The sequence below is a fragment of the Bidens hawaiensis genome, unplaced genomic scaffold, assembly GCF_021521415.1.
Source record: "Bidens hawaiensis isolate Kalapana, Puna unplaced genomic scaffold, B.hawaiensis_p1.1 tig00031239_1, whole genome shotgun sequence".
Lineage (NCBI taxonomy): Eukaryota > Viridiplantae > Streptophyta > Magnoliopsida > Asterales > Asteraceae > Bidens > Bidens hawaiensis.
The window spans coordinates 18191-89818 of record NW_027495270.1 but is presented as its reverse complement, the minus strand read 5'-3'; the positions used below and the strand labels follow the sequence as shown (position 1 = coordinate 89818).

The window sequence follows — 71628 nt, the reverse complement described above, 5'->3', positions numbered from 1 at the left end:
ACTAATTTTGACGTTATTTTACTAATCTCGTGAAAATAACGTTAAAAGTGGCGGAAGGTTAATCAGGCATCATGTGGTGGCGTTGATAGCCGAAAGACAAGGGCACATGCACCGATCAGCCGGTGTCCCGATGATTGAGTGCTATGTGCCTTATGTCCAAGGCTTGATGCAAAACTACTATCGAGCCGGGGGTCTCACCGGAAGCAGCCTCTCTATCCCTATGGGATAGAGGTAAGGCTGTCTACATCTTACCCTCCTCAGACTCTACCATAGCATTGCTATTGGTGGGATATACTGAGTACGATGATGATGATATCGTTTAAAAAAACTATTGTGAGGGGTTGGTTGGACCAACGCCTTTGTCTTAGAATGTGTTGTATACTTGTACATACTGCCAACAATCAATAAGTAGAAAGTTCAATGAATTGTACACATACATGCTAAAACTTATCCGCAAATGTAGGTAATAATACTTCAAAATAATAACTACTATTCCATTTTGGCAAATAAACATCAACTTCAAAACCTTTCAAAACAAACATATTGTATTCTTAATCAGTGTGTAAATAACGGTCAACTTAGACATCTTAGTGTGGTACCTGTGGCCACGTTTATATTCTAAGACCCAACGCGCATAACTTTTAAGCGAAAACGTCGATGAAAAACATTCTTTGCGCGAAGTCCCGGGCAACTTTTAATGCTATATAGTACATAGATATTTAGCAATGTAATTAATATAAGAAAATGATCAACCACATTTTGTATTAATTATTCTTACAATATAGATACAATGGAAAAGAAATATAACCTATATGTCATTACTACTAATTAATAATAACAATAATATTTTGACTATGACCTTGACTTTAACTATAACTTTTAACTAGATAATACATATTCAAAATATGTAAATAATATCTCTAATCATTAAACATTAGCGTAACTTAGCTCAATATACATGGATACATTTCGTAACATAACTAATTTTAAGTAGAAAATCGTTCATAGTGATATAATAAGAGTTAAAAAAAAGTATGATATCCATTTCAACAGTGAACAGTCTACGCTTCATATTTAAATCAAGATGTCATAAGTATTTGTCCATTTCTTGAGGTTTCTTATATAAAATTGGTCTCATTGGTCTTGATTTATACTTAAAAATGATAAAAATGAAATCATTAACATGTAAAAGCCGGTACAAAACATACACAAAATAATACACTTAACATAACTTTATTCAAACAACTTATTTCAATTACAACTCAAGCACATCACAACCCAAGTGAGAAAGGAAAGCCAGTGGCTCTTAACCAACTACCACCACCAATAAAGTTACCAGCAGTAAAACCTTGAGCTTCGGTGGCACTCGTAATCACTCTATACCCTCTCCACATCACCCTGTTTGCCGTACTTGCACCCGCACCTGTATTCTGATACTCCCCATAATACAACGTATCAAGTGCAAAATTACCACTCCATGGAAACCACCCCGCCGGGTTTATCACATCACTTATCGCCGATTGCATCACCACCGTTCGTGAATATTCTCTCCACGGTCGTCCAAGATACGTAGGAAAACTTCCTTGCACAGCTCGAAGGTCTGAAGTGGCCCCAATTCGTGATTTTTGAATCACGATACCAGTGTTTTGGTTAGGGTCGCTTCGGCCTTGAGCCGTGACCATATTACGTTGGTTTGGGTTGGGTCGGCGGGCGTGGATGTCACAGTCTTGAAACACGGCTGCGGCATTGCCAAAAATAAAGTCAACTGTGCCTGCTATGAAGCAGTTGATGTAGAACTGACGGTTGGAGTGGACGTAGAGAGTGTCTTGGTACGCTAACATGTCACATTGGTAGAACGCTGAGAGGTCGGACCCGACACGTAGAGCCACTGCTTGGTGACCTGATGGCCCCGCAGTGTTTTGGAACGTTATGTCCCGTGCTAGGAATCCAGCTCCCACAGCAGCTGCAATCAAAAGTTGTAAGATTGTTATTAATAATATTAAATATGAGTCTTATGACATTATGACCAGTGACAGTGTCGGTAGTATTTTTAAATTGTTAGATGAGAAACGGTCAATTGCAAATAATAATAATAATAATAATAATAATAATTTGGACATGCATGTAAATTTTATACCTCAAGTACTTATAACACGAATTTAACATGTATTGGGTATTTGGGTATGACTTTGACAAGTTTCATGTATTAAATCGGTAAACATTAATTGACTTGTTAATTTTTGTGTCTAAACAGGTAAATACTCGTTTACCTATTAAGTACCCGTTAGTGCTTGATTATATATTTTAATTTAAAAAAATATTTAATAAACAATTGAGCACGACAGGCATTATTCCAATCCACCAGCAAGCAGATGGCGCACAAACCCTTCTCTGGTTCTCCTCTTCGGATCTCCGGTAGTCGCGGCCCTTCGATTCTCCAGTCTACCTCTCTGCATCTCCGATTCTCCGGCATCCTCGTAGTTGCAGCGGCGCAACCGAACGCCGAACCCTTCTTTGATTATTTGGCATGTTCATGACTTATCATGTATACATGGTGTTATCATGTTCGTGTTCGGGTTTGAGTTACAGATGCATGATAAGTTTTCGTGTCATGTATAATATACATGTTTCGTGTTCGTGTGCTATTATATACGACAGCCTTACTCCAAGTAATGCACTTGTTGTTTGACATCTGACTCCCACAAAAGGAGGGGACCCACAATAGATTAAAAACAGAGTTGGTTATCAAAATAGACATCTTAACTTGGAACAATTTTATAAAAATGAACATTTTTAAAACCAAATAATCACCGTCATTAAAAACAAATAAAAATCTTTAGAAGAAAATATAATGAAGTTCGTTTTATGTGAAGTGACAACCTGCTAAAAGTCAATGTTTATATTCGTAAATTTTTTTAGTAAAGTAAAAGAAAATCACGAATTAACTTACCAACAGTGGCGGAATTGAAGGTGGTGCTGCCGCCAGCTACACTTCTACTTCCGGTGATTATGGTGGTAGTTCTACCGGACCCCAAAAACATTATGTTCCTTTTACCGCTTGGAATATTCACATTTTCCCTATACACACCCGCAGCTATCCGAATCACATACCGTGTGCTCGAAGACGGTGCGGCCGCAACCGCGGCCGAAACCGTCGTAAAGCCCCCACTACCATCCGCCGCCACCACCACATTAGCCGTCACGGTCCCTGACTGCAGCAACCTCCGGTCACCGGCAGACAACCACTCTGGCCAGTTAGCACCATCATCATTTTCATCATTTATTAATTTCCTTCCGTTGACTTGGACTTGGTCAACCTAATAATATGTAATGTAATATTATTAAGTATACATATGTAACTTATTATTTTATATGGTATCAGAGCCTATATATATTACCATATCCGTGTCCGTCAAGTTCTTAATCAATGCCAATGAATTACTACACAACTTCTCGGCGTGAACCTCCCCGTTGATCAATGATTTTCGGAGATCCCGGTCGTGTTTATCGTGCGAAAATCCATCGATGCATGTTTCCTGGTATTAGAATGTATAATAAAATTAGGGGCCATGAACTTATTAGATTAATTATGGTTTTTCTTATAAGTTATGTTTCCGAGTATAATAAATGAAAGAAAAAAGAATTAAGAAGTGAAAAAAGAGGGCTGAAATGAAAATATATAATTAACTATCGTGTTTCGGAGTTTAAAGACATGAAATAAAAATAAAAATATTACGTGTTTAAAATCATTTTTTTTTTCAAATCTCTTAAAATGTAGAAAATAATTATCAATTTTTCTTTCATTTCTCTCAATTTTTTGTTCATTTATTTCTTTAAAAATACTTATGGAACCCGATTTTTCTTACATCCGCTCAAATGGTTTCTTTTTCCTCGTTAAATTAGACTCGGAAACATGATGGTAATGTCTATAAATAATAACCAATTGTATTGAATAATAATCAAGTCATTTTATATAATCTTACATGATATCAAAGCCTTAGATTCCAATACCTGATTCGTTAGTGTAGCGCTCATTAGCGTAATCACGTCATCCACGTGACGACGGATCCCTTTTTTGGTCGGATACGTTTCCAAATAACTAATAATTTCTTTAAGTTCTTCAAGCGTCTCGGCCACCATTTCCAGACAATCATGAAGCGCGATCTTCTCACGTTTAGTGAGATCGGTCCTCACCGTAAGTTTCTTGATGGTGAAATAATTCCTTTCGATTATTTCCTTCGTTTTATTGACCGATAACTCGATAACATCTTTATGGCTTTTAACTTTGTTGGTCATGTAAGGGATTTCGGATATTGTGGAGTAGCATAGGTCAGGGTGGAGTGTGACACTGCACGATGATTTTACGATGTCGTGAGCTTTCGTGTTGCTTGCGGATTGAGCCGATATAAATAAGACCGAAGAAAGAATGGCTAAGTAGATAATTTTCTTCTTGCCGGAATCCGGCATTCCGGTGAACAGGTTGTTGATCATTAATATTATAGTGTTGAGGAGATGAAGTGATGATAAAAGGGACGTTGTGACTGGGGTTTATCAGTTTATGTCGTGTGTATTTAATGTGAATATGTTTTCTTTATTTTGGAATTTTTTTTGATAATTTATACATGATTGTAGCATTATTGACTATTTTTTATGCGTGTTTAGTCCGTACAACCATGCTGTCTTAATTAGTGAGTGATGAAGCTTGAACTAAATCATCGGGCCCAAACTCAAAATTTATTCAAAAATTCACAAACGAAGGAAGTCGGGCTTAAAATTTGTCCGAAAACGGCTAAATTTTACACTACGTATAAATATTTTTGGCCGAAAATGGGTAAATTTTACGTATAAAACATTCCGGCCAAAAACGGCTAATTTTACACTACGTATAAAAAATTTCGGACGGAACGAGTAAATTTACAGTACTACGTAAAAAAAGGGCCGCGGCCACCCTGGGCCCTTAAGCAACCTTCACCATTGGTCTTAATTGGGTTCACGTTGGTTTTAGAGTTTGGCTTAAGTGTTCGATCAGGAAACCATATTGTTGGCTGTCACTTGACAATCATTGTGCCACTACAAGTGTATAACTCTCTGTGGTAACACACAACATGACTAAAACTTAGGTGGACTCGAGATTCGAATTGATAAACCTTGTAAGACATAGCTCAAATTATTCGTTTTCAGTATCCATTCAAAGTGTCACAAGTGGTGATCGCACTTGAATCTCCATTGAAGAACCTAAACCTCCTACCACTAGGCCATGTTTTTCGAAAATTAATTTTATCGGATATTTAGAATAATATAAAATACTTGAATTATGTATATTCTAATTATTCATATGGAATGTGGTTTTAAATTTTGTAGATAAATGTGACTAGTCTAGGTGTCGACCATTGACAGTGTCTTAATTGATGTCACTATAAAGCAAGGATTAATCATTAATAATTTTTTTAAAAAAAATTACAAAACACATCCTTTATTTTTGTTTTGGTTTGCAGGTTTTGTATTTGATACTTAAAAAGCATTATCGGCATTTATGTTTATGTTTTGTTTTACTTTTCATCTTTTATGACTAACTTTGTTAATATTATTACGTTAAGACGTAGTGACGGTGAGGGTAAACAAATCTTTTTATTCCATAGAGTATTATGGTGTGAAGTATTGATATACAGAATTATGACTTATCACACTATCGTTTGAAAATAAATAACGTTTGATGACTATACATGCTAATGAGATGACAAAGCGCATAGCTTAGGTAGTGGTGCACAAAAACCCAAACCTGGAACCGGACCAGGAACCGGTTTTTCTATATCCGGGTTTTAATACCCGACCCTACACGTAGGGTACGGAAAGGGTATGTATTTCGGTACTAAAACCCGAACCCGACCCGATTTGTACTCGGTAATACCCGAAACCGGGTATTTCAAATACCCAGTCTATATATGAAAAATACCTTAAAAATACTCAAAAAGTACCTCTAAAAAGTGCAACCTCTTAAAAAATTCAATCTATACCCGAAAATAAGGTTTTCTAATACCCAAAAATAGGGTATTCATATACCCGGTTTAGAATACGTGGTTCTATACCCGACCCGAACTCGATACATAGGGTATGGTTTTTAGAGACAATACCCGGATCCAAACCCGACCAAGGTATTACTAATACCCAATTTTCTAGTACCCGATTCCATACCCGAAACGGGGTATTTAAAAAACCCGATTTGTACACCTCTAGCTTTAGGCCACTTTAATGAGAAATAGTCTACTACCAGTATATGATGTGGGTAGAGGTGCACAAATCGGTTTTTTTAAAAAAACCGGTTCGGTTATTAACCGGACCGGTTTTTTTTGGCCCGGAAAAAAACCGGTTCGGTTAATAACCGGACCGGTTAATAACCGGTTTTTGTATGTCAAAACCCTAACCGGTCTAACCGGTTAGGACCGGTTTAGAAACCGGTTAACCGGTTTTTTTTTTTAAATAACCGGTTAATAACCGGTTTTTTCATAATAACCGGTTTTAAAAAAAACCGGTTTTTACATTAACCGGTTCGTTAACCGGTTTTGGATCTAAAACTTGTAACCGAAATACGAACCGACGGTTTGTAAACCGGTCAAACCGGTTTTTAAAAAACCGGTTTTCGTAAAAACCGGTTTCCGGTTTAAACCGGCAAACCGGTTCCCCAACCGGTTTTTTTGACCATCTCTAGATGTGGGCACACAAATGAATGTCTACAAAAATTAAAAAATCTCATAAATTTAGTTTCAAAAGGTCAAAGATTATGGGTTTAGGGGCCAGTCTAAAATTAAAGAAATAAGTCATGACAAATTCCATAGGAGATTGAATGCATCATAGTCAAAATAATTAATATTGTAATTTTACCTTTTAGTTGTAAAAAAATCTGATAATTTGGTTACAATTTATGTCAAATCTCACATTAGAATAAATCCGACATTGGAATAAATTATCTCCTAGAGAAGTTTAATAGTATGAGTAAGGATCGTCAATAGATGTGTATGTAATCGTTAAAAATTAAAAAAATACTCCGAGTGTTATAGGTGATAAATGCAGCTATAAATTTGAGTTAACAGGTGCAGAAGTGCAGGACTGCAGGGGACTCTTTTATGAGGTGTTTGATGTTTGCATTTATTTTCAGGTTTTTAAAATCAAGTTGGAATGAATTTTGAAGGTAGAAGAAAAAAAACACACTCCGTAGGAAAAATGATCATATATTTTTATAGAGTTGAGTTATAAGAGGGGAAGAGGCACTAGTGTGGGTAAGGTTTATGGGCTGTTTACCACATGACAAACTCACCCCTAACTATGTGAGTAGTTTGTCAAATTACAATTTGTGGCAAAGATTTACCACATGGCAAACTCATTGGAGGTTTTTGAAAAAGTAAACACTCATTAATTTTCAATGAAATTTTAATTTTAATTACATTTAATTGTTTATTTATTTTTAAATTTAAACAAAAAATGTCCTGGGATACTTGTGGGTATGTGTTTCCGGTTATTTTATGGTTTGTGGGTACTTAAAGGTATAAATGAAATAATTGTGTATGATTGGTCGATACATAAGTACTACCCATGAGTGCCTCTTCCTCTCTAATTAAAAGATTAGTTTTTGTAAGAATGATATAAAATAATCTTGTCCATTCATTTTAAACTTGAATGGTTAAGATTATATTAGAGGGAAAGTCAAGTGTAAACAAGGGTAATGGCATAATAGGGATAACATATTTATTGATTTTCTCTCTCCACATGAAGACACATGTCAAATTCCCTTATCATTTTAAAACGTTCATAACTTTTTTATGCGACAATTTTTTTTAAAAACAATTTCATCTTAATAACGAGTGTTTTGTTATCTTTTATATGAGTACCATATTGCTATATAAAAATATAAGAAAAAATTCGTGGGTTTCTTAGAAATTGTGTTTTACAATTGTGTTTTATTTTTTCATCGTGTTTTTTGCATTGTGTTTTTCACATTGTGTTATTTAATTGTGTTTTTGTCATTGTGTTTTTTTCATTGTGTTTTCCATTGTGTTTTATTTTCCGGCGAAATTTCTGACAACTTTTCCGGCAAGGTGGTGGCGGTGGGTGGCGGTGGTTGTAGGAGATTAGTGAAAATTTAAGTGGGTTTTTAAGATTAATTAAGTGGTTTTTGAAATTAAATTAAGTGAGTTTTGTATTAGACTAATATACCTCCTTCCTAGCATTCTTAAGAAAATCAAACTTATTATTTGAACTTTTCTTTATTTTTATATATATAACTAGTTAATTAAAGTATTGCCAAAATAGATAATTTTATACATTGACAACAAAAATAAAATGTAATGAAGTGATCAAACAAATACCACTTTTACTTAGCGTTATTGATTTCGAGGTATGCAAACTAAGTCAACTTTTATTATTTTATTTTATATCGTATGTTAACTAAGAGACAAAAATTCATTTCAATTACCCGTGAACTATGAGCTATTTCATGTGAAATGTTTGAAAACAAATCATGTTGTCTTTTCTACTTCAAGACTAGGATAAAATTTAAGTTACCACACATGAAAAAAACTAAACTTTTAGTCATTTTAAGGCCTTATACATGTTTGTCAAGAATGAAAACTCGAAATTTAAACGAAACCGAATACTTTGAACTGGCAATTAATGAAAATGAAAAGTCAAGAAAATTTTGCAAGCTATATTGTATATTTGTTATCAACTATAATTTTATTTAGTTTTCCCGAATCAAATTCGAAAATGTTTTCAAAATTTCCAATTTGATTAAGAACATGTTTGAGTTTGAAAATACCATATTGACTTATTGGCTTTTTTAAAAAGCTAATAAATTAAATGTTGTTTGGCAATAAACAAAATCATTTTAATTTAGCTTTTTGAAAGGGTTATAAACAATCTTCTAAAAGTCCAAAATCTTGACTTTTTAAAACGACTTTTTAAAAAAACTAATAATAGAATAAGCGGTTTTCAAACTCATGTAAGAATAAATATATTTTATATATTTATTTATATGTCATCATTATCATTTATATAATAATAGATCAAAATAATTAATTATACCTTATTATATATTAGTTTGGTAATTGTTGATGGGCCATATTACTCTTGATAGCTAATAAAGGGTTTCCCCATTTGATGTATATATAGAGAGAATAAATTAACATCATAACCTAATCTCACACACATAAGAAAATCACGTGTCTCCTCTCTCTTCTAAACCGGGTTCCTCTCAAGAACCCTAACCATCCTTAATATACATCCTAAAGGGGAACTCGATCAAGATGACAAGCATGTTGACTACATCATATCCTGTTGCGGTTACTACTCTCCCTGCTGTAACAGGTTCATAGGTTTAATATTTATCATGTTTTCTATTACTTACATGAAGAACTTATCAACATGTGGCATCAGAGTGATGTTGATTAATCAGTTCTTCATGTTTGTCCTAAATCTGGAATTGAATCAGAAGACATGGACTAAAACTTGATAAACCCTAATTTTTTTGGTTTCTTTTTCATGTTCTATTACGAAAACAATATATGAAACTGTTTAAAATCGCTAAAATTCATATTTAATAAACCCTAATATTTTCGAAATCTGTTAAAATCATGTTTAAAGATTTCGATTCCAGTTTTTGTATATGTTTAATAATTAAAATTTTCAACGATATTCTTCGTGTTCATCATAATTTTTGAAAATTACAACATATTTTGGTTCAAATCTGAATTAAAATCTGTTAAAGTTAATTTAGAGATATAATTTTTCAAATCTTGAATTAATTAAAAGTTTTAGTATTTTCTTAAAAGATTTGAATCACATTAAAATATGACATAGATATAATTGTTAATTCTTAGAAGATTTGAACCAAATCTTAATATTATCCTTTTAGTTTTCGAAATTTGTTTAGAGATCAACTAGTTTACGAAATTATTTGTATGGGTTTTATTATTTTTTGTGTTTTCAGTTTAATTAGGATCATATTAATTTTTGGATTTTAGAGTTCTTGGATTTTAAATTATATCGCCTCATGCAGGTTTTTTTTGGAATGGTTTTCCAACCTTCTTCCCGCAAACACGCTAGTTTTCCGAAAACTCATTACTTTACCCAAAAATCCATAATACTCGAAAACATATTAACCAAGAACCCATGTCATCCAAAAACTATAATTTACCCGAAAACATTATTTCTCGAAATCCTTAATTTTACCCAGAAATTTTTTACTATTAACTCATTAAAATGTTTTGTAGATACTTAAATATTATAAAATTTTACAAAACATAAAGGCTTAACTTGAATGAACTTTTGATGTATCACTTTTGCCCAAAGGTGATGAGTTATATTTACCATATCATTCAAGTCTAACTGAAAGCTTTTGTTAGTTTTTACCTAACATAATATAAATGTCTCGCTTCTGCTCAAAGATGATGTGTTGCATTTTTATTCAGCAAAACTAGCATGTGCATAATTAAAATAATTGTCTCACTTCTGTCCAAATGTGATGTGTTATAATTATTTTGCACACATACTTAAATATAATTTAATTCTGCCCAAATGTGATTTATTTTTTGTTTAAGTAGAACTTTTAATTATAGTCTATTAGTTTGATGTTAATAATAGACATATCACATATTCAACAAAATATAATGATCCTTACATTAATGATCATTCATTAATCTAATGATCATAAATTTTAATATGTATTATCTTAATATCCAATAACATTACTCACTATAATTTTCTTCTATAAATAGCTATCTCATCCAAATCATCCACTCTAATCTCAAAACACAATTGAATTTTGTCTCATAAAGAGTTTTAATAACATTTATCTCTTCTCAATTTTAATTATCCATTAAGACATGATATGACTATCCTACTGCTCTTTCTAATAACAATTATTTCATCGAAAACTAGAGCCTAATAAATAGAATGAGTCAATCATAATGTCTGTTACGATAATGATAATAAAAAACTTATATAAATAAATGCTATCACTAGAGTTATTATAGATTTAGTTTTTCCTAAGACTAATCAAAATAACTCTCAAGATTCATGCACTCCTTAAAAATTCTAACTATAAGGTTAGATGGTATTATTGAATATATCATAATGTACAATCATGACCCATAAAATTAAGGGCTCACGCATGATATTAAGTACAATATTTTAGTACATTGCATACTTAAATTTCCAATAGTACAATTTGGTGTATTAAAAATCAACTATAATACTTAGAAGTACCAAAGGAAAATGAGTGTGTCGATCAGCAACATATGTACAAGAAAAGAAGCATCCGGTACTGGAAAATAAGATGTAATTCAACTCACTACCACTAAAACCTAAAAGAGGATTATTCTAAGGTTCATAGACAAAATACAAGTATTACTTTCAGCTTTAAGTTCTTTAAGGAGAATTCTCATTGCAAAAATATGCCATTAGATTAGGCATAGGTATTACAATATTATCCATAATTCACAAGAACAACTGACTAAAATTGATAGTTATATATTAATGATATTTAAGTCTGCTAACCTAATATTCTCATTAACACATGATTGGTTGAGTCTAGTTCTATATGTTTACCCAAAAATCAACAAATAACTAACATGAGAGTTAGTGACAAATTTAAATGTTAAGGTTATTTTATGATACCTTAAATATTCTGGAGATTAATCAGAATTTAGTATCAATACTTAAGCTACATTATGACAGTTATAAGGTTTACATAGCCAACATAAAGTCACTATTACCTTAAACTCTCATATAATTTGTTATTAATATTTGGATTGAAACATTTATAAAATACAACTAGATGATACTATATATTTTCACATCTTTTATTATCATGCAAATAAAAATGTAACAAAAGACAAATGAGACAAACAAAATTCATCCATTAAAACCAAATTTCATGATAAATTATGACATGGTTAATGAGGGTGATTTTTCATATAATCTCATTCTCAGTGATTTTAAATCATGTGTTAGTTGCCCTAAACATTGTCTGTCTTAAAAAATAAGTATGGGTCCACCAGAAGTTATATTTCACTTACATTAGTGGAACTTATTCATGTAGAATATTCAAACATAATTATTTTATCATTTAAAAGGCTAATTACTTGTATCTAGTATGTCTTCTATCATTCATGGTCTTAAAGAGATCCATTCATATATAGTTAATATGATTTCTTCTAAATATGTCCCTAAGTTTCTTATGAGACATAAAGGAAATCAAATTAAGTCTAACGTATGTATGACAAATTCCCACATCACATACATCATTGAAACTTCTCATGTAGTTTTTTCCTAGTGATATCGAATATTAGTGGGAGCCTTAAGTGTCTCAATCATAACTTACAAGATTTGCAAGAGGTGGAGGAGTGAAAACTTGATATTATCTTAATTACACCTCTTGTACAAGACACTGCTCCATCACAACACTATTTCATCAAAACTTATCTCTGTAGAATTTACTACTACTCTTACAAAAGTTTCGGTGTTTCTTAAATGTGGCCATACTCCGATTTCTTACTGAAATAATCCTCACAATAGAAACTACGACGACTTACATCATTAACTCGTTTTTCTATTAGAATCTATTGGTCTTTAAATATTAACCCTAAGCATGCAAATTTTTCTAAAGGCATCTCAGGTAAGTGAGAGCAGTAAAAGTCTTTATAATGACTTGTAAGAAGTACAAGAGGAAGGGGAAGAGAGCCATTAAATTTTACTCCATATTTAAACTCCAATTACACCTCTTGTACACCATACTGCACCAACTCTTATATACTTAGAATCCTAAAACTGATAGCAACCTAACTAAGAGCTAATCCATAAAACCGAGACTTTTAAAATTACCCAACAATCAACTCAGGAGGCCATCTAGGTTTTAAGACCTACTAATACTGATGATTATGTAACATCCCTAACTAAAGTTGGAATGGATGTTGGAAAGTTTAATGATACTACCCCTTATAATTAAACCATTAACATCAATCATAATTGACTCCATAAGTCAGGATAACATTTTGAGATTTAGTTGAAACACTTGAAGGTGTTCATAACTAAACTAAATCCTAACACAAACGTTAAGACATAAAGAAAAATGATTGATTGTTAAAGGTTATATTCAAGAGGGAATAAGTTATCAAAGAATCTTCTTACCTATATTACAAAAGATTTCTTTAGTTATCATTATTGTTCTAGTAGTTTATAACAGTTAAGAGCTACATTAAATGAACATTAAAACAATTTTCCCTAACAATTGGCTTACATACTTATTTGTTCATAAAACAACCTAAAAGTTATAAACTGAAGGTCAAAGAACTTTTAGTATATAAGTCAATAAAATCCATATATGGGTTAATGCAAACATCAAAATATAATGAAATATTTATACAATTATTTTCATCAAAAACAAGTGGATTAACGTACCTACCTCAAAATGAGTGGGAGCAACTAAAAATAAACTTGTCCTTATATAGATGACATTCTTCTGACAAGTATATGTTACATGAGTCAAGGCATTTTCACACATACTTTGATATTATAGATCTCAGAGATGTTCCTTACACATGTAACAAACAGTATTGCTCTACTTTAGAGGATAATATGAACACATAAATTATTTCCTTATGCTTCATTAAGTAGAAGCCTTATATAAGTTCAAGTCTATACTCGTTTAGATATTACTCAAAATTGCAACACACTAGATATGTCTAGATTAATGTGAAGCATCTAAAAGAGTACTAAGATATATTTAAAAGAAACGAAAGACTTAATTTAAAAGAAGAAGTGAGAATTCAAACCGGTAGATTACTCTAAACTTTGTCATATTCAAAGATAAGAAAATGTAATTTTCGGGATATATTCTTATGTCAGTAGACAAATCTATCTCATGGAGGAGTCATAATGAACTGATAACAACAACCTAAGTCCTAACGACATAATATGTTGATTAATTACAACGTCGTTGTCAATAAATGTTGTTGAATATTTATTAGTGGACTCATAAGTTTTATTAAACTTCATATAAATTATATATTGAAGACTTATTGTGATAAAGTCAGCTACTTTATTTTCTCAAACAACAACAGTTTGAGAGGTGCTGCATTAAATTTTGATATTGAAATAATTATTCGTTTATGAACGAATTGAGGAATCTAAATTTTCAAATTGAATACATTCATGATATGCTTAAGGATCCGATAAATAAAAGTCTCACCCAGAAATATTATGAAAGCGCTTATAATAAGGACGGGTTATTGATGACTATGCGCAACTGCATATCATACTATGAATGATTAACTATTAAATTTCCTCATCAGTTTTGATTTGTATGTCTCTTAATATGTTCTGCATGTGTAATGACATATAGGCAAATTATTATACAAATCAAACGTTCTGAAGGGTTTACTTGAAAATTTTGATCATAACTACTTAGGTTTTAAATAAGGACTGCAGTATGATTAATGGAGGTCTTGAGCTGATGTTCAATTCAATGACTGTATTTCTCTACTCCAGTTTAAGTTTAAAGCTAAAATGAGTGTCAACTCCTGATCAGGCTTATCTAATACTCATAATAAATGATTACTCAGCCAAGTGGGAAAATGTAAGAATAAATATATTTTATATATTTATTTATACGACCATCATTATCATATATATAATAATAGATCAAAATAATTAATTATACCTTATTATATTAGCTTGGTAATTGTTGATGGACCATATTACTCTTAATAGCTAATAAAGGGTTTCCCATTGGATGTATATATAGGGAGAATAAATTAACATCATAACCTAATCTCACACGCATAAGAAATCATGTGTCTCCTCTCTCTTTTAAACCGGGTTCCTTTCAAGAACCCTAACCATCCTTAATATACATCCTAAAGGGGAACTCGATCAAGATGATAAGCATGTCGACTACATCATATCCTGCTGCGGTTACTACTCTCCCTGCTGTAACAGGTTCATAGATTTAATATTTATCATGTTTTATATTACTTGCATGAAAAACTGATCAACAACTCAATCCCAACTCCCATGCTCTAACTAAAAGAACCTTCACCTAAATGAAAATTTTTAAATATATATTTTTAATAAATAAACAATTTATTTCATCCAACATGATTCACGTATTTAAATAGTAAGTGGGTCCATATAACACATGTTTTTGTATTCTTTACTTAAATTCGATTTAAGGGTGACGTGAGAGTGATATTTTGACTCTTTATCAAGTTTGCTCCGTTTAAAAAGAAAAAAACAAATTGGGTAGAGGTATATGCATGAGTATATGTCAGAAATGTACGGTGAAGGTGGGGTGAAGGCGGCTTTTGATGGTGTGCCACGTTATTTTCTCTCGTCCACGTGACTATTCGTTTGGTGACATTATACTAGGCTTATTTATGACTTCACAATAGTTTTAAGGACATACGTTTCCATGTAACGTCATGGGTATTTGGTTGCCATATAGGCTCCATAATGCCGTGGTGTTATAGAGCTGACGGTAAAGTGATAACAAGCGTTAGTGTGGTATTTTTTATGAGCTCAGCTCATTTTCAAATTTCAATTGGTCTTCATTTTTCTTTTTCGTGTTTGTAATTTTTTTTCTTTCCTTTTTGTATTCGAGTCTAGTTAACTCATAATGTGAATACGCGATAGTTAAAGAACAAGTTAGTTAAAACTCCTTGTCTATATCCCGAACTCATGAACCTTTTAGTTAACTCACAATACACAAGTTAGGCCCAATAATGTCGGCTTCATCGCGCCAGGGCTTCAAAACCAAGGCGTTATGGAGCTCGCGATAACGATATAACAAACGTTATGTGGTATTTTTGTTGGCCCGACTCATTTTTAACCAATCATCATTTTCTCCTTTCTTTTATCATTTTATTTTATTTTATTTACGTCTAGTTAATTCAGACGTGATAATTAATTGGCAAGTTGGAGCTCATCATCTACGTTGCAAGAGATGAACTTTTTAGTTAACTCACACCACACAACCTAATTGATTGCTACTTGAATAAATATAATTACGAGACTGTGGAATTGAGTACAACGTGATTGTACAAGTAAATATCATTCAACATTTTGCATCATAATAAATTGAAGGGATTTTTTTGTGTGGCAAATGGGCATACCAAAGTAAGTCTGAAGCTGCCGACACAGAAACAAGATCGAAGGCAAACTTCTTGTAACAATTGTAGTTTACATTGTAATATTTAGATTGTTTAGGGTTTTAAACTTTAATTGTTTACCAACTAACAACTTGAAAGTTAGTAGTCCTTCTGTACACTGGCGAAGTTTAATTGGGGCGGGGGTGGCCCGGGCCCCCTGTTTTTTTGCGCAGTAGTGTAAATTTACTTGTTTTTGGCCGAAATTTTTTTTACGTAGTGTAAGTTTAGCCTTTTTCGATTGGAAATTTGAGCCCCCCCTCGTTTGTGAAATTTTGTATACATTTTGAGTCCGTCCCCAGGGTGCCTCAATCCAATCTTTGCCACTACTTCTGTACAAAGATGTGGAAAGCTAATAACACCAATGAGCTGCTTTTTAGTTCTAGAATTCTATCTTTGTTTAATGCATGTAGAGATTAACTGGATTTGAAGTGTTACATGATTTGTCAAATACCTAATCGGAACAGTGTAGGATTGTCAGCTATATTGGAGTTGCTTCGAAATTTGGATATTGTTGTTGTTAGCGGCGTGGTCCGCGAGTAATCACATGAGTTGTCGATGATAATAGGATGGTAAATGAACCAAAACTCGAACTAGAATCCTGAATCCCTTATTATTTCGAGGATGAAATTAGTTATAAAAATCTTCATATACCCTATGCTTGAAGAGATATTTTTTTAACAAACTGATGCATTACCCTATACATACTTGAAGAGCACTGGGTCGATATCCGACATTATTTATGATCGGTTATGAAAGTGATATTACAAATTCCCATCCCTGTTGGAATCCATAGCAAATAACGTACCAAAAAATGAACCCTTTGTATATTTTGTTAAAAGACTCATGATTTTAATTGTTTTGATCAACACTCTCATTTCACACCGATCCACGCACCATTCGCATCCGTTGCAAGAAATAATTAAAAAAAATGTTGATGGTTGCCATTTCAGAGTTCAACTCGTCCTTCAAAAGCCCCAGTTTTTCCTCTAATGCCACATTTTTCACAAAAATTCTAACATATAAACAACATCACCACCTTTTATATTCATCTTTAATCACCAAACCATTTTTATCAAATAAACTAAACTACATGTATATATTAGATTAACTTCTTAATAACCAGAAAATTTATCTGAAAACTTATCATACAAACTAAGTTACACTAAAAAAAGAAAAATGTCACAGAATAAGAACCAACTTTTAAAAGTATTATAATTATGTCACTCATGCATTTTTTTCTTTAAATTGGGCTACTAAATCATCAAACCGAGCCTCACCGAATTTTTTGTACATCAAGAAAACAATGGAGGTGAAGACGTGTGGTCGGGATTTGCAATTTATGAAGTTATATCTAAAAAAGTTAATTATATTAAAAACAAAATTCACGTCACCACTTCAAATCATCAAAAAAAAAAAAAAAAACTCATCATTATAACAAAAACAAAAAAAAAACGCTAAAAAACATGGTAAAACCTATAATTTAATAAAATATGAAAGGTGGAGTACTTGATTGAAACATTTTTTAAACTTGAGTGACTTAATTAGAACATTTTTGAAACTTAGTTATTATTTTTATAAAGTTACCTAAAGATGCACAAAATACCAAATTCCGGTTCCTACCCATACCCGACCAGCTAGTACGACATGGTATTGGGTTTCTCCCCGGACCTGCCGGAACCGGTTCATCTTTACCCCGTCAAACCCCGACCCGACCCGAAACCTAAAAAATCCGGAAGACCCGCTCAAATACCCGACTTCCCTAGATTTAGTTCCTACCCTATCCTATTTAGACTTTTGTTGACCATACATGGAATCCGTTTCTTTCCAATTCTTAAAGGTACCCACTAAATAATCATTTATATATACATAGGCCCATATAAACGAGTTATGGGCTTTAGCCCAATGGGCCATATCATTTTAACCAGTTTATCAATCACAAAAACCAACCTTGGCTTCCTCCATCGTCTCCTACACACCTCTTGCAGCCGCACCGTTCCGAACTCTGAAGCTTACTTGCTTGGCTAATAACCGTCATTAATGTAATCGCATACAACTCTCTTTTATTACTGTTTTACATTTATTTATTTAAACAAGTTTATTTTCGTTTCACTGCTTACTGTTTCCATTCACTGATGCTCGATATATATATCATAAGGTTATACGTAACTTTTTAGGGTTTAATTGATACTTATTTTATACGCTATAATATGAGGAATAATAGAATACTAATTTTAATTTTATCATTCTATGCTTTATTTGTAATTGTTAGGTTGTAGAAATAATCCTACAGTGTACCGGTTTAATTGAATTTATGTTTGTTTCCAAAACTGTATTTCTCTCCCCGTGCTTGTCTTATAGCGTACGTTTATAGGTTTGTAAATGAACCGAACGCACGTGAACACTAGCATATAATCGAACAAAATTTTGTGTTCGTGTTCGTTCATTTGAAACCTAAAAACGAGCACAAGCAAAAACAGACAAACTTAAATGAACATAATAGAACAAACATAAACGAATGCGAATGAACATAATTGACCAAGCATAACCAAGTGCATGTTATACACACTTACACAAACATAATTTAAATGAGCTCTTTTTATGTTTATATATTTATCAATATAACTGCGTACATATTAATTAAAATTTAAACGAACATAAATGACAAACGTAAATGTACAAACAAAATGTGTTTCGTCTTTGTTGTTTTAGTTAAATGAACAGAAAAATTTGTTCATGTTTGTTTGTTTATTAATTAAACGAACATAAAAGAACTTTTTGACGAACAGTCTATGAACCCGTTTAGTTTGTTTACAGGCCTGTATTTTTATTCCTTGTACAAATAGAGTATAGTAGCTTTAGCCAGGGTTTACTAATTGTGTGAGCAGGTTCAGTTTGTGCAATAACTTCAGCTAGGGTTTATATATTTTTCTAATTATTTATATATATTTTATGCAAAATCCTTAAACGGGCCTAAGCTCGGCTCAAGAGCTTGTATAGTACCTTAAATGAGCCAAAGCTCAGCTCGAGCTTGGCCGAGCAATGTGAAATTAATTCATAGAAGTCCAAAATAGGTAAAACTAAAAATTAGAAAAGGTTTGTGAAGGCTTGAGTTTTGGCTCGATAACTAAAAAGCTTTATTTAGCTTGGGCCCGGCTTATTTCGAGCTTTATATCGATCCGAGCTTTAGTAGCTCGCGAGTGGCTCGGCTTGTTTGCACCTTTAATGTCTACACAGAACCATGTTAGGAACCAACTTCTTTAAAATGGAGATGGAGTTCCACATTGTAGTTGTGAGCTAGTGAAATGTAGTTTTTTTTAACAAGAGTTGGGATATATGTCACGAGTCAAATGGGCCAAGAAGTTGCAAATAATACACCGGTGATGAATCCATATCAAACAAGGAGGAGTGAAAGAGTAAAAATGCAACCCAAGAAATTTGAGGACCACATCATGGGTGCCACGTCAGCCATACCCTAACAGAATTAGTGCACCATTGTATTTAAAGTAATTATTGTGTGACCATGAGGCAGGCAATTTGTTAGATCTTATTACTCTAATATTCCCATCTCCTTCTTTGTACTCTGTTCTTCCCATCCCCAATTCTCAGTTCTTAATAAACTCAATCTTTTGGTTAATTGTGTGAGTAGTTCACCAGGTTCATTACAAATTGGTGCTTTCATCGTTCCACTGCATCGATGGCAGACGGAACTCGAACTCGGGTTATGGAGGAAACTGTTAAAGGTGTCCAGGAAGAGCAACGGGCCATACGGAATGAATTAGATGGCGTCGTTTCCGCCATTGCATCTATCCAGCAGTCAATTAATGAATTAATTAAACGCACACCAGCTCCGAGTGATTCGAAGAAAACCCGTTGATTATACGTTCACTGGTTCGTCGGACGGTGCCGGTTCCAGCATCATTGGCCGCCATAAACCCGCACCAGTCTATCTTGCACGATTCAACGGCGAACACCCGGAACGATGGTTGGCGCAAGCATCACGTTACTTCGAGTTCTATTCCAGATCTGGATCGGTTAACTATTTCTTCTTTTTATTTGGATGATTCCGCTGCCGACGGGTTTGATTGGTTGCAACGCCATCACCGGATCTCCACATGGAACGCCTTTACCGTGGCTCTCAAACAACGTTTCCGATCTAACGATCTCGAGAAACATGAGGGACAATTAGCTAAGCTTCAGCAAACGACTACAATAGCCAATTATCGTGCTAGATTTGAAGCTATCTCCAATCGCACTACTATACCATTACTGGAGGAATTTCTAATTAGTTGCTGGATTTCCGGTCTCCGGTTCGATATCAAGCAGTCCGTCCTTATTCATGATCCCAATACGTTGGAGGATGCTATGGATAAATTCCACTTACATGAGCAACGGATCCAGTTTGAGAAGGGAATGGGCAGGGTTTCTTTGGGCTCGTCTAAACCCTTATTACCCACTCCCAAAACATCGTCATATGATGCTACAATCAACCCACCGTCATCAGGTAAAACCTCCGCCTCCACGCAACCTAATTCCAAGATAGGGTTTCGCCGATTAACACCGGCTGAAATAACACAGAAGCGTTCGCAAGGATTGTGCTATCGTTGTGATGAAAAATACACATGGGACCATAAATGTAAGGCGACGCCACAACTTCTGTTCTTCGATGAGGATTCACTAGATCCCGGTGGTTCCCCTGATTCTCCGTTGTCGCAAGGTACGGATGATATTTTAGCTGAAAAATTGCAATTAGATGAGATTCAAACTGAGTCTGCTATATCTTATAATGCATTGTCCGGGGGGTGTTCTTCTACTACATTACGGTTCACGGGTACGGTTCAGGGTAAGTACGTTCAAGTTCTCTTAGATGGGGGTAGTACCCATTGTTTTGTGCAAACCCGTATTGCTACCTTCCTTAATTTTGCTATCGAATCGATTGAACCATTTTCGGTTTTAGTTGGGAGTGGTGAACGATTGCCCTGTTCGGGGTTGGCTCGGGCTGTGGAAGTGATTATTCAGGGCCATTCTATCATTGTGGATTTTTATGTTTTACCATTACAAGGTTGGGATATGGTGTTGGGCGTTTCGTGGTTGGCCACACTTGGACCGGTTTTAACCGATTACTCCAAATCAGTATTCGAGTTCTCTCTTAATGGGCAACAGGTTACTTGGCAGGGTGATGTCTCTAGTGCTCAGGCCATTCAGTTTCATGGTTTTCAACACTTACTTCATTGTGATGGCATTGGTCAATTGTACCACTTGACCCTTGTTCCAACCGAGACTTCACCTCCCGTCTACCCACCAGATTTACAAGTTCTTTTGGATCAATTTGCTACTGTATTTACTGCTCCAAAAGGGTTGCCTCCCACTCGTTCTCAAGATCATCATATTGACTTGCTTCCGGCTAGTCAACCTGTATCGGTTCGGCCTTACCGATATCCCCATTTTCAGAAACAAGAGATTGAGCGATTGGTTACTGAGATGCTTCAACAGGGAATTATTCAACCTAGTACAAGTGCTTTTTCGTCCCCGGTTCTGTTGGTTCGTAAAAAGGATGGCACGTGGCGGTTTTGTGTGGATTACCGTGCCTTAAATTCTATTACGGTTAGGGATCGATTCCCTATTCCATCTATTGTTGAGCTTTTCGATGAGTTATATGGGGCCCAATTTTTTTCTAAACTTGATTTGTTAGCCGGTTATCATCAAATTCGAATTGCTAACGGGGATGCTATGAAAACGGCTTTTCGCACTCACGACGGGCATTATGAATTTTTAGTCATGCCCTTTGGGCTTACCAACGCTCCTTACACTTTTCAACGACTTATGAATGACGTATTTCGGCCCTTTTTAAGGTGTTTCATATTGGTATTTTTTGAGACATTTTAATATATAGCAAGACTTGGGCCGATCATCTCCAACATATTGCTATTACTTTACAGTTACTTTTAGATCATGGTTTGGTGGCAAAACTTTCTAATGCATCTTTGGGCAAACTCAAGTAGCTTACTTAGGCCATGTTATTTCCTCTAACGGTGTTTCCGTCGATCCTGATAAGATTTGTACCATCCAACAGTGGCCTATTCCCAAAAGTGTCAAACAAGTTCGCAGTTTTTTGGGCCTTGCTGGTTATTACCGGAGATTTATCAAGAATTATGCCTCCGTAGCCGGACCCCTCACGGATTTATTACGCAAAGACGCGTTTTGTTGGACCGAACACACCTTACAAGCCTTTAACCAACTCAAGCACCTCCTTAGTTCCACACCTGTTCTCCACCTTCCTGATTTTTCTAAACCATTAACCATTGAAACAGATGCTTCCGGGTCCGGGATTGGGGCTGTTTTGTCCCAAGATAGCCATCCATTAGCTTATTTTAGTAAAAAGCTTTGTCCTCGTATGCAACAAGCTTCGACTTACCATCGGGAAATGTATGCCATCACGCAAGCGATTTCTAAATGGCGTCAATATTTACTGGGTCATAAGTTTACTTTCATCACCGACCAGCAATCTTTAAAACGCCTTCAAGATCAAGTTATTCAAACGCTCGAACAACAAAAATGGCTCGGTAAACTGTTGGGGTTCGATTTTGATATTGTGTACCGTCCCGGGAAACAAAACAGTGCTGCTGATGCCCTCTCCCGCGTTCCTTCTGGTCATCTAATGGCTATTTATGCACCAATTCCAACTTTGTTGTAGGAGTTAGCCTCAGCTATGCTTTCGGATTCTGAATTGGCAGCATTACTTCAGCGTTATCACGATAATCCGGGTCACTTTCCTGATTATTCGGTAAAAGACGGGTTACTACTTTTTAAAGGACGGTTGTTGGTACCTAAGGATTCAGCCCTACGCCATCAATTACTTCTTGAATTTCACTCTTCGGCAATCGGTGGCCACTCAGGTATAACTCGCACTTATCAACAGTTATCCGACACATTCTACTGGAAGCATATGAAGGCTGATGTTAAAAGTTTTATTGCCCAATGTCAAGTATGTCAACAAACTAAACCTTCTTTTTTGGCTCCTGGTGGATTACTTCAGCCACTTCCTATTCCAAACGCGGTGTTTGAAGACATCGCTATGGATTTTATCACGTGTTTACCGGTTTCGCAAGGAAAAAATGTTATTATGGTGGTGGTCGATCGACTTTCTAAGTATGGACACTTTATTGCCTTACCCTCTTCTTTTAACAGTGGTACGGTTGCCACAGCCTTTGTTACAGAGATTATCCGTTTGCATGGTATTCCTCTTTCAATTGTTACCGATCGCGATGCTCGATTTATGACTGACTTTTGGAAGGAGCTGCACCGTATTAACGGAACCACTCTAAAATTCAGCACCGCGTACCACCCTCAAACGGATGGCCAATCCGAGGCGCTTAATCGTTACTTAGAAATGTATTTACGTTGTTATGTGGCCGATCACCCTAACAAGTGGTTACAATTTCTCCCTTGGGCCGTGTTCTGGTATAACACATCTTACCAGACTTCTTCTCAATTGACACCTTTTGAGATTTTGTATGGTCGCAAACCACCTTCTCTTACTCGCTATATTCGGGGATCTAGTCCCAATTTGGAGTTAGAAGCTCAGTTTTTAGAACGTGATGTTGTTTTGTCCTTATTAAAAACTAATCTTGCAAAGGCTCAATCCCGAATGAAGTTGGCTGCGGATAAACATGGACGTGATGTGCAGTTTTTGGTGAATGATTGGGTATTCGTGAAATTACAGCCCTATCGCCAAGGCTCGGTTCGTTTGCAACGACATCACAAATTGGGTCGTCGCTACTTTGGTCCTTATCGTATCGTTGCAAAAATCGTGGAGGTTGCTTATAAACTTGACTTACCGGCCACCGCTAAGATCCATTCGGTATTTCATGTTTCGCTACTGCGCAAGTGTATTGGAACACCAAGTACCCAAGTCACTCCTTTACATTTGGTTGACTCTACTTCTACTATGATTCTTCAACCGCAAGCTGTGCTTCAAACTCGCACGGTTTCTAAAGGCGGTCAACAAGTTCATCAAAGCCTTATTCAATGGGAAAGTCTCACTAGGGATGAGGCCACTTGGGAGGACACTGTCCAGTTGCGCCATCAGTTTCCAAATCTTCACCCTGAGGACAAGGTGGTTTCTAATGGGGAGGGTATTGTCACGAGTCAAATGGGCCAAGAAATTGCAAATAATATACCGGTGATGAATCCATATCAAACAAGGAGGAGTGAAAGAGTAAAAATGCAACCCAAGAAATTTGAGGACCACATCATGGGTGCCACGTCAGCCATACCCTAACAGAATTAGTGCACCATTGTATTTAAAGTAATTATTGTGTGACCATGAGGCAGGCAATTTGTTAGATCTTATTACTCTAATATTCCCATCTCCTTCTTTGTACTCTGTTCTTCCCATCCCCAATTCTCAGTTCTTAATAAACTCAATCTTTTGTTTAATTGTGTGAGTAGTTCACCAGGTTCATTACAATATATAGCCCTCTGCTTTTTTTTGTTTGAAAATTTCAGGCTTACTAACACCACTGTAATTTTTTTGGTTATATTTCACTTTCGCCTAGGATATGCATTTAAGACCTGTACACTTTTCGTTTGGCCTGACCCATTTTTTTGGCCCCTTTTAGCGAGAGCTTCTGGATTTTCCGTTGATGGTTGCTATTGGCTCAAAAGCTCTACCACTGAGAAGACCTAGAAACTGTGATTCGGTAACCGATAGAAGAAGAAACATGGGTAGGAAATCAATGAAGAAAAGTAAAGGTGGTGAATCTGGTGGCGCAAGCAGTGACACACACAATAACAAACAATACTCGGACAATCAAGAATCTTCTGTGCCACACACATCATTTTTAAGGTCTGAACACTTCTTCAGTTCTTTGTATTTTTTTTCTCGTGCAACATAAATTCCACGAGTGTAATATATTCCGTGATGTGTTTTAGACAACAGGTTGATCCAGAAACAGCAAAATACTTTGCAGAGATTTCAAATGTTATTGAAGGTACTGAAATTGATATGGAAGAAAGATCATCAATTTGTGGCAATGCTTTGGAAGAAACGAGAGGGAAAGAAGTTGAACTTGCAACAGATTATATCATTAGTCACACTCTGCAAACCCTTCTTCAAGGGTGTGATTTAGACCAACTTTGTACCTTTTTACAAAACTGTTCAAAATATTTCCCTCAAATTGCAATGGATAGATCTGGATCACATGTAGCTGAAACTGCTCTTAAATCTTTAGCTGCACATCTTCAAGAAAACGGGAACCAATCGCTTATTGAAGTGACTTTGAATGATATTTGTCGGGTGATTGTTGCCAATCCTGTTGATGTGATGGTTAATTGTCATGGGTCGCATGTCATTCGAAGTCTCCTTTGTCTTTGTAAAGGGATGCCATTAGATTCATCAGATTTTCACTCCAAGAAGTCATCTGCTGCTCTTGCACAACGGTTAAATTTCAAGTCTTCTCGGTCAGATAGAAGTGGCTCCCATGTACTGCATCAGGGGTTTCCTGATATGCTAAAGTTTCTTGTATCGGAGATACTTAAAGCTGCTAAAAAAGATATTGAAATCCTGCAAGTTGATCAATATGGCAGCTTGGTTTTACAGGTATGTTTTAATGTGTTATGTTTATTTTGTTACTTTATATGGTCACTTTTATTGCATAATGTGTTTGATTTTCTGTTGTAACTATATGACAGACTGCTTTGAAGTTATTGGTTGAATATGATGAAGAGTTAATGCATGCAATTCCAGTAATTCTTGGCTTCAAAGGGAACAATATAGACAACAATATTGTTAAAAGACTTTTGAGTTTAATGAAAGAAACTGCATTTAGTCACCTGATGGAGGTTTGATACTATGCTTGCTGATTTAAACTATTTTCATTTTATCTAACTATTTATATTAACTTGACATTTTTTTATTCAGGTTATTTTGGAAGTTGCTCCTGAAACCTTGTACACCGAGTTGTTGACAAAGGTTTTCAAAAATTCATTATTTGAGATGTCTTCTCACCACTGTGGGAATTTTGTTATCCAAGCGTTAATTTCTCATGCTAGAAGTCAGGATCATGTAAGCGATCAAATAGTTCAAGAGTCCAATTATTATAAAGTTTTGAATGAAAATACAATCTTTTTGTAATATCTAGGTGGAGCTGATCTGGAAGGAACTTGGTACAAAATTTAAGGACGTTTTTGGAATGGGAAAATCTGGTGTTGTTGCTTCTCTTCTTGCTGCATGTCATAGGCTCAATACTCATGAACAGAAAGTATGCAACCTTAAATTCGTCACTTTGGTTTATCATTTTTTAATCATGGTATAATTATATGATTTGTTTTGCAGTGTTGCCAAACTCTCACTGGTGCTGTATACATGGAAAATGAGCCTCCTAGAGGCATTGTTCCTCGAATACTATTTCTTGATAATTATTTTTACTGCAAGGATAAATCCAACTGGGAGTGGCCAAGTGGTGCTAGAATGCATACAATCGGGACTTTGATTCTTCAGACAGTTTTTAGACTTCCAACTGTGCGTGCCTATTTTTTTTAATTTTTATCATGATTATATTTTTTAATCATTTTGTGTATGTTATACAGGATTTCATTCATGCGTTTATCTCGAGTATGACATCTTTGGAAGAGAATCAGCTCCTTGACACTACAAAGGACTCTGGTGGGGCCAGGGTTATTGAAGCGTTTCTTAATTCAGAAGCTTCTGGAAAACAAAAGCGTAAATTGATCATCAAGTATGTACACTTATTCCTTTCTATCGTCAAAAGTCAAGTTTATCTGTACTTTTTCAGGCAAACCATTACGAAATAAAAACAAAGTTGACATCTTTTACTGATTATTGTTTTTTTCTTTTGAAGATATAAAGGCCATTTTGGAGAACTTTCAGTACTCCAATCAGGTTCATTTACAGTAGAGAAATGCTTTGACGTGAGCAGTGTCGCTTTGAGAGAAACTATCGTATCAGAAATGTTAGATGTGCAAGCCGAGCTCTCAAAAACAAGACAGGGCCCACATCTTTTGAGGAAATTTGATGTCGACGGGTACTTCTTTTTTCTATTTACATTCTAAACTTAGAAAATCAGATTCGATAGCTAAAAAGTACAAACATTGTGTTTTATTCTTTTAACAGGTATGCAAAACGACCCGATCAATGGAAGTCAAGACAAACATCAAGCGAATCGGCATACAATGATTTCATTTCTACTTTCGGATCAAATACAACAAAATCCTCATATAAAGAACCAAATTCAACACATCCAAAATCACAGCAACAGAAGCTTAAAGATACTCAATCAAAATCTTCTCACACTCCATTCCTAGCTAATAAACCGTTTAAATCATCTGGCCAAAAACGCCACTCAGATGGAAACGATAACCGTCCCGGGAAATTCAGCAAACATAAAGAATCAGATTCAGCACATCCAAAATCACAGCAAGAGAAGATTAAAGATATGAGGAAAGAGATTGATACTCAATTAACATCTTCTCACACTCCATTCCTGGCTAATAAATCATCTGGCAAAAAACGCCACTCAGATGGAAACGACGGGAAATTCACCAAACATACTACTGAAGACGTTGCGAAAAGCAAACAAAAATCACATAAAAAAAGAAAGCACGACGGTTGAGATTAATGAAGCGTAACCAAAGGTGAAAGATTGTTGTTTTATTTAGTCATATTTTAAAAATTTTGCTCCATTTCTTCTGCAAGTTATAATAACTGACTGGTATTTACATTTTTAAACTGCTTGTTACATATAAGTTGGAACATGAACTACTTTAAGTTTAACACAGCTAGAAGTTTGGTAACTAAACTGCAAAACTGAAACAAGAAACCAAAAATAAAGGTAATCTGTGTTACTCTAGTAAAGCTTCCATTGACTGAAACTGATCCAAAACTCCGAGATCACTTGTTTTGGATTGGATTTGCACCGCTCCGTGGTATTTTTCTAAAGCTCGATTCGACTTTCTTGAAAGGCTTATTCGATCTTGCCTGCAAGTTTTCCAATGTTTGTGAAGTTGAAGAAGCTAAATCTTCATTTTTCGACATTAATCTTCCTTGAACTCCATTAGGGTATGACACAAGAACAATAAGTAGTATTGTTAGGAAGATAAGAACAAATGCTTTAGATTTAGTGTTCATGGTTAAGGATCTTGATGTGTAGGAGTATGCATATATGCAGGTGTTTTTATATGTGGGTGTGATGTTGTTGATGGGATCTTTGACTGTGTTAGTTTTTAGTATTAGCTGTTATTTTGGTACAGATTCAAAAGGTTGTCACGTGATTAGGCATGTGATAGTATTATATGCAACTCTTTGTGATTCCACTGATTCATACTTTGGTAGTGGTGATGTGGTGCCTTTTGCTGCTTCTATTTGCTCCATCTGTCAAGGTGTTCTCATGCTGGTTATTTTTTTAATTGGTAATATGGAAGATTGATACATGGTTTTTCTTGTTTTTTTTATTTTTTATTTATACTGGACCTGCTATTTCAAATTCAAAAGTTAATCTGGCTTTTCTGTTTTTTTGTTTTTTTTAGTTATATTGATTGATGGTCAGAGAATAAATAAACAAAGCTTAAAAAAAACAAATTAAATCTAGCTAAATGATTCTAAACAAACTTGTTTAATTTGTTCTTATCCTGAGTTTTTTTTTAAATTTGTTTGCACAAAATACCCGGTCCAGACCCGACCCGGTGTACATGACCCGGAACCGGTTCCTACCCGTACCCGACCAGCGCATAGGACAAGGTATAGGATTTCTTCCCGGAACCGGAAGTACCCGGTCAAAACCCGACCCGACCGTACCCGAAGCCCGAAAAAAACCTGGTGGAATCAGTCAAATACCCACCCGGTTTTGATTTTTGTTGACCATAGCTGGACCGGTTCCTACCCAGTTCTCGGTTCTTGAAAATACCCGGTTTGTGCATCTCTAAATTTGTTCAAACAATGCTTAAATGACCCATGTAAATATTAAGGACATTAACTTGACATAAATATGTAACAAAATAAGTTAATGTTCAATATAAACAAGGGTTAACTTGGTAAAATATAAAATTAGACAGCTAAATTAGCTCATCAGTATCTATTAATTGGTTATTGGTTTTTGAAACCGATTTTCGGACAGATAAGATCATCAGTTTGCTTTCAAAATATGTACTTATAGAAAGTTATAGAGATGCATATTATTAGTTTAAGAATTGCTTAGAAAAGAATAAACAGATAAATTTACACTTTGGTAGATAACCAACTTCATTGCTAGTTATGCTATACAAGCTTGGTTGCTGATTATGAGCTGCGGTATTGTGTCTGTGCAAATACCGTGCTGAGACGCTCTATATTCTCGTGAACGATCCCATTTCCGTCCACGAACCTGGAGTTTTCTAATCTTTTCTGTCGTTACATTCCCCACGTGGTCTTCCGCTATTCTTATGCATCTCCGACGACGATGAAGAAGCTTGTTCTAAGTTACAACCCTGATGATGACTGTTAGCTCCCTGTCCATCCACCAAAACAGTTACCGATTCGTGTTGATCGATCGGCATTTCCAATTGGTCAACAATCGGTTTTCTACAAACGGGACAACTCGAATGCGAAAGGAACCACATATCAATACATTCCATGTGAAACCCATGACCACATTTCGGCAACAGCCGAATTTTCTCCCCTTCTTCCACCTTCGATAAACAAATTGCACATTGTAATCCTTCTTTAAACCTTTCGGAATCAAACTGTATAACTCGTAAGGTTCTCAAGAACGAAACGTCAAGCCCCCGTTGCTCAGGGGCACGGGTGATAGTGTCTTCGGTGGCTTGTTGACGATGGTGGGGGAAGCAGTGGACCATGATCATGCAGATAATGATGATGAATAGAGCGATGACCGAAGCTGTCAAGAATTCCATTACAGCTGAAGTACAAAAGCTGGTATTGCTTGTATTTGATTTGGAACACTGATTATTATTTGTGTGAAGTTTAAGATATAGATGTGGATGATTTGGGGTAGAAGTTGTAGATAGTGGTTGTGGCCTAGAGATTGTTGGAAATCATATTCATTACCGTTTTCTTTGACTTTTTAAACTTTGAATGGTATGTTTTGAACCTACAACAAAATTTCTTGACTTTGTTACAAGTAATTATAAATGCCAAGAGTTGACTACAAAAGTAGTACTTGTAGGATACATTGTAGTTTAAAACAAAATCAGTAATGGTTTCCACAATCAATTTTTAATTACTTAAGACTTAAAACTTATTCTAGAGAATGTTTATTGTAAGCTAGATGTTTGTGTTTAAAATGTTTAAAATTATCATACACGATAAACCGAGAGTTTGTATGCAATATTGTAATACAATATTTGATCGAACCAGACTAAGCACGAGTGTGTTTAAGGTGGTGAGTCAGTGTTGGTCTATCGACACATCTATAGCTCATTGACATGTGTGTCGAGTCAAGCACAATAGCGCTCAACAACAACACAATAATTCTCTTGCTGACACGTGGCAATGGCATGAACCTGGTTTTCGGCTATAAGTTCATTGGCCAAGACTTAATTTGTTATAATGTTAAAACGAGTGAGTATAATGACTATAATCACCACACATGGCAGTTCTTGACCAGCAATGGTGGTTCGATAGTGGAGATTGATGGCAGTGATTTCTATTGGTTTCGCTAATCCATTAAATGTTATACAATTATACATGATCATCTGGTAACCTTATGATTAGTCCCATAAATTCCGATTGATCCTGATTAGAGTGAGTATAAAGTTTCTTTTTTATTAGAGGAGGATTGCCTTTAACAACAAATTTAAAGTTACAAGTGTTAGTAAAATTCTGATTATACGCAGGGCCGTCTCTAGGGTAAGCCAAACAAGGCGACGGCTCTAGTTTTATAGGGCCTCAATCTAAAATATAGGTTTGTATTATGGGTTTTTGAAAGTCGTTTTTTTTAGAATTAATAACTCAGTTATTAGTCACAAGTTAAGGAGGAACGTCACGTACCCATTATCACTACATATAATCCATATGCTATAATTCATGGATACATTTTATAGTTATACACAAAAAAAGGGTTCAACGTTTTAGTTAATTTTAGGCTTCCGGACACGTTGAGCCGGCCCTGATTATACGTCAATTAATTGTTAATTAATCTTGATTATGATTAGTCCCATAAATTCCGATTGATCCTGATTAATAACTAGTTCCCATCCCACCACGTGCGACTAACGTTTCTTACAACCAATGAACCAAACATAATATTTTCCACCAGGATAATATTTTGAATCAATAAAAATCTAATATATGTTTTATTTTAAGTATTAGATTATCCCTCATATGTGGTCAGTAGGATTCTTGGGTTCTGTAGTAGAGACTCAAGTTCGAATCACACATGTGCCACTTTTTAGTGGATATTGGCAATGGAATGCAATGAAGAATTTGAGCTAAGCTTTATGCAATTTTTGTCAGTTCGAACCCTATGCTCACTCGGGTTTTCGTCCCACTGTGTGTTACGCAAGAGAGTTCTGCTATTGTGGTGGCACGACTGTCAAGTGGCAGTCCGCAACAATGTTGCAAAAATCCCGACTAGGCACCAATTAATCGCTAGTCCCCACTTCACTGATTAACTTTGGGCTAGTCAACTATTTAATCGGTCAACGGTCAAATCCGACCGTAATCGGTGGTTACCGGCAAGATTCTGACCAAAATAAGCTGTTTTCGGCGAGATACCAACCAAAACCAGCGGTTTCCGACGAGATTCCAGCAAAATCCAAAGGTTTTCAGCGAGATTCCAGCCACTTTCCGGCCAAAATATGTTTGCATATGTATAAAACTGAAAATTACATATAAAAATTTGTGCGCTATATATATAACTGAAAAATATACATTAAACTTCGATCAAATTAATCTCGATTAATTCCCAGTCTCCGCACCACCGCCCGACTACCGTCTAACGATTTTTACAGCATTGGTCCGCAATTTGACTTTCCGAGAAAACGCACAAGCCAAACTCTGACGCCTCCGTTAACTATCAAGACAACACATTTAGAGAGTGTGATAAAAAAAAATTATTATCTTCCTTCTTCACCGGGGTCGTGTTTACCATCCTCTGAAGTTCAATCTGAGACCCTAATATACTGCTTAGGGGGTGTTTGGCCTAGTTTTTTTTAACAAAGCTTATAGCTTTTTTAGGTTTTTTTACAAAATAAGCTTAACTTGGTGTTTGGCTTAGCTTTTTAAGCTTATGCTTATTAGCTTATATAAGCTCATTTGAAAAGGCTTATATGAAGATGGTTTTTTAGCTTATTTGATAGAAGCTTATTCGTTTAAGAGTGTAAATTACTCATTTGTCCTCAAATGGTGGTGGGTTAGTAATTATTACTCTAACAAATTAAAGAATGTTGGATTTAACAAGTTATTAAGACACATTATTAACTTGTAGAATATAAGCTAATCAAAAAACTTAAAAAGAGTTAATCAAATAACAAAAAAAAAACTATAAGCTAATTTTATATATAAGCATGAGCTTAAAAATAAAAGCTAGGCCAAACACACCCTCAGACTCCCATGGCGTTTACATTTACAGTTACAAGTCTCTCTAAATCCAATTACTGACTGACCTCCTCATGCCTTTATTAGCTACCTGAAGAAACACTAAGTGACCCGGTACAGATTATAGATAATCTGGGGGTTAAGTAATGTTTCCCACGGATGAGGTCTAACTGAGAAGGCTGTTCTTCAGGAGACCTGCAAAACAAACACCGTAAGCTCGTCACTGAGAAGGGGGGAGTTCCTCCTTGTGACCACCCTCCGGCGTGAGAATCAGACTAGGTTGCTCTGAATATAAGTGTATATTAAGAGATTGCTAGATAACTGGATATCAGATGATCTTACCATTCCAAGATATTGGAGTATTTATAGCCGAAGGTAGGTTTCCTAGAAGGTACAGCCGGCTGAATAGTATTCCTGTTCAACCAACAGTGGACTATGCACAGGCCATACTGGTTGGTGGGTAGGTTACGGCCAACAGTAACAAAGTCGGCTGCACTATTCCACCAACTGTAGATTATGCACGTCCTACTTACTGTGGATTGTACGCAGGCCATGCTGGTTGGTGAATAGGTTACGGCCAACAGTAACACTATTCCACCAACTGTAGGCCGCGCATGCTCCTCAGTAAGGGTTGGTGAGTAGGCAGCGGCTAATAGTGACAAACAGTACTAGAGGGTGCTCCTCCTCGCCCTGTTGTCGATGAGCTGTCACCCTGTGATTGGCTCATGGGCTGTTCTGGTCAGATCGTCTGTCCTTTCCATACCTTGGTAGGTATGGTACAAAAGATCTTTCAGAATCAGACTGGCTCATTTAGGCGGGATTGTTCCCGCCTTGCTCATTCCTTCATGTGACTACTGAAGTAGCTAGTGTCTTGTGCGTGTAGCCCTGCTGTCTGCGGGTAGCCTTCCCTGATGGCTTGTATCCGCAACTGCGGGATCAGGCGGGGTACTTCACCATTGGGAGGCTTTCCCTGCGTGTTCAGCTTGTGTACTGCGCGTAAGATCCTATGAGCATGGTGGGTCCTGCGGGAGCAGATGGCCTTTGCGCAGACGTCCCTGTTCAGGGTGAGTCTTGCGGGACCAACTGATCTCTGCTGGGACCTACCTCTTCAAGTCCCCCCAGTCCAATGTTCTTCTCATGAATGTTTAATAAAGTGAGGTGAACTTTTGGACTTTGAGCAAGGGGTTTTGAAAAGGGGTTTCTAGTTTTAAGGTTCTCCGTGGGGATTCTTCCCGCGGGTTTCCTAATGTCACTTGCAAAAATTCCCGATTTTTTTGCTTGATCTTTGGGTATGATGCGGGTAGGTATGTAACCTTCTCGCAAGTCAGGAGCGTTGAGTCTCACTTGTGTGGATTCTCCTTGAGGTTTTAGTGGTTTTGAACATAGTGATCAATTATGTTTAAACCACCAATTCCATCCTGGAGCCTCAAACAATGTATTTCTCGACGTTCCCGCTCTGCGGGGATGTTATTTCCGTTTCCACAAGCATTGCCCAGAAGATCCTTCCTGGTTTCAATTCCCTGCCGGGCGCTAGGTATGTTAAGGGCTTTGTCTTAACACTGTACCCGCGCTCGTCTTACGGTTACTTTACTTTCAAGGTACTCCTGGCGTCAATTCCCTGCGGGTGCTAGATACGTGAAGGGTTTTGCCTTAACACTGTATCCGCACCCGTCTTATAGTTACTTTGTTGCCGGGGTATTCTTGGCTTCAATTCCCTGCGGGTGCTAGGTATGTGGAAGGTTTTGCCTTAACACTGTACCCGCATCCGTCTTATGGTTACTTGGTTGCCAAGGTAAGGGGTATTTTCCCGCTTACCTTTGAATCTTTTTGAATTTTGAATTTTGAAATTCGAAAGGTTGGTGAGGATAAGAACAGTCCAAACATCTGAAACGTCGTGTGACGGTTTCTTCTGACTGTGTCAGGACGTGCAGGAAGTTATGGTGACGTGACAGAACATGGTCATTCCAGTCGCTTTTTCAGGCGCGTGGGCATGATTTTTCGGGCGCGTGGCCGCGAAATTACTGGCACACGTCCTTTCAGCAGCTGTTGCCAGCTTGCTTTTTGCCACGTGTCATAGTTTCATTGCACCTTTGATTTCTCTCTCATCCGCATTAAATTCACCGCATTAATTGCGATTACTATATAAAGGGGGAGAGGGTTATTTGCAATTCACACTTTTCACTATTCTTCTTCTTCTTCTTAGTGATTTCCGGCAAATACTCCCCTTTTTCAGGCAAGCATTTTCCCGAAATCACTCTTCTTTCTGCAATAATGTCCTCTCGTGATGCTGAAGCTATAGCTGACGACAGGGGTACTGCTGGTGAGTGCCAGTGTGCTCTGCCCGGCGATCAGTACCGGTATGTTGTCAGGAAGTTCATGCTCGATCATCTCGAGCCTGAGTTTCCTGAATCCCACCAGACCGTGTACGATGCCCCCAGTGGCAAGATCGGGGTTTATGCTGCATTTTTTGTCTATGGGAATCTTAGATTCCCATTGACAAAATTTGTTTACCGTGTCCTTGAGAGGCACGGTGTCCATTTGACCGAGCTGCACCCCATGGCGATCGCCAAGATTCGCCATTTTGAGTGGGTGTGCCGGATTTTGGGCATCGAGCCCCATGTGGACCGCCTGATGACCTTCTATACCTGGAGGTGCATCCAAGGGTGGTACACCCTGACGACCCGTATTAAGGGTCTGAAGATTTGCGACACCGAGCGCAGTCTTCGCGCGTGGAAGCAGGAATTCTTCTACATTTCTGCCCGCGCCATCCCCCTTGCCATGAAGTTTAAAAATGGCCAAGCGATACCGAGCCTTCACGCCCCCAACTACCAGGAGGCGGAATGGTTTTCGAAGATATCCCGGATCCAATCTCCGGTTTACCGGTTTGCGGAGTCCGGGATGGTCATGTTAGGGATGAGCCGGGTGTGGAAAGATGCATCTCTGGTTCCCATCCTCCTCGAATACGGTTTGAACTCTATTCCCTATGGTATGTCTTGTTTTTCTTTTTTGATACAAGTTTGTCTTCTAACTGTTTCTTTTTTTTTCAGAGGGAAATGATTTGGAGTCGCTTCTGTTTCCGCGGGAAGCCGACGGTCCCGCGCGGATGGGTACTCGTGCTTTGGACGAGGGCGAGTTGCCCATCCTGGAGCAAACAGCGGATCGGTTTGTGGAGGTCTATCCGCTGGGCCACGAGATCCTGAGCCAACGGCGGCCAGGTAAGGCGATATTCCTTCCTCAACCCCTTAATGCTGTACCCGCTGTTGGAATTCTTGACCTGTCTTCTTCTGAGGAATCCTCAGATGCTCCTCCATTGGTGCGGAAGAAGAAAGCTGCTGCCGGCGGGAAAGGGAAGGAGAAGGCCTCCACGGCTGGTCCGGTGGTTCTATCTGACTCGGAGTCAGATAGTGAAGAGGTGGCGGGGAAGCCCGGTGGTGAGGAGACCACTGTTCCGGAGGCTACGACCGTTACCTCCGGAGAACCAACGAAGACGACGGTGACCGGGACCAAGAGGCCGGCTCCATCGGGTTCCTCCCCGCCCGTCCGTACGTTCAGGGTCAAGAAAACCCGTAAGTACAATCATAATGTCTTTGCAGATTTATTACTTCTTAAATTTAACATTCTTTGTGCAGGCGTGTATGTTGACGCATTCCGGGGTGAAGCGCAGGGGGGGTACCTCCCCGCCAATGACGGTAGGCTCGGTCAGCCTTCCTGAGGCGTCGACCCAGGCGCCTGCGTCTGCATCCGATGGTCCAGTTGCTCATTCATTTGGGCCAACTGTTCCGGTCGAGATGACGTCACCGCCGGCCGTGAGTGCGATTTTTACAGCATCCTTCACGGAGCCGGCGGTTACTGCTGCTGCTGATGAGGCGGCGACCGCGGCGGCGACCCCAACGGCGACCACGGCGGCTGCCACCATGCCCGCGCCACCGGCACCAATGGTCGGACCATCAGGTACGCGCAGGGCTTCCCGCCGATCTTTGCCACCTTCCCGTCTGCCTGACCTGTTGGATGGATTTCCTTTAGGTTCAGGTGATGGGTTTGGCGGTTATCGGCCTGTCATTGACCCTACAGGTGCGTAGGGTTCCTTTCTTTTTCCCTTATGTTTTTTATCATCTTTTCCTTACTGCCTTTGTTTCTTTTGCAGTGACGGATTCCAATGAAGTGTATGTTCCGCGATGGAACATACGCCGAGGAACAACCCTTCGCACACCTGTGGAGTGCGTGGACTGGGTTCGCCACGCTGCTCCCCCGGGTGCGTTGGGGGAAGCCATGGTTAGCTACCAGGAGGGTAGGCTAACCAATGAGCTTCGGGTTCTCCAGGCCCGGATGCAGCCGCGCGTCGAGCTGCTTTGTCGTGAAAACGACAAGTTAAAAGCAGCTCGCGCAAAGGAAGTATCTGAAACGCGGGCTCTTCGGGAAGAGAACCAACAGCTGGCGGCAGCTGCCGCCGCCAAGGAGAAGGCCTTCAAGGCCCTCGAGGTTGAAGTTCAGGCGCGACTCGAGGCCCGCTCCAAGGCTGCCCAAGCTGTGAATGAACAGCTTCGGCTGGCCAGGGAGACTGCGCGAAACGCAACCGAGAGGGCTGCCCAGGCTGAAGCCGTTGCTGAGCCTCTGCGTGTGGAGAATGAGGAGCTGAAAGGCAAATTAGAGGCTCTCCAACGCGCTCATGATGCCTTGGCAATGGAAGATGCCAAGAAACTCCAGGAAATCCTGGACCAGAGGGGGGTGCTTGACCAGACCCAGCGGAAGCTTAAGGGCGTCGAAGAGGCTGCCGCAAAGGAAGTTTTACTTGCCAACCTTAACAAGAGCGAAGCCGAACGCGCCCATAACGAAGCTCAAGCTGCCCTCCAATGGCTTCTTCGAGAAGCGTTGCCTCAGGTATGTTTAACTTTGTCTTCACGCTTTTCTTTTGTAAGAAAAGGTTCTAACACTTGTATATTTTTTTTTTTTTTTTTTTTTTTTGTGGGTTGTGCGTCGGGTCTTTTCAGAGACCTCTTACGATGATGCTATGACCGCAGCCCTCAACGCTTCTCATGAGGATGGGGAAAAGGCCGGCTTCCTGCTTGGTCTAGGGTTTGTTGAGAAAAGCGTCCCGCCTTCCAACTTCCCTTTGTTCGATGTGGATACCGAAGCCATTTATGACCAAGCATTGAACCAATAAGCCGCCTTCCCGCATCCAGTGGTGGAAAAGGTGGACGAAGTAGTAGCTGTTGCTGATGATGGGTTAGCTGTGCTCAAAGCGTTCCTCGAACCACCCCGTTCTTCTGACGGAGCGGGTCCAAGTGGAAGCGGCCCTGAAGCTTGATCCTGAAGATCCCTTTCCATTGCTAAGATAGACTTGTATAGATTTACTCTTTCAGGCGGGTAGTAACCCGGCCATTCTTGTAATATATCATTGAAATATAAATCTTTTTGCGGATAAGATTGTTATTTCCTTCTTTGGATTCCTTGCTTTATAAACTCATAACTTGCATACTTAGTTTTAGCAATTTTCCAAGTGTTTTAGAATAAGTTAACCTGTTGAACGTGGTTGATGATGGGTTAAAGTTTCGCTTCCTCCTTCGTGATTGTGCGGGTAGAACCGTCACTTGCACTTGGTAGGATGGCTAAATTTTAACTGTCATCTGACCTGCGTGTAGGTTTTCCTCATTTTTCCTCGAAATTTCTAAGTATTTAGGATAAGTTAACCTTTGAACGTGGTTGATAGTGGGTTAAAGTTTTGCTTCCTCTTTCGTGATTGTGCGGGTTGAACCGTCACTTGCACTTGGTAGGATGGCTAAACTTTACCCATACCTGACCTGCGTGTAGGTTTTCCTTATCCTTATTTCTAAGTATTATATATATATATATATATTTTTTTTTTTTTTTTAGGATAACCTTTGAACGTGGTAGATGATAGTTTGAAGTTTTGCTTCCTTATTTGTGATTGTGCGGATAAGACCGTCACTTGCACTTACAAAGATGGCTAAACTTTACTTACATCATACCTGCGTGTAGGTTTCCCCTATTTTTAACGTTGTGTTTATGCGGGTTTTGCCGCCTTCCACACGCAATGACTTACTTCTCCTCATTTATGCGGTAAATACCGGCACCAGTGGGGAGTTCATAAGGATAAAGGTAAACACATTATGAAAGGAGAATCATTTCCATTAGAAGTGGCTCTTGGCCTTTTCTTTACAAGTTTTGGAATTGATCTACATATAACATTTGCGTAATTGAGCTCCATTCCATGTTCTTGGGATGGGAGTGCCATCGAGCCTTTCGAGCCGGTATGCGCCCTTTCCCAGAACCTGTTTGATAACGTATGGCCCTTCCCAGATCGGGGCCAACTTTCCTGGGCGTTCTTGGTTCGAAGCCTCGTTGTTACGCAGTATGTAGTCTCCTTCCTTGAAGTTGCAGAGTTTTACCCGCGTGTTGTAGTACTTTTGCATTTGTCGTTTGTAGTTCTCTTCACGCACTGCGGCTAAGTCTCTGCGTTCCTCGGTTAGCATAAGATCCAACCGTCTTTCCGCATCATTGTCTTCTGGCTGACTCAAGACCCTTGGTGAGGGTAGACCAATTTCGACCGGGACCATGGCTTCAGTGCCATAAGTGAGGCTGAACGGGGTTTCTCCCGTACTGGCCTTCTTCAACGTTCTGTTTGCCCAAAGGACGTGCGGAAGCTCGTCCACCCAGCCGGATCTGTGTTTCAAGAGTCTTTTCTTTATGCCTTCAACGATGCTTTTATTTGCTCTTTCCACCTCACCATTTCCTTGCGGGTGTGCCACTGAGGTAAAGGTGTGGGTGATTTGAAGTTCTTTTAGCCATTGTTGTAGCTTTTTGTCAGCAAAGTTGGTGCCGTTATCGCTCACCAAATTCTGTGGAAGTCCAAAACGACAAATTATAAATTCCCAAATAAATTTTTTGATATGCTTTGCGGTTGTTTGGGCTAAAGGTTTTGCTTCTATCCACTTGGTGAAGTAGTCGATGGCTACCACTAGGAACTGAACATTTCCTGCTGCTGTAGGAAATGGACCTGTCACATCGATGGCCCACTTCTGAAATGGCCATGAAGAAGTGACTGGAACCAGTTCGTTTTTCGGGCGATGCGTGTTAGGTGCGTAAAGCTGGCAAGACCTGCATTTTCTGATGTATGCCAGTGCATCCGTATGCATCCCCGGCCAAAAGTATCCCGCGTTGTTTAGCTTGGCTACAACAGCGCGGGGACCTGCGTGTACCCCACAGATGCCTTCGTGTACTTCCCTTAGGAGGTAGTTGGCATCTTGGTTGTCCACGCATCTCAAGAGTGGGCCAAGAAAGTTACGTCTGTAAAGGATGTCATTGACGAGTTGATAATTCAGTGCTTTACAGCGTAGTTTTCTTGCCTGTGTTTTTGACTCTGGTAGTATTCCAGCTGCAAGGTAATTTATTATTGGTGTCATCCACGTTTCTGTACTGGTTTGGATGACACAAATTTCCTTGTGCGGGACTGATGGCGCTTCGAGGAGTTCAATGCGGATGTCCTTTCCCAGGTGGGTGAAGGCTAGTGATGCAAGCTTGCTTAACGCATCCGCAGATTTGTTTTCGCTGCGCTTGACATGTATGACTTTACAATCACTAAAATCACGCATAAGGGTTTTTGCCTGGGCGAGGTATAGGGCCATGGTGTCGTTCGCAGCCGTGTATGTTCCATTTATTTGGTTGGCCACCAGCATGGAATCCACATGTGCTTCCAAGTTTTTCACTCCCATCTTACGCGCAATTCTCAAACCGGCCAAGAATGCTTCATATTCGGCTTCGTTATTCGTACTTGGAAAGTCCAGCCGAATAGCGTAAGTATATTCTTGGCCCGCTGGGTCGGTTAATTTTAACCCTGCACCTGAACCCTCGTTACTGGCTGCTCCATCAGTATAGAGTCGCCAGACATCATTGACGTCCTGTGCTGGGGAGGGTTGAGCCTCCTCCTGGCACTCTTTCTCCCGCGAAGCGGGGACTTCTGCAATAAAATCGGCCAGGACCTGGCCTTTTATGGCTGGTCTTGGCTTGTACTTAATTGCATATTCTCCCAATTCAATTGCCCATTTGGCTAGACGTCCCGATAATTCGGGTTTGCCTAGGACGTTTGAGAGTTTGAAGTTGGTGAGAATGGTGATTGGGTGGCCCTGAAAATATCGTCTTAACCTGCGTGAAGCATGTATAAGTGCTAAGACTAATTTTTCGAGGGTAGAGTACCGGGTTTCTACGTCTGTTAGTACACGGCTAACATAATAGATTGGCATCTGAATGCCCTTTCGTTCTACTAGCAGGACTGCCCCGGTTGCTCTATCTGTTGCGGAAAGGTATAGGATTAACTCCTCTCCCGCTTGCGGTGCTGTAAGTGTTGGGAGTTCGATCAGGCGTGACCGAATCTCCTGAAAAGCTGCTTCCGCTTCTGGTGTCCAGCGGAAGTGCGTTTTCTTCAAGCAGTTTCTTAATGTTGACACGAAAGGAAACGACTTATCTGCATGGTTTGCCAAGAAGCGATTAAGTGCGACTAGTCGTCCATTCAGTGTCTGAGCCTGTTTGATGGTGGTAGGTGATTCCATTTTAACAATGGCTTCAACCTTTTCAGGGTTCGCTCTAAAGCCATCTTTAGTAACAATGACTCCCAAGAACTTCCCTTCTTCCATCCCAAATGAACACTTGCTCGGGTTGAGCTTCATGTTTATCTTTCGGAGCGTGTTGAAAGTTTCTTCAATGTCTTTCAACATCGCCTCAGGCTCGAGGCTTTTGATGACCAAATCATCCATATAGACTTCCAAGTTTCTCCCGATTTGGGCATGAAACTCTTTGTCCATTAGTCGTTGGTACGTGGACCCTGCATTCTTAAGTCCGAATGGCATCATTTTGTAACAAAATGTACCATCGGGCGTCCGAAATGCGGTTTTGTCCTGGTCATCAATGGCCATGTGGATTTGGTGGTACCCCTTATACGCATCCAAGAAGCATTTAAGGCGGAATGGTGCCAACGAATCCACTTTGAGATCAATTTCTGGTAACGGATAACAATCTTTGGGGCATGCTTTGTTCAAATCTTTGAAATCTATGCACATGCGCCATTGTTTGTCATTCTTCGGTACCATTACGGGATTTGCAACCCATGTTTGATATCTACTAAAGCGTACGATGCCAGCGTCAAGGAGTTCCTTGACTTGGGTTCTACACGCGTTAGTTTGCTCAGGCCCCATCACTCTGCGCTTTTGTACGATCGGCGTAACAGCCGGATCGCATTTGAGTTTATGCTCCGCCTTACTTCGGGGTACACCAGTCATGTCAGCTGGTGCCCACGCAAAGATGTCAGCGTTTTTCTACAGTAAGCGTTTGAGTAAGGTGCGGGTGGGATCAACGATTGTTGGTCCAATGGTAACGGCCTGGTCGGGGTATTTGCCATTGAAGGCCCATTTTTCTGGTTCAGTGATGGTTGGTTTAGCCTTTTTCGGTTTGGGTTTAGATGAAACAGATGCAATGCATACCTGGGGAATGCCAGAGATCATTGCTACACCCTCAGCTGTTGGCCATCCCATCATGCCATGGACTGAAGATACCACGGCGTTGAATCTTGCCATCCCGTCTCTTCCGAATAGGATGTCGTACGTATGATGTGGCTTTTTCATTACGACAAAATCCACGTCTTCTGTGCGTGAATGATTCCCATCAGTAAGAGTAACGGGGAAAGATAGGATACCCAGGGGTGTTTCTGTACTTCCGTCAAACCCTTCCATTGAAGCGTAGACCGTTTCCAGGCGTTCTTTGTCTTCATCATCCAGCTTATCAAAGAACTGTCTGTACATCACTGTCGACGAAGCGCCGTTGTCAGCAAGAGTGCGTGAAGTGATGTAGTGCCCCAGCTGGCTTCTGATGACGATGGGGCCTTCTTTGCTGGGGCCTCCTGGCACTCTCGGGAAGCGCACCTCAGCTTCTTTCCACGCGCATGGTTCTGCCACCCGTCTTTTTCTTCCTCTGACCTTGCCATGAACCATGTTGATGCTGATATCGACGGGCTTTCGTCCGTTACCTCTGTACCGGTTGTCATTCCTTCCTCCCTTCCTGATTGATGCCACAAGATGTGCAAGCCTTCCGTCCTTGACAAATGTTTCAATAATATCCTTCAAGGATGTGCACTCTTCAGTACCATGACCCTTTGTCCCGTGGAAATCACAGGATTTGCTTTGATCCGCATTAGGTTTCTGCCGGATCAATGGGGCTTTAGGCCATGGTAATTTTTCCGTGGCAAATATCTCCGTGACGCTCTTCGTGAGTGGCGTCCACCGGTGTTTTCGGTTTGAAGGGTGTGTGTTGTCCCTTCCGCCAACAAGAGGGCGAGAGCTGGATGAGGTGTCAAAGTTTACCCTTGACTGCCAAATACCTAGCCTCCTCTTTTTGTTCTGCCGGGCGATCCGGACATTGTTCTCTCTGGTCCTCTGCGTGTAGAGGTGTGTACTCTGGGGAAGATCTCTTCCCAGTTGCTTTTCCGTCTCGGCAAAGCGCTTTGCCGCCGTCATGATGGCATCCCAAGTTGATGGCATGCCATCCTTACCCGTCAATGTGCGGATAAGTTCTGGGTATTCGGCGCCTTGGATGAAGGCGGCGCGAACCAGATCTTCACTTATGTTGCCGAGACTAAGCTTTTTGGAGTTGAAGCGAGTGATGAAGTCTAGTAGAGATTCATCCTCCTCTCTCACGCAGTTAAGGATCGTCCACTGCTCTTCAGTGTACTTCCTCTGTTGGCTGAAATGCTGGCTGAACTTGTTCTGAAAGTCCGCCCAGTCATATATGTGGTGGATCGGTAAACGATCGAACCATGCCCTGGCCGCTCCGACCAGAGTCATCTGGAACATGTAGCACCACGTGGGTTCCGTCCAGTTGCTGACGGTAGCCCCCGCAATGAACCTGTTCAAATGGTCGTCTGGGTCGGATAGACCATCGTAAGTGCCAATGTTGGACATTTGTTTGGCACTTCTCGGGGCGATTGCTTCCGCAATGTCCCTTGCGAACTTTGACTTCCCTGCATTTGTAGCAGTTGGTCTAAAGGTTTTGGAAAAGTCACGCGGGTTTCTCTCCACGATTGGTTTAAAGGCTTCCCCAAAATTCCTTTTTGGTTGGACGTCCGTTTCCTTACGCTTCCCTTTCGCCTTATGGCGAGGGTTCGCGTCGGTATCGGACTCCAACTCGTCGTCTGAGTACTCGCAGTCACTGCTCATATTGAGGTGTTGGCGAGTACTGGCGAATTCGTCAGCCTGTTGAACTGAACGCAAGCGTTCGTCCAATTCGGCTTGGAATTCTCTTTGCCGTGCTTCGGCCCATGCCTTCACTTGATCTAGTGTTTGGCGAGGAACCTTCGTTCGTTTTTCCAGTTGGGTATCGGAGAACCCCAATGGAATATTTACTCCACTTGCCCCGGCTTGGGTAGTCGGGGTAGTGTTCGTAAGGATTGTATAACCGCCGGTGTTTCCCCCAGTTGCTGGGGTTGTTACCGGGGTTTCTTGGTCGGTTACTGGCCTTTGAACCGGAGTAACGTTAACCATTTCTTCAGAAATTGTGAAAAAACTAAAGTAGTTCTAGCTTTTATACACGGATGGCGCCAATGAAGAAACACTAAGTGACCCGGTACAGATTATAGATAATCTGGGGGTTAAGTAATGTTTCCCACGGATGAGGTCTAACTGAGAAGGCTGTTCTTCAGGAGACCTGCAAAACAAACACCGTAAGCTCGTCACTGAGAAGGGGGGAGTTCCTCCTTGTGACCACCCTCCGGCGTGAGAATCAGACTAGGTTGCTCTGAATATAAGTGTATATTAAGAGATTGCTAGATAACTGGATATCAGATGATCTTACCATTCCAAGATATTGGAGTATTTATAGCCGAAGGTAGGTTTCCTAGAAGGTACAGCCGGCTGAATAGTATTCCTGTTCAACCAACAGTGGACTATGCACAGGCCATACTGGTTGGTGGGTAGGTTACGGCCAACAGTAACAAAGTCGGCTGCACTATTCCACCAACTGTAGATTATGCACGTCCTACTTACTGTGGATTGTACGCAGGCCATGCTGGTTGGTGAATAGGTTACGGCCAACAGTAACACTATTCCACCAACTGTAGGCCGCGCATGCTCCTCAGTAAGGGTTGGTGAGTAGGCAGCGGCTAATAGTGACAAACAGTACTAGAGGGTGCTCCTCCTCGCCCTGTTGTCGATGAGCTGTCACCCTGTGATTGGCTCATGGGCTGTTCTGGTCAGATCGTCTGTCCTTTCCATACCTTGGTAGGTATGGTACAAAAGATCTTTCAGAATCAGACTGGCTCATTTAGGCGGGATTGTTCCCGCCTTGCTCATTCCTTCATGTGACTACTGAAGTAGCTAGTGTCTTGTGCGTGTAGCCCTGCTGTCTGCGGGTAGCCTTCCCTGATGGCTTGTATCCCCAACTGCGGGATCAGGCGGGGTACTTCACCATTGGGAGGCTTTCCCTGCGTGTTCAGCTTGTGTACTGCGCGTAAGATCCTATGAGCATGGTGGGTCCTGCGGGAGCAGATGGCCTTTGCGCAGACGTCCCTGTTCAGGGTGAGTCTTGCGGGACCAACTGATCTCTGCTGGGACCTACCTCTTCACTACCTCACAATCTCCATTCCTCTATTCAATCGGACTTCAATTTCATCCTCATCATGTTCCGTCGTTTCTATCCGCCAATCATATACCTACCAGACGGAGTAGGTATTACAATTCCACTGGATGTTACGGTCGTCTTACGGTTAAGGCGGTTGCAACGTTAGAACCTGTATCAATTCATAATAATAATAATAATAATAATAATCCACAAACGCTTCTGGTTGATGATGATAAACCTAAAGCTCTAATTGAAGATGATGATAAGGAGTTGATGAGACGTAACAGGATATCTGTAATATCCGAATTTTTCAGATAATAATTATAATAGCTAAATTTTATGATAATAAAATAAGATGATTATTTAAATGATTATGGTTTAATGGAAATTGTATTGAATTTAGAATTTCGTTGGAAACTCAAATTTGATATGTAATCAAATGGTATTAGAGATAAGATAATATATATACGTGGGTTAACTTGTTAACGATATATATATATATAAACATATATATATATATACATATATATATATATTATCACTTATGATTTGAGTAAAGATACCATTAAGTAGAATTTGAATATTATTATTGTAGTATATCGTTGCAAACTCATATAAATAAACAATTTAAATAAATAGATAGATAATAAGCACACATAATCCTATAATTTCAAGATATGATTCTTTAAAATTTGAACTTACCTTATCACCACCTTCAAGTACATCTACAAACCGTATTCGTAGGTTGTCAATCACGATTTCCTTTCGTCCATATATACTCTATAAACCTCAGATTATTCTTGAAAAATCTGCAACCAATTCAGCTTCATCAATAGCTTTTCTTCTTCGGTTCCGTTTTGCCAAATCATCCACCTACGCTGCTCTCGACCCTTCACCGGATCTGTTGCGCCTTGTCGGGAGACCACCATCGTTCTGCAAACTTCCGGGAATACACCGCCGCCGCTATCGCTTGTTTTCGGAGCTAGCCTTCACCGTCACATAAGTTACCGGCACCGCCATCGACCTTTCTGTCCTAGTGGAGACGGCTATCGACACGCGCGGCGCCCACCCTCACTCCTCGATACATTCGGTGTTGTTCGGTTACGAAGGTAATGGTCGTTTTTGTTAATCGTTTGTTGTTTAACCAATATGGTTTAATTTGGTGCATGGGTTCTATTTGGTTTCCGGCGACTGTATCATTCCAACATGAGAAATTATTTTAATTGAATAATATTAATAAAAGTTCTAAAACTCTTTTATTTGTTTGTTTGTGCTCCATGCTAAATAACCAGTTAATGGTTGTTGGGTGGATTATGTTTGTTTTTATATATTAAAAAAAAAGAAAGAATTAAGAGGTTATCATATAATAGTCAAAAAGAGAATTTTGAATGTGTCATGCATTAGTAGAAATCTTAAATATAGCTAATCATAATACGAGTACTTGTTAATATGTCAATTATTTACTATCAGTAATAGGATTGAGGAAATAACAAGTAAATGGTTTGATGTGTTTAACAAATTAGTTAATTATTTTTAAGATCTATGTCGCCGGAAAGGTTAACAAAACCAAAAATCCAGTTATGTAATTTAAGTCCCATGAACCTAATTCGTAACTCTTAATATAATTAAAGTGTAGGTTCTCGGACTCGTTAAGGACAACTTTAATTGTTCTATTTTTGTTCATCAGTTAAGGTACGGATTCTGGTTTCTGTCACTCATAGTATAAATTTTATTTTGTTACTTCGTAGTACGGTTTCTGTTTTCGTTTACTCTTAGTATTAATTATAGTCCGTTACTTCGTAGTACGGATTCTGGTTTCTGTCACTCATAGTATAAATTTTATTTTGTTACTTTGTAGTACGGTTTCCTTCTTTGTTTCCTCTTAGTATTATTTATATTCCGTTACTTCGTAGTACGGATTCTGGTTTCTGTCACTCATAGTATAAATTTTATTTTGTTACTTTGTAGTACGGTTTCTGTTTTTGTTCACTTTTAGTATTGACTCTATTCCGTTACTTTGTAGTACGGATTTTCGTTACGCGTCGGTTATATTTTGAGTTCAGTTATTTTATATAATATATTTTAGTTATACGACTTTAGTTCAGTACTCTGTTACCCGAGCATTTCTGACTTGTCGTTGGGGCGTCAACGACATGGCACTTATCGTGACAGTGCGTAATCAAAGTTCACGGCGTCTCTGAAAGTACTCATGTAGTACCTTGGCCACTTAGAGGCGTATAGATCGATCTTAGCTCCGACTCCTGACTCCTGACTCCTGACATGGCACTTATCGTGACAGTGCGTAATCAAAGTTCACGGCGTCTCTGAAAGTACTCATGTAGTACCTTGGCCACTTAGAGGCGTATAGATCGATCTTAGCTCCGACTTCTGACTCCTGACTCCTGACTTCTGTTTGAGATGGAACAATGTGTGCACGCCACCCACACCGTCTCCTTGGTGCATGGACTAGCTAGCTGTGTACCTCTCTGTTTAGGCTCTGGGTGCTTCCGTATTACACGACCTATTTATTTTAACATCATCGTCGTGTATTTTAGTAATTATATTTTGTTTCGCTATATTTCTGGTCCGTTTTGATATGTGTATCTGCATTTGATTAAATTTGAGTATATTCAGATTACGTCCCGATCGTGTATCGGATTATGTTTCGCATTTAATTATAGTTCGGTCTAAAACGTGGTTTTATATCCGCAATAGTTTCAGTTTTATTTCAGTATGTGTTTTGTCTTATGTATGCTTTTACCTGTACTATTGTTCTCTCCGTTACTGGGCAATTTTTTGCTCAGCCGTATTTTCTTGTTTGTGTCTGTCTTATTTGCTAACAGGTAATTCGGGAAATCGGGGAGATCAGTGATGAGAGAGAATAATGAAGTTCAAACATAGGTTGCATTGATTTTTTTTGTATTTTGGATTGTGGCGTTGATTTGATATCTGTAATAGTAACACGCCAGCCCGTTCCGAGTTGGGGTGTTACAATTATGGTATCAGAGCTATGGCTCTTTCCTGTAGAAAACATTAACTTTAAAACTTTACCGTAAAAAACATTTATCTTAAAACTTAAACATGTGAGGTAATATGGGTAGACGTCGGGTTAGGGTTACTTTTCAATTTTCTTGCTTATGATTTTGTGATTTTTAAATTTAAGGGTACAACATCGCTCTAATATTGACCGTACGTTGACATTTATTTCACTTAATGACTTTCTCGTTTATAATAAGTTAAGTGCTTCTACCGCTGTTTTCGCTTACTCTCTACCAAAGAAAACAATAACTTCCGAAGACAATATTCAACACAGTTGATGAGATCATGATTTGAGTTACTCCTCTATGCTCCATTCAGACTTTGCTATTACATATGACATCAGACGTTTCCGAAACACTTATACTTTTGAATAGATGCGACACTCAGTATTAGTAAGCACGCATAAGATTTTGGACATCGTTTCTTAATTAGTTTTTCATCACGTCTATTTTTTAAAAAAGGTTAACCATGTTTTAAGATGCATAATGGAAGGACAGTTAGGACGCGGTCGTAAGGTAAATTGACGATTATGGTCGCGAACGTAATCGTGAATTTACAGGTACGTATGTGTGCTACTAAAAAAAAAAAAATCCATTGTGCATATAAGGTTCCCCTAATACTTTGATACGACCTCATCCTAAGTTTTCTCTATTCTGTGCTAGTGTTACGTGCCTTTTGTTATTTATTTAATTAACTATATACGAGTTAAGAAATTTATATTAACATTCAAGACGTGTGTTTGAATTTTTATATTTAAGTCTTGGGTTTTTGAAGTGTCTGATTGGCTACTACTTGTTCAACTTATAAGTCACATGCGTCAGTTAATTGTTTTTAGATTTAGCTATTGAGTGCATGCTAATGTCTTTATTTACCATTTTTTTAGTCATCTTAAATGTATTCATATAAATTTTCCGTTTTCAAAAAAAAAAAAAAACAAAAAAACAAAAAAACAAAACAAAACAAAAAAAAAAAAAAAACATTATGTTTCTCCCAATCCGTGAAGTCTAAAGTTTCATTTTGAATTTGTTTTTTTTATATGTTATTTAATTTATGCTTAATTATTTTAGCTTAATTATTAATTTCGAGGTCGAAATTTTCTAAGAAGGGTAGAATTGTAATACTCAGACATTCATAGGATATATACTTAATAATTCAGTATTATTCTCACGACTAGGTATCCTTCTCTAGCCATTAGTTATTCAATTTTATTTGTTACGTTGTCAGTTATTTGTCTCCAATAAGCCATCGCTTCCCAATACCTCTAAATCCCAGTTTCATCTATTCTACCAAAACTCTTGTGGTTTGGTATGTTTAAATTTTTCGATGTCCGAAACAGTGAAAAATTAAATTCTGTTATGTATTTGTTACATCTAAAATTTATTTTCATTATTTATATATATCAAATTTCGAGGACGAAATTTATTTTAAGGAAGGAAGAATTGTAATATCCGAATTTTTCAGATAATAATTATAATAGCTAAATTTTATGATAATAAAATAAGATGATTATTTAAATGATTATGGTTTAATGGAAATTGTATTGAATTTAGAATTTCGTTGGGAACTCAAATTTGATATGTAATCAAATGGTATTAGAGATAAGATAATATATATACGTGGGTTAACTTGTTAACGATATATATATATATATACATATATATATACATATATATATATATTATCACTTATGATTTGAGTAAAGATACCATTAAGTAGAATTTGAATATTATTATTGTAGTATATCGTTGCAAACTCATATAAATAAACAATTTAAATAAATAGATAGATAATAAGCACACATAATCCTATAATTTCAAGATATGATTCTTTAAAATTTGAACTTACCTTATCACCACCTTCAAGTACATCTACAAACCGTATTCGTAGGTTGTCAATCACGATTTCCTTTCGTCCATATATACTCTATAAACCTCAGATTATTCTTGAAAAATCTGCAACCAATTCAGCTTCATCAATAGCTTTTCTTCTTCGGTTCCGTTTTGCCAAATCATCCACCTACGCTGCTCTCGACCCTTCACCGGATCTGTTGCGCCTTGTCGGGAGACCACCATCGTTCTGCAAACTTCCGGGAATACACCGCCGCCGCTATCGCTTGTTTTCGGAGCTAGCCTTCACCGTCACATAAGTTACCGGCACCGCCATCGACCTTTCTGTCCTAGTGGAGACGGCTATCGACACGCGCGGCGCCCACCCTCACTCCTCGATACATTCGGTGTTGTTCGGTTACGAAGGTAATGGTCGTTTTTGTTAATCGTTTGTTGTTTAACCAATATGGTTTAATTTGGTGCATGGGTTCTATTTGGTTTCCGGCGACTGTATCATTCCAACATGAGAAATTATTTTAATTGAATAATATTAATAAAAGTTCTAAAACTCTTTTAGTTGTTTGTTTGTGCTCCATGCTAAATAACCAGTTAATGGTTGTTGGGTGGATTATGTTTGTTTTTATATATTAAAAAAAAGAAAGAATTAAGAGGTTATCATATAATAGTCAAAAAGAGAATTTTGAATGTGTCATGCATTAGTAGAAATCTTAAATATAGCTAATCATAATACGAGTACTTGTTAATATGTCAATTATTTACTATCAGTAATAGGATTGAGGAAATAACAAGTAAATGGTTTGATGTGTTTAACAAATTAGTTAATTATTTTTAAGATCTATGTCGCCGGAAAGGTTAACAAAACCAAAAATCCAGTTATGTAATTTAAGTCCCATGAACCTAATTCGTAACTCTTAATATAATTAAAGTGTAGGTTCTCGGACTCGTTAAGGACAACTTTAATTGTTCTATTTTTGTTCATCAGTTAAGGTACGGATTCTGGTTTCTGTCACTCATAGTATAAATTTTATTTTGTTACTTCGTAGTACGGTTTCTGTTTTCGTTTACTCTTAGTATTAATTATAGTCCGTTACTTCGTAGTACGGATTCTGGTTTCTGTCACTCATAGTATAAATTTTATTTTGTTACTTTGTAGTACGGTTTCCGTCTTTGTTCACTTTTAGTATTGACTCTATTCCGTTACTTTGTAGTACGGATTTTCGTTACGCGTCGGTTATATTTTGAGTTCAGTTATTTTATATAATATATTTTAGTTATACGACTTTAGTTCAGTACTCTGTTACCCGAGCATTTCTGACTTGTCGTTGGGGCGTCAACGACATGGCACTTATCGTGACAGTGCGTAATCAAAGTTCACGGCGTCTCTGAAAGTACTCATGTAGTACCTTGGCCACTTAGAGGCGTATAGATCGATCTTAGCTCCGACTCCTGACTCCTGACTCCTGACATGGCACTTATCGTGACAGTGCGTAATCAAAGTTCACGGCGTCTCTGAAAGTACTCATGTAGTACCTTGGCCACTTAGAGGCGTATAGATCGATCTTAGCTCCGACTTCTGACTCCTGACTCCTGACTCCTGACTTCTGTTTGAGATGGAACAATGTGTGCACGCCACCCACACCGTCTCCTTGGTGCATGGACTAGCTAGCTGTGTACCCCTCTGTTTAGGCTCTGGGTGCTTCCGTATTACACGACCTATTTATTTTAACATCATCGTCGTGTATTTTAGTAATTATATTTTGTTTCGCTATATTTCTGGTCCGTTTTGATATGTGTATCTGCATTTGATTAAATTTGAGTATATTCAGATTACGTCCCGATCGTGTATCGGATTATGTTTCGCATTTAATTATAGTTCGGTCTAAAACGTGGTTTTATATCCGCAATAGTTTCAGTTTTATTTCAGTATGTGTTTTGTCTTATGTATGCTTTTACCTGTACTATTGTTCTCTCCGTTACTGGGCAATTTTTTGCTCAGCCGTATTTTCTTGTTTGTGTCTGTCTTATTTGCTAACAGGTAATTCGGGAAATCGGGGAGATCAGTGATGAGAGAGAATAATGAAGTTCAAACATAGGTTGCATTGATTTTTTTTGTATTTTGGATTGTGGCGTTGATTTGATATCTGTAATAGTAACACGCCAGCCCGTTCCGAGTTGGGGTGTTACAATATCTAAGGCTAATAAAGGCAAAGAAGCTTGGAATAAAGGTGTTAAGCATACTCCAGGTACGCACTTACTTGATTGATTCACCATTTGATTCAACAGTTTATATAGTTGGTGATTTAGTTATGTACTTATTGTTGTTCTTCTAACATGAAGATATATGCAGAAACTCGGCAGAAGATCCGTGAACGGACTCGGCTCGCCATGAGTTCTCCTCAGGTAAAATATTAATTTGATTTGTGTTTGAATCTAGTGGTGAGCAATAGCAGAACCGAAACCGAACTCAAATTTACCAAAAATCTGTTATTGTTTTTTTTTGTAGCCTCAGTTAACCGGACAGGACCAAACCGAATCATTCATATTTTCATATAATTCTAGCTTTTATACTTCCATTTCATGTTTTATGTCTCCATTTCATGTACTTATACCTCCATTAGTCCATTTTATGTATTTCTAAGCAAAATTTTTTGCCCAAGTTTGGTTTTGGTTATTAACTGAATTGGACCGGACCGGCAATTGACAAACTAACCGAATAAACCGAACTGATTAACCGTAAATCGCTTGGTTAATAAGATAGATTAACTGATGACTTCGGTTTATGCTAATAACCGAACCGAACCGTGCCCACCCTCTACTTCAATCTGAATGAAAATAGTTACAGACAATCTTTAAGCATGCAGTTTGAATCTTACATGTATGTTGATTACTGGATGTATAGAAATTTAATCATTGGTTTATAGTTAAGCAAATAGCGTCAGTCTGATTTTATTGTCTGTTTATCTGTTAAAAGTTTGAACCAGTTTACATTTACAACGTCTGTTCGTGCAGGTCAAGATGAAGCTTCTTAAAGGAATACATAATCAAATGTGCGTCGTTATAATTTCTTTTCTTTAATACTATTTCTTTAACTTTGAATCTTGATTCTTTATAACATTTGAATCAACTTGGAAACATTGTGCAGTCAGGAGACAAGGTTAAAGATAGCAGCTGCAGTACGGCTCACGTGGGACAGGAAGCGGTTCAACCGAAGGATGATAGCCCGTTGCCACCGTGAATGGCTTGATCTACTTTCAGAAGCTTCTAAAAAGGGCTCTTGTGGTGAGGAAGAGCTTCAGTGGGACTCTTATGATATTATTAACCAACAACTCGGTAAGGAGTTTAAAGAAGGCATTGAATCGAGAAAAAAGAAACGTGGGCTCGGACTAGGGGTTAGAGCACCCAAAACCCTTGAGCAAAGAAGGAAAATCTCAGAGGCCATTGCTGCCAAATGGGCCGACCCAGCATACCGTGATCGGGTTCACTCTGGCATAGCTAAACACCATGGCAAAGATCCCGAGACTAGACATCCAAATTGGGGGACGAAAAAGAATGAACCGAAAAAAGTCAGACCCGTGAGGGACAGGTTGTATGATCCCAAAGTTAGAAGTCAACAGGCTAAGTTAAATACAAGTAGCGGTTCTGTAAAGGCACCACATGCTAGATTCAAGGACCCGCAGGCTCGACACAAGTTAGAGATGATAAAGAATATTAGAGCACAAAGAGCGGTTTCAGATCCCAAAATAAGTGAAGCCATCTTAAGAGCAAAGTGAGTTCATCTTTCAAACCTCTTTTAGTTTTAATTACTTAAAAAGTGTATAGTGATATTAAAGAAATGATTGTTTTTTCAGTATTTTGATTGGTGAAGCTCAGAGAGCTGCAGAGGCATTAGAAGCGGCTGCAGCTAGTCCAATGGCTGAGGCTTCTTTAGTTGAAACCAGGAAGTTGATTGCTGAAGCAATGAGTTATATCAAGTCCACAGAGAACGGTGGTAATGGATATGCAGGGGATGGTTTTGACGAGGAGGTGAGAGTTGAAGGTGTAGGGGAAATCGAGCAAAGGGGAGTGAACGGAACGGGGCCGGTAGAAATTTCAAAGTTTGGTGAGGGAGGTCTGCAGGCAAATGTGAATGGAATAGAGCATGTTGATCTATCATCAACATCAGCAACATCATCATGGAGTGATTTGAGTTTGAAGATGAAGGCGGTGAAGAAAGATGGTGAGAAGCAGGAGAAAGGAGGCAAAGGAAGAAGATGGGTTTGTGGGAGGCTGGTTGAAGTTGAAGAAGAAGATTGAGGTTGAGCAGTATAATTAGTAGCTGTAGACTGTAGTTGTGGCTGCTGTTTGTGCATGTAAAATATACAACTGGACAGAAAATAAGTTGTAGGCTAAATTAATGATTCCTAATTAGTGAAGAAAACAACACATTAAGGTTAACGAGTTAACATTAACAGAAAAATTATTCTCTGGGTTAATATTAATGGAAAACGTATTCTCTCATTTTGTATGAAAAGGTTACACGTCTGATAAAAAGTTTCTAGGCTTGTTTAAATTACACATACTCTACTGCTAAAATCACCACGCCCGCATTTCACGCGATTTAAACTAACAATCACTTGGCTCCCCTTGACATGAAGCCATCTCTTTTTAGGCCTCGTGCAAACTGTGTGTGCTTTATGGCTAGAGGTTATATGCCTGTCTCAAATTTTAAAGATGATCAATAAGGAAGATCATATACGACTATGAATTTATAGCTAGAGACTATATGCCTGTCTCAAATTTTATCATGGTGTAATAAAAGGAAAGAGATGTGAATAGATGCGTTGACAGGTGTATGCTTTTATCATAACCATATTTATACTTCTACAATCCAACCTCTTATCATATTATCACTTCTACAGCACAACCTCTGATTATCAGCATATTAACACTTCTATAACTCAACCTCTCATCATTAACATTAACATTTCTATAGCCCAATTTGTCTTCATCAAAACATTAACACTTCAATATAATTCAACGTTTCAAAGTTAAAAACTTAATAAAATTACTTAAAATATATAATATATAATAACAATATTTGTAAATTTTAAACTTTGAAAATTAAAATTTTAATTTAATCTTTTAAACTTAAAAGTTAAAACCCCTTATTTTTCTCAAAATTAATATTAAAATTAAAATTTTCAATATATTTTTAAAATTTAACACTTAAAACCTCCTTATTATTATTTTTATTATATATACCCCCACACATCTTCATAAATCCCATCACTTTATTTCTTTCTTTCATCTTGGTTTGCTCTTCAAGAAACCTTTCTTTCTTTCTTCTTCTTCTTCTCCGGCAATAATAATAATATTATTATTATTATCAATCAACGATGCCTACCGACATTGAAGACGAGATCAGAGACGAGAAGAACCCTCCGCCTCTAGATGAAGACGATATTGCTCTCCTCAAAACCTACGTAAGAAACAATACAAAACCCCCAATTTTTTATTTAAAAAAAACCCCCTAATTTCTTGATTCGTTTAATTATCACTCAATTCGTTAGATTTCATACCTGTTTGTTGATTATTATTGGTTAATTGATGCTAATTTGTGTCCGATTTGGTTTTTGTTAGGGTTTGGGCCCTTATTCTACTAGCATCAAGAAAGCTGAAAAAGATGTCAAGGATATGGCTAAGAGGATCAATGATTTGTGTGGTATGTTTGCTTTTTATTATTATTATTATTTATTATTATTATTATTATTATTATAATAATAATAATAATTATTATTATTATCATAACTGTTTGTTTTTGGTTAGGTTTTGTGATGTAAATTAATTGTTTGATTGTTTGGAGTTTAGATTAGTAATTTGATAGTTGTTTATTCATGCTGTTTCAGTGTTTATCTGATTATTGTGAATGCAAACGTTACCATTAGATGTGGTTTGAGGCATATTTTTGCACACTTGGGGATATTGTTAGTCAAAGATGGGATTTTTGTTACTGGACTGGAGATTTATGAATTTATCTTTGTTAACTTTGGTAGGTATTAAGGAATCCGACACTGGTTTAGCTGCACCGAGCCAGTGGGATCTTGTTTCGGATAAACAGATGATGCAAGAGGAGCAGCCTCTTCAGGTTTGTAGTTGAATATTACTTTCTTGTAAAAATAGAAACCATTTTTATTTGTTTCTTGTTAACATATGTTGTCGTGTTTATGCGAGAAGGTGGCTAGATGCACAAAGATTATCAATCCGAACACTGAAGATGCGAAATATGTCATTAACGTCAAGCAAATTGCAAAGGTATATCATATTTCAGACTCTGGCTAGGTTTTGTTATATCTCGACAAAGTTGAATGGTGTTTTAATTTTTTTTATGAATTTACAGTTTGTTGTCGGGCTGGGTGACAAAGTTTCTCCTACTGATATTGAAGAAGGCATGCGTGTCGGGTAGGTTTCAGTGTTTTATATTTCTATTTTTAACTTTTTTTTTGCTTTTTCAAAGAAGTAAACTTTAATATTGTTACTCCATTTTTCATTGCAGTGTTGATCGAAATAAGTATCAGATTCAGATTCCGTTGCCGCCCAAGATTGATCCTAGTGTGACCATGATGACAGTGGAGGAAAAGCCAGATGTTACATATAATGATGTTGGTGGATGTAAAGAACAGATTGAGAAGATGAGAGAGGTGTGTACTGTGTAACAATTGCTGCTTTTATTTAAGAAGTTGAACTTTTATTTATTATCTTTTGTTCTATGCGAGTGCAGGTTGTTGAGCTACCTATGCTCCATCCCGAGAAATTTGTTCAACTGGGAATAGATCCACCCAAAGGTGTTCTCTGCTATGGCCCACCTGGGACTGGCAAAACACTTTTAGCCAGAGCGGTTGCTAACCGTACCGATGCGTGCTTTATTCGTGTGATTGGAAGTGAATTGGTTCAGAAGTATGTTGGTGAGGGTGCCCGCATGGTTCGTGAGCTATTTCAGGTTCGACCATCAAATTTGAATTATGTTATTATTATTGATCATGAGTGTAACTTATGATGATAAATAACTAACTCTTAATTATAACAGATGGCACGGTCAAAGAAGGCTTGCATTGTTTTCTTTGATGAGGTGGATGCAATTGGTGGTGCACGTTTTGACGATGGTGCTGGTGGTGATAATGAGGTTCAACGGACCATGCTTGAAATTGTGAATCAACTTGACGGTTTTGATGCTCGTGGTAATATTAAGGTTCTGATGGCAACAAATAGGTATGTTTATGCAATAATATTTTAGGGTTAACAAATGATTTTTAAAATTTTGCAAAAGCTAATTTGATTACCTGTTCAATTGTTTTGTTCCAGACCCGATACTCTGGACCCGGCACTGCTACGACCTGGAAGATTAGATAGAAAGGTGGAGTTTGGGTTACCTGATATGGAGAGCAGGACACAGATATTCAAGATTCATACACGAACAATGAACTGTGAACGGGACATTCGTTTTGAACTGTTGGCGCGTCTTTGCCCTAACTCTACTGGTAGCATCTCTTATTAATCATATTTCATTATTAGATAAAAATTATATAATTAAGTGGTTATGAAGATTATAATGACATTAATTGTGAATATGCAGGTGCGGATATACGAAGTGTGTGCACAGAGGCGGGGATGTATGCAATCAGAGCCCGTAGGAAGACGGTGACTGAAAAAGACTTTCTTGATGCAGTCAACAAGGTTATCAAGGGCTACCAGAAGTTCAGTGCTACTCCTAAATACATGGTTTATAACTGATGTGTTTAGTGTTTGTTGGAATTTGTTTTTAGCTTTGCATAATTTGGAAGAACTTAATTTTATGTATTTGTGTACCAACTTTTATTGACGATGCTTATATATTGTTGTTTCTTGAGGACATAATTTTGTTTTCTTAAAATTCTGTGGATGTTTGTGTTTTGACAAGTTTTTGGTCAAATTTGGATTTAATGACAACGGTTGATTTAATGACCATAAGAAAGTTGCAAGTACCTTATTTCCATAGTTAAGTCCTTGGTTTACTGTTTCCAATTTTAATGTAATGAACTTTATAAAAAAAACCGAAAAGACCTATTTTGTTGCAACAACCCACATCAGTTTAGATCTTATTGTGTGGAGGAGACTATTGATAATCGTATCTGGGATGATGTGTTAAGTAACGAAGGCTTTTGATGATTCATAGGATAAGGATTATCTTATGGCATGTGACAATACAAAAGAGCTTGATGCTATGATTAGGTTGACTCGTGACTTAGGGATGGATTTTGAGGGCATGGAAGATCTTGTTCGCAAGACTATAGATTAAGAGTAGTTTAAAACCCTACGTTGATCTTGTGTATTTCGTTTTTTAATAGTTTGATTTTTCTATTGGCATTTTGGTTTTGTTGGTTGTTTGCCTTGGGGTTTTTGCTAGTTTTCCGCTAGTTCTTTTTATGAAATTTGACGTTAAAAAAAGTTGAGTACGATAAATAGATTTTAATTTATTTTAGTGTGCTTAATCTTTGTTACTACCTCGTTGTTGAATCGGACATTGGGGTCATGTTAATTGGAATCTTGCTTTTCTCAAGTTTGAGATGGAGCTACAATATGAAAGTAACCTCTTAAAAGGGGTCTCTGAAGTCCACTCGGAGAAAGCTATTTTGAAAGAGTCTACTCGGAATGAGAAAAAGGTTTACTCTTATACCAGTGTAGGTTCCCTGGATGGATCTACACGAGATATCTCGATCTACGTAGGTGCGGAATCCCTGCGTAGGTCGTTACGAGCGTAGAATACTAATCGATAAAACACACGATACGAATAAACGAACACACGTTATATTATAACCGAAACACGTGATGTAATATCACTGATTACAGAGAACTCTCGAATACACGTCTGACGACTTACAATTCCCGAACTGAACGAACTAGATGAACAACCTTAACCTAAGCCGTAACCTAGGTATATATTCACGACAACTTCGCCTGATATGTTCAGGCGAAGTTGTTGCTAACTTCGCTTGTCTAACAAGTTCGCCTATTACAGCGAACTTGTTAGTAACTTCGCCTAACACAATAAATACATAATAAACATTACAAACTCGATTACAGACACACGACTATGAACTACTGACATTATGCACCAACAGACTCCCCCTTGGCAGTAGCTTCATATCTTAACTTTTAAGCACTTGTCTTGTAATCTTCATGCATGCACTCCCTCTCTTACACAGACCGTGACTACTCGCTGATATTTCCTCGCTTCGTCTTTCCAAGCAGGAATATAGAATATCTTCTTCTCGTTTAACACCTGCAGATCAGCTTTAGATAAATTAACAAGATGCATCGGATCATACACTCTTAGCACTTCTTGTTCGTATTCGTCTTCCATCACGGCTTCAGCAGTCTGGCAATCCACATACCACCATTTAAGATCTTTCAGCACATCTTGAGGCATAGTCTTCATTGGAACCTCTTTCAAACACCGAATCGGCTTATATTTCATCACCATCCAAGATTTGCCATCTGCTCTCATTCCTCTTTCAGTATCTTCAACTAATTTCCCTTTCTGTGGCTTTAACAATTCAAACTTTTTCTCTTTAATACTTTCTTTCCACACGATCTTCCCAATAACTCTGGCCATATTATCATCACTTCTATTAATCAACCCCAGTCTGGCCAAATCCTTTACCTCACACTCAGGTAAGGTATTTAGAGATCTCAACGTTCTCTTGAAATATTGGATCCCATCATATCTTTTAATCACAAACACCTTCAACTGTTCATCATATAACCAACAGATAATACCTTTCTTCGATTCAGCATAGCCTTTGATATTATAACCCTTCTTGAACATTGCAGGAACAGCAGGCTTCTTCGTTTTAACAAACCAATGAGCATAGCCTTCCTTCCATCTAGGCTGCTCCTCCCATTCAGTTTCATCACCTACTGTATCTTTATCCATATCTGACTTTTCAACTGTTGGAAGCTCGTGTTCAACATTCTCTTCAACTATCTCACCTTCTTCAATATCATCTTCAATCACAATCTGTTCACCAATCTTTTCAATCTCTTCGACTGGCAATATATCATCATCACATGTAAATTCATCATCCAACTCCTCATCATCTAACTCCTTCAACGCATCAATGACATCATCTTCCATCTCCACATCACCAACAACCACCACATCGTCACCTGCACCTGTTGACTCCCCCTGAGCTGTGGAAGTCCCAAGAGCTTGAGTAGTTCTTGGCAACTCACCACCTGCACCTTTCGATACATTGGGATCATCGTCTCTATCATTTCTTCTCTTTGTCCTCAACTCGTCGCCTTTACAGGTCGTCTCCCCCTGAGATGCCAAGAACTCCTTCATAGCATCTATAATTTTTCCATGTTCAATCAGTAGGGACGACTGCAGCTGATTCTCTGTTACTAGGCGCTGAATAGCCTGGGTCTGAATAAGGTTTATCCTTGATTGCTCAGCCACGACCCGTTCAAGTGCCGCTATTCTTTCCGAGTCTGATAAGGTTGCATCGAAATCGAACCTCATATGTGATAAATCTTGAGTGTACTGAGGTGGGATTTCAAATGTAACCGGGACATCAGAAATAGTTGTGGACGTAACCGCAGGTGGTATCGTGACCGACAACCCTGCAGTGTGAACCACTGTCGACTCAATAACCTGTGCAACAACCTCCGACGGAGTAAGCGTTGGAGGTGGCAACGATACAATATCTGGAGTCGTCAGCTGGAGTTTGATGGATGGGAAGCCAAAAGATGATGTTGTAGCCACCACGGGTACATCCGTGGCGCTTGAACTTGTAAATGGAAGTGAAGAAGGAATAAGAGTCATACCGGACAAGGCGGGTGGAGCAAAACGTACTATCCTTGAAGTCTCTCCAGCTCCTGAACCCATACCTGCCCGTTCTCTTCTAGATCTGCGAATCAACTGCTGAACTTCTTCTTCATAGTCTGCCTCAATATCATCATCAGCAGTTCTCTTCCTTTTCCCAAACGTTCTTTCTTGTGTCACCCTGCGTAGGTCGTTACGAGCGTAGAATACTAATCGATAAAACACACGATACGAATAAACGAACACACGTTATATTATAACCGAAACACGTGATGTAATATCACTGATTACAGAGAACTCTCGAATACACGTCTGACGACTTACAATTCCCGAACTGAACGAACTAGATGAACAACCTTAACCCAAGCCGTAACCTAGGTATATATTCACGACAACTTCGCCTGATATGTTCAGGCGAAGTTGTTGCTAACTTCGCTTGTCTAACAAGTTCGCCTATTACAGCGAACTTGTTAGTAACTTCGCCTAACACAATAAATACATAATAAACATTACAGACTCGATTACAGACACACGACTATGAACTACTGACATTATGCACCAACAACCAGGTATGGTTTGGGCCAGGCACAATGGGTCGGACCACATCCGGCCTGAGGCCCAAACATTGGGCCCAATCAAGACAAACCCTAGAATCCTAGATAAACCTAAATATGTAAATTGTATATTGATTGTGTATATCTAAGATTAAAGATACAATACAATAATCTTTAGTACATTAATGTACAAAAATAACTATATTCACGAAATTGATCCATGAAATCACATCACAAGATCCCGAAATCGTTAATATATATCCAATTAATCATCGATTCACCTCACCGAAAATAACAGATTTAGATCGTTAATTGATCATTTTTTTTACTTTTCTTCATGAAAACCGATTTGAGCGTATTATGGATTTCTTGAGCGTTTTTTGTATTTTTGCTTTGAGCGTTTTGTTTTTGGCTTGAGCGTAATTCGCGTACGTTTTTGTACGCTAAGGATTATTGTACGATAACTTAACCCGTGACGCTTATGTATAGAGAGTAATATTACATGTAGATACCTTCTAGATATGATAAATATATAACTAGTATGATATATTATTTCCGCAAGCTAAGGATAAGAACAACATGTAGCTTGAACGTAAAGAGAATTTTGTCTTATGTTTTTTGACGAGATCCAACGGTTGGTGGAGGCAACGGTGGATCGTTGTTGGAACAATATTGGTTGTTTCTACTACCAAACCCTGATAAGAGCAGCCTAATAGGGTCCCAACGGCTTGTGGTGCCAGCTAGAGTTTCATAAAGTAATTTGTTTATGCTTTTAAACCAAGAGTAATTTGTTTAGGCTATGGTGTTTATGGTTGTGGCTAGGGCTTCCAACGATTATTATGAGCGGTGACATTTAGGGTTGTTAATGCAGTATTTGGTGTCTTTCGTTGTTCGAATAGGCTAGCAGTAGTTTAGGATTGCATGTGTATGTAACATGGTTCATACGCTTTCTATGTTAAGCGTATGAGTGCATTCACCTAGACTTTGTGTCATAGCCTAGTTGTGGCATATGACTGCCCATTTGCCAAGCTTAGGTGCCCATACGTCTAGTGTTTGGCATATGAAGGCTATTCGTAGCCTAGAAAGCCCATACGCTCAAGGTGTGAGCATATGGGAAGACATTCGCCTGGTTGATTACCCCATACGCCTAAGATGTCAGTGTATGTGTTATGCCTATAAATACGCTTATTCCCAAGTGAATGGTAGAGGATCCGACCTTTACTCACACTGTTGATATCGTTATGCTTGTGACATCTGCCCCGATCCGACCCGACCCAGGTACCCGTTTCTCTGACCCGATCTCTTTCTTTTATGATTTAGTATTTATTTATACTTATATTTCACTTTTAATAATAATAATATATTTTCCTTCCCGCCTCTTTCTCTCTCTTTCTTTCCGCCGTCCCGTCCCTCTTCTTCTCTCTTTCCGCCTTCTTTTCCCTCTTGTCGCCGTCCCGCCCTTACGCCTTGTTTCCCTCTTTTCTTCCAACTCTTTGCTTGTCCTTTGTTCCTTCCCGCCTAAGGTTGTCTGCGCAGCTCCACGCGCCAGACTCCTTACAAGGAAGCCTGCGTGAAGACCAGTTGTTCCTGCGTTACGTGAGGCGAACTGTTCTCGCAGCGCGCTAAGAATTGTAGTTCTTCTCGCAGCGCGCTACGAACGGTAGTTCTTCCCGCGACGCGCTAAGAATTGTAGTTCTCGCAGCGCGCTAAGAATGGTAGTTCTTCCCGCGACGCGCTAAGAATTGTAGTTCTTCTCGCAGCGCGCTAAGAATGGTAGTTCTTCCCGCGGCGCGCTAAGGATAATAGTCCTTCCCGCGGCGCGCTAAGGATTGTTCTGTCTGCCTTCGCCCTCGCGCGTGCGCTCAAGCCTTCTCGCGCTATGTCTTGAGTCTTTTCTTCTGTTTAATCTAGCCGTTTGCTTTTGTGATGTCTTATCTTTTGAGCCGTTGACCTAATCTGCTTTATGTCTGAAAAGTTACTTTCGGCGCAGCATGCGCACCAACCCCATTGGTTGACAGAAAAAGTGACTGACATTATCTTTGGAGATCTGCTTTTTCCATGCTTGACCAGTACCTTTATCTGGCCCGCCCATGCCTGTTTACTGTTCCCTGTCAGCTTTCTCTTGTCCCCTGCAGCTGCCATATCTTTTGATATCTTTTGCTTTTGGAATCTTTTACTTTTTGGAGATCTTTTCCCCTTTTCTAGGGATTGTGTTCCCTAGGGTTTCCCTATAAATAATAATGTTAATTTCCTAACACTACACACACAAAGCACTTAAACTCTCCTGTTCTCTCTTGCTCCTTGCTCTCTCTGCCGTCCTCCTCTCTGCCTCCGTCTTCCTCCCTGTTCTGCCCTGCTTTTCCGGTAATATATATTATATATAATGATTTACTTATTAATTATGCTAACTTATATCAAGACTTAAAACAAATCATTAAAACAATAATCTTATTTATAGGTTAACTTGTGCTTGTTTAAAGTTGGTTCTTGCTTTATCTTACACCGCATCGTTTATCAAGTGAGTAATCTCGTACCTAATCCCTTTTTGCTTTTAATGTTTTGGGATGTTCATGTGTTCATACAAACTTAGTCTTAAACTGTTTATGAACTTTAGTCGCGCAGTATCCCATGTGTTGAGGACGTAGACTTGGCTGTTTATTTGTATGTGTGGATCATTAACCGTCTTGTCGGTCTATTCCGCAGTTCTCATGGTACCATTAGATGAACACGGGAGAACTATCGTTTATGATTTTCTCTTTTGTTTACACTTGCACAGTATTTCTTGTTTGTGAGCTCAATTGTGAGCACTGGCAGTCTATGAATCTTAGAGTTGGTCCCGATCGGATTACACCCTTGTTGAAAACCAGACATACACATGTTGCGCGCAGATTTATTGTTATCTATGTATTGTATTAAACTTGATTTCTCACCAACACGCAAGTGTTTGACGTTTATTTTAACACATGTTCAGGTTTGCTGTAGCTATATTTGGAGCTTGTGGACACGTAGGACGTTTTTACTTTTGGACCTAGATTAAAATGTATCAAGACAAGTTATTGTTGTTCGAATATTTTGCCTTATAATATATTGAGTTATGTTGCTTTATGTTATCTTGTGTTTACTTTGCGCGTGCGCGAATGAATATATTTATTAAATATTGACACCCAAATAGTGTCACGAGTAATGAAACAATATGTGGCGCCCCGATGTATAATCCGCCTTTGGTCGGGGTGTTACAGATTGGTATCAGAGCACGTTGACTTTAGGATAGGTGGTTAGACGTAACGGCCTAGAATACCTAAGAGTCCCTTCTCGCGCATGAGAGAAATCTCATGTTTGCGCGCTTATTGTTAATTACTCGTTATTTATGAATATGCTCGCGCTTGCGCAGTATATGATCTTATGTTTTATTTCGCGATATTTCGATTTTTGTTGAATTTCGATTTTTATTGATTTTACTTACATATTCGTTTGTTGGATTTGAAAATCCGAAAAGTCATGGTGATACATGAATAGTTGATTTTCAATTTCCATTTACGATTATGTTCTGAGGATGGAGACTTGAAAAGTCATGGTGATACATGAATTGTCAACCTCCAATACTCATTTTCTTGTACATTTTATATTGAAGATTGAAAAGTCATGGTGATACATGAATCGTCAATCTCCAATACTCGTTTGCTCATATATTTTAAATTGGGAATTCGGAAAGTCATGGTGATACATGAATTGTCGATTCTTGATTCGAATTTGTTACCTTTATTAAGTCTGCATTTAGGGTCATTTATTTTACTTTAACTTTTGACAGTAACTGACTCCGTGAAACCAAGCTTTTCGAGGTTATACTTTACGCTAAAACCAAGATATTAACTAAAATTAAAACTTTTATAGAATGCCTCCGCTATCTCGTCGCCATCTCAAGAAGAAAGAAGCCGCGCGCAGACGTTCGCTGCAACGTTCCCAGGAAATGGCCGCCGCAATAGCCCAAGCCTTAAACCAAAACAATGCTAACACCTCTGGTTACAACATTAAATCCTTCAACGCGGGTAACCCTCCAAAGTTCACAGGTCTTGAAGGAGCCACCGTGATGCTCCAATGGCTCGAGAAGATTGAAAACACTTTCCTCCATACCCAATGCCCCTCAGACAGACGAACCCTATATGCTTCCAGTGTCCTGGAATCTAGAGCGCTTACATGGTGGAATGGAGTAGCTCATGCGCGTGGCGCAGAAGCTGCTTCTAGCATGCTCTGGGAGGAATTTAAGGAAATTCTGACGCGAGAATTCTGCCCTCCCAACGAAGTTAAGCGCCTGGAGGAAGAATTTTGGAATCTTAAGCAATACAGTGGTGAAGCGCGCGAGTACGCGACACGCTTCCATGAACTAAGCATGCTTGTCCCTCACCTTGTTACCCCTTCTCGCCGAGCCATAGAGAAATTCCTTGGGGGTCTCCCCATGGAAATTCAAGATTCTGTATGGGCCAGAAACCCAGTAACCCTCTCTGACGCCATCGAGTTGGCCGCTGTGCTCAGCGACAACCATGTCAGAGCAGGAACCCTGTTCCTGCGGGGATCTGAGAAGACCAAACCCACCAAGACTGCCCCTGAACCCACAGAAACCAAACCAGAACCCTCAAACCATAACCAGAAACGTAGGCGCAGACAAGTCTACGCGCTTACCAACCCGCCCATAGTCCAGCAACCCACCTACCAACCTCCAGTATACGCGCCTAACCCACTGACAGCCTACCCAATCCCTCCTATAGTCCACAACTATGCCTTAACCAATCCAGCACTCCCTGCCCCGCCAACTAAGAAACCTTACACAGGAAACCACCCCTTTTGCCCAACCTGTAGACTCCACCACCCACCTCAAGTCCCATGTCGACTTTGTAACCGATGTGGCCGAGCTGGTCACCTTGCAGAAAACTGTAGAGTCCTTCCCGCCAATCCAATTGCGCCAACACCACCAGTCTACTCGCAGAACCCACAACCAACATACCCTAATCCACGACCCAGGTCGTGCTATAACTGCGGTGATCCCAGTCATTTCCGGAACGCGTGCCCGAGACTACAAGTTCAGATTACGCAAGCGAATCCGGTGAACCAGATTTCGAACCAAGTGACGCGCGGACGAGCTTTTAACATAACCGCGCACCAAGCGCAAGCGAATAATGACGTAGTTAATGGTACATTTTTGCTTAACGGATTTTATGCTTCTGTACTTTTTGATACTGGCGCCGATAGAAGTTTTATTTCTCGCGCGTTTGAGCAGAAGCTTGCGCGACCGCGCAACGATTTAAAAGAAAATTTTTCAGTTGAATTGGCTAATGGCGAAACTGTTTTAATTAACTCAGTGATTAAAGATTGCACGCTTAACCTTAACGAAAACGATTTTCTGATCGACCTCATCCCCATGCCTCTTGGAAGCTTTGATGTTATCATTGGTATGGACTGGCTTTCGCATAATCGCGCCGAAGTTATTTGCGCCAAGAAGTTGATTCGCATTCCTCGAGAAAATGGTGACCTTCATATCTACGGCGAGAAACCCTCCAGTGGTCTTAAACTTATGTCTTGCGCCGAAGCCCGAAGGCTCATGCGGAAAAGGTGTATTGCATTTTTAGCCCATGTGGTTAAACCTGCTGATGAAAAGAAGAAGCTTCGCGATATCCCTGTTGTGCGTGATTTCCCTGAAGTTTTTCCTGATGATCTTCCTGGTATCCCTCCCGCTCGGGAAGTCGAGTTTCGTATTGATCTTGTCCCTGGTGCTTCCCCCGTAGCTAAATCTCCTTACCGTCTTGCGCCCGCTGAGATGCAAGAATTGGCAAGCCAACTTCAAGAGTTGACTGCTAAAGGATTCATTCGCCCTAGCTCTTCGCCCTGGGGTGCTCCGGTGTTGTTCGTTAAAAAGAAAAATGGATCGTTTCGCATGTGTATCGATTACCGCGAGTTGAACAAACTCACCATTAAAAACCGGTATCCCTTACCGCGTATTGACGACCTCTTTGATCAACTCCAAGGTGCCTCTTGTTTCTCCAAGATTGATCTCCGCTCTGGCTATCACCAGTTGCGCATCCGCGATGAAGATGTTCCCAAGACTGCTTTTCGAACTCGTTATGGCCACTTTGAATTCTTGGTCATGTCCTTCGGTTTAACCAACGCACCCGCCGTTTTCATGGATCTAATGAATCGGGTGTGTAGGCCTTTCTTGGATAAATTCGTGATTGTGTTTATCGATGACGTTCTGATTTATTCTAAGACCAAGGCCGAGCATGAGCAACATCTTCGGTTGGTGTTGCAAAAGCTTATAACCGAGCAGCTCTTTGCCAAGCTCTCCAAGTGTGAATTCTGGTCTGATGAAGTACAGTTTCTTGGTCATGTTGTAAACAAGATGGGTATCCATGTCGACCCATCCAAGATTGAAGCAATCAAGAACTGGATCACGCCATCCACTCCTACCGAAATCCGTTCCTTTCTGGGCTTAGCTGGTTATTACCGGCGATTTATTTCGAACTTCTCGAAGATCGCTTTACCTTTAACAGCTCTAACGCACAAAGGTAAACCGTATATTTGGGGCTCGAAACAAGAAGAAGCCTTTCTAACGCTCAAGCGTTTGTTGTGTGAAGCTCCTGTCCTTGCGTTACCTGAGGGTAATGAAGATTTTGTCGTGTATTGCGATGCATCCAACCAAGGTCTCGGTTGTGTTCTTATGCAACGAGGCAAGGTTATCGCTTACGCATCAAGGCAACTTAAGGTTCATGAAAAGAATTATACGACTCACGATCTCGAACTTGGTGCAGTCGTATTTGCCTTGAAGATCTGGAGACACTACCTTTATGGTACTAAGTGTATCCTTTACACTGACCATAAAAGCCTTCAGCATATCTTTGATCAAAAGGAACTCAACATGAGGCAACGCCGATGGAACGAACTCATCAGCGATTACGATTGTGAGATCCGGTATCATCCTGGTAAGGCTAATGTGGTAGCCGATGCGCTCAGCCGAAAACCCTGCCAGCTTAACTGTATCTTGCCGCGCACGCAGCTTCACTTCGCGCCGATCCAAAGCAACCTTGAATCGCGCATTCGTGACGCGCAGCGCGCATCCATCAGTAATGGTAACCTTCGCGCCGAGTTAGCGTGTGGCGCGGAAGCGCATTTTGTCCCTAATCTGAGTGGAATTCTCTGCTATCTCAATCGCATCTGGATTCCCTTTGATGAGAATCTTCGCGCTGATATCCTGAGTGAAGCGCACAAATCTCGGTATTCTATTCATCCTGGCGCTGATAAGATGTACAAGGATTTGCGCATTACTTATTGGTGGCCCGGTATGAAAAAGGATATTGCTATGTTCGTAGCTAAATGCCTGACTTGTTCTAAGGTAAAAGCTGAACACCAACGCCCATCTGGTTTGCTCGAACAACCAGAAATTCCTACGTGGAAATGGGAATGTGTAGCGATGGACTTTATTACCAAGTTACCTTTGACAGCAAGCAAACATGATAGCATTTGGGTAATAGTGGATCGTTTGACTAAGTCTGCTCACTTCCTGCCCATTCGTGAAAACTACCTTGTTGAGCAACTCGCGCAGCTTTATGTCAAGGAAATTGTCTGCCGCCATGGTACTCCTTTGAGCATCATATCCGATCGCGATGGCCGTTTTATATCTCGCTTTTGGAAATCTCTCCAATCTGCGCTAGGAACTCGCTTGGACATGAGTACGGCATATCATCCCCAGACTGACGGTCAGTCTGAGCGAACTATTCAAACTCTTGAGGATATGCTCCGATCTTGTGTTCTTGATTTTGGAGGTAATTGGGATTCACACCTGCCTTTGATTGAGTTCTCTTATAATAACAGCTATCATTCCAGTATCGGTATGGCCCCATTTGAAGCACTTTACGGTCGTAAGTGCCGCTCCTCGATTTGTTGGAGCGAAGTGGGAGAAGCTCAAATCACAGGACCCGAACTTGTTCAAGAGACAACCGATAAAATCGCCAAGATCCGTGATCATCTGCTGACTGCCAGAAGCCGACAGAAGAGTTACGCAGATCGTAGGCGGAAGCCTCTCGAATTTCAAGTTGGTGATCTTGTTCTCCTCAAAGTGCCGCCCTGGAAGAGTGTTGTCCGCTTTGGGAAGAAAGGTAAGCTTGCTCCTCGATATGTTGGACCATTTAAGATTCTCGCGCGTGTAGGAAAAGTTGCCTACAGACTTGACCTGCCGCCCGTGCTCAGTAATGTGCATCCAACGTTCCATGTATCCAATCTCAAAAAGTGTTTAGCTGACGAGAACCTTCACATTCCACTTGATGAAGTTCAAGTTGATGAATCCATGCATTTCGTTGAGAAGCCTGTTGAGATTATGGATCGCGAGGTTAAGCAAACCAAGCGCAGTCGCATCCCCATCGTGAAAGTTCGCTGGGAGTCCAAGCGCGGAGCCGAGTTTACATGGGAAAGGGAAGATCAAATGAAGATCAAGTACCCGCACCTGTTCTCTGCGCAACCTACTTCGAGATAAATTTCGGGACGAAATTTCTTAAAGTAGGGGAGACTGTGACATCTGCCCCGATCCGACCCGACCCAGGTACCCGTTTCTCTGACCCGATCTCTTTCTTTTATGATTTAGTATTTATTTATACTTATATTTCACTTTTAATAATAATAATATATTTTCCTTCCCGCCTATTTCTCTCTCTTTCTTTCCGCCGTCCCGTCCCTCTTCTTCTCTCTTTCCGCCTTCTTTTCCCTCTTGTCGCCGTCCCGCCCTTACGCCTTGTTTCCCTCTTTTCTTCCAACTCTTTGCTTGTCCTTTGTTCCTTCCCGCCTAAGGTTGTCTGCGCAGCTCCACGCGCCAGACTCCTTACAAGGAAGCCTGCGTGAAGACCAGTTGTTCCTGCGTTACGCGAGGCGAACTGTTCTCGCAGCGCGCTAAGCATTGTAGTTCTTCTCGCAGCGCGCTACGAACGGTAGTTCTTCCCGCGACGCGCTAAGAATTGTAGTTCTCGCAGCGCGCTAAGAATGGTAGTTCTTCCCGCGACGCGCTAAGAATTGTAGTTCTTCTCGCAGCGCGCTAAGAATGGTAGTTCTTCCCGCGGCGCGCTAAAGATAATAGTCCTTCCCGCGGCGCGCTAAGGATTGTTCTGTCTGCCTTCGCCCTCGCGCGTGCGCTCAAGCCTTCTCGCGCTATGTCTTGAGTCTTTTCTTCTGTTTAATCTAGCCGTTTGCTTTTGTGATGTCTTATCTTTTGAGCCGTTGACCTAATCTGCTTTATGTCTGAAAAGTTACTTTCGGCGCAGCATGCGCACCAACCCCATTGGTTGACAGAAAAAGTGACTGACATTATCTTTGGAGATCTGCTTTTTCCATGCTTGACCAGTACCTTTATCTGGCCCGCCCATGCCTGTTTACTGTTCCCTGTCAGCTTTCTCTTGTCCCCTGCAGCTGCCATATCTTTTGATATCTTTTGCTTTTGGAATCTTTTACTTTTTGGAGATCTTTTCCCCTTTTCTAGGGATTGTGTTCCCTAGGGTTTCCCTATAAATAATAATGTTAATTTCCTAACACTACACACACAAAGCACTTAAACTCTCCTGTTCTCTCTTGCTCCTTGCTCTCTCTGCCGTCCTCCTCTCTGCCTCCGTCTTCCTCCCTGTTCTGCCCTGCTTTTCCGGTAATATATATTATATATAATGATTTACTTATTAATTATGCTAACTTATATCAAGACTTAAAACAAATCATTAAAACAATAATCTTATTTATAGGTTAACTTGTGCTTGTTTAAAGTTGGTTCTTGCTTTATCTTACACCGCATCGTTTATCAAGTGAGTAATCTCGTACCTAATCCCTTTTTGCTTTTAATGTTTTGGGATGTTCATGTGTTCATACAAACTTAGTCTTAAACTGTTTATGAACTTTAGTCGCGCAGTATCCCATGTGTTGAGGACGTAGACTTGGCTGTTTATTTGTATGTGTGGATCATTAACCG

General features: G+C 39.0%; 5 protein-coding genes across 5 annotated transcripts; 4 read left to right on the top strand and 1 right to left on the bottom strand.

Moving 5' to 3' along the window:
• Positions 1–1168: 1168 nt before the first annotated feature.
• Positions 1169–4546, bottom strand: LOC143581906 (pectinesterase-like). Its single transcript, XM_077064588.1, has 4 exons — positions 4012–4546; positions 3399–3536; positions 2951–3317; positions 1169–1963 (listed from the first exon to the last, which is right to left on the bottom strand). Exons 1-4 carry the CDS (start codon positions 4489–4491, stop codon positions 1272–1274), a joined length of 1677 nt encoding a protein of 558 aa, XP_076920703.1. The 5' UTR covers positions 4492–4546; the 3' UTR covers positions 1169–1271.
• A 13610-nt stretch (positions 4547–18156) lies between these two features.
• On the top strand, positions 18157–28638 carry LOC143581905 (pumilio homolog 23-like). Its single transcript, XM_077064587.1, has 10 exons — positions 18157–18235; positions 24815–25041; positions 25128–25794; positions 25887–26036; positions 26116–26259; positions 26336–26455; positions 26530–26715; positions 26784–26932; positions 27056–27238; positions 27328–28638. Exons 2-10 carry the CDS (start codon positions 24839–24841, stop codon positions 27824–27826), a joined length of 2301 nt encoding a protein of 766 aa, XP_076920702.1. The 5' UTR covers positions 18157–18235; positions 24815–24838; the 3' UTR covers positions 27827–28638.
• Positions 19891–22887, top strand: LOC143581913 (uncharacterized). The gene is made up of 4 exons (XM_077064592.1): positions 19891–20047; positions 20110–22045; positions 22087–22153; positions 22267–22887. Exons 1-4 carry the CDS (start codon positions 19891–19893, stop codon positions 22885–22887), a joined length of 2781 nt encoding a protein of 926 aa, XP_076920707.1.
• Positions 28639–30075: 1437 nt separating the features above from the next.
• LOC143581912 (uncharacterized) lies at positions 30076–54683 on the top strand. The gene is made up of 7 exons (XM_077064591.1): positions 30076–30123; positions 45514–45643; positions 52400–52492; positions 52597–52649; positions 53259–53296; positions 53392–54015; positions 54098–54683. Exons 1-7 carry the CDS (start codon positions 30076–30078, stop codon positions 54540–54542), a joined length of 1431 nt encoding a protein of 476 aa, XP_076920706.1. The 3' UTR covers positions 54543–54683.
• An 811-nt stretch (positions 54684–55494) lies between these two features.
• LOC143581904 (26S proteasome regulatory subunit 7 homolog A-like) lies at positions 55495–58163 on the top strand. The gene is made up of 10 exons (XM_077064586.1): positions 55495–55711; positions 55869–55950; positions 56282–56373; positions 56463–56540; positions 56626–56687; positions 56782–56926; positions 57007–57225; positions 57313–57494; positions 57588–57763; positions 57859–58163. The coding sequence occupies exons 1-10, from the start codon at positions 55625–55627 to the stop codon at positions 58014–58016; spliced, it is 1281 nt and encodes a 426-aa protein (XP_076920701.1). The 5' UTR covers positions 55495–55624; the 3' UTR covers positions 58017–58163.
• The last annotated feature ends 13465 nt before the right edge of the window (positions 58164–71628 follow it).

Excerpts from the sequence above, each read along its gene's own strand:
- LOC143581905 (XM_077064587.1), top strand. The coding sequence starts at position 24,839 with ATGGTTGCTATTGGCTCAAAAGCTCTACCACTGAGAAGACCTAGAAAC. Across the intron at positions 25,042-25,127 it reads CCACACACATCATTTTTAAG|ACAACAGGTTGATCCAGAAA; the intron begins GTCTGAACACTT and ends GATGTGTTTTAG. Across the intron at positions 26,037-26,115 it reads CATTTAGTCACCTGATGGAG|GTTATTTTGGAAGTTGCTCC; the intron begins GTTTGATACTAT and ends TTTTTTATTCAG.
- LOC143581904 (XM_077064586.1), top strand. The coding sequence starts at position 55,625 with ATGCCTACCGACATTGAAGACGAGATCAGAGACGAGAAGAACCCTCCG. Across the intron at positions 55,951-56,281 it reads GAGGATCAATGATTTGTGTG|GTATTAAGGAATCCGACACT; the intron begins GTATGTTTGCTT and ends TAACTTTGGTAG. Across the intron at positions 57,764-57,858 it reads TCTTTGCCCTAACTCTACTG|GTGCGGATATACGAAGTGTG; the intron begins GTAGCATCTCTT and ends GTGAATATGCAG.
- LOC143581913 (XM_077064592.1), top strand. The coding sequence starts at position 19,891 with ATGGCAGACGGAACTCGAACTCGGGTTATGGAGGAAACTGTTAAAGGT. Across the intron at positions 20,048-20,109 it reads TAAACGCACACCAGCTCCGA|CATCATTGGCCGCCATAAAC; the intron begins GTGATTCGAAGA and ends TGCCGGTTCCAG. Across the intron at positions 22,046-22,086 it reads GTATTTCGGCCCTTTTTAAG|CAAGACTTGGGCCGATCATC; the intron begins GTGTTTCATATT and ends TTTAATATATAG.
- LOC143581906 (XM_077064588.1), bottom strand. The coding sequence starts at position 4,491 with ATGATCAACAACCTGTTCACCGGAATGCCGGATTCCGGCAAGAAGAAA. Across the intron at positions 3,537-4,011 it reads GCGCTACACTAACGAATCAG|GAAACATGCATCGATGGATT; the intron begins GTATTGGAATCT and ends TTCTAATACCAG. Across the intron at positions 1,964-2,950 it reads CTTCAATTCCGCCACTGTTG|CTGCTGTGGGAGCTGGATTC; the intron begins GTAAGTTAATTC and ends TTTTGATTGCAG.
- LOC143581912 (XM_077064591.1), top strand. The coding sequence starts at position 30,076 with ATGACCGAAGCTGTCAAGAATTCCATTACAGCTGAAGTACAAAAGCTG. Across the intron at positions 45,644-52,399 it reads TGATAAGGAGTTGATGAGAC|TAACACGCCAGCCCGTTCCG; the intron begins GTAACAGGATAT and ends TATCTGTAATAG. Across the intron at positions 53,297-53,391 it reads AAAGGAATACATAATCAAAT|TCAGGAGACAAGGTTAAAGA; the intron begins GTGCGTCGTTAT and ends AACATTGTGCAG.